This window comes from Mytilus edulis, chromosome 5 (genome assembly GCF_963676685.1).
Source record: "Mytilus edulis chromosome 5, xbMytEdul2.2, whole genome shotgun sequence".
In the NCBI taxonomy this organism is placed as follows: Eukaryota; Metazoa; Mollusca; class Bivalvia; order Mytilida; family Mytilidae; genus Mytilus; species Mytilus edulis.
The window spans coordinates 20,315,948-20,381,600 of record NC_092348.1 but is presented as its reverse complement, the minus strand read 5'-3'; the positions used below and the strand labels follow the sequence as shown (position 1 = coordinate 20,381,600).

Sequence of the window (65,653 nt, the reverse complement as noted above, 5' to 3'; positions counted from 1 at the left end):
GAACATCTCTTGACTTGTCAATAGGGGTATGGATGTGTATTGGCTAAATTTGTAAAAGTGATTGCTTCAATCTTCCTGAATTTTGAATATATATTTGGACTAGGACAATACATTACACACACAAAAAGATGGACAAAAGTGCATGGTGCAATTTTTTTAATGATGCAAAAGGTTATAAAGAACTGATAGAGGAATTAATTGTGGTCTGTGGCCTACAACAAGTGGACGGTACCGAAGTTAAAGGCAGAATTGGTTGTAAGGGGAGCTGTGATAACAGGAAGAAAAGCAGACCTGATTGATAGGTATTTTTTCAATGTGAAATAAGATCAACAGTATAAAACATCCGTCAATACTGAATAGAAAATGTTTCTGACCATGAAACTGAGACTGTGTCACTTGCAATTTTCCGTTCTAGAAATAGATTTCAAATGGCATCACAATTTTTAAAAAGTATATGGTACCGTGGTATCATTACTGAACCGATTTTAATAAACTTGGTACCATTAAATTCAGAATTTCAACAGTTTTGTTGGTGAAAGTCATTGTTTTAAAGCATTAAATTTTTCTGATGACTTAAACACAAGACTTTTTTGCTGACCATTTGTAAAAAAAATAAACTTTTATCATAACAATAACAGTTAGCAAAAATGTTATTAGGTTCTAATGTATATCTGTTAACACTAAAAACATTCTAAAATATCTTTTCCACAGATTAATTGCCTATGACAAAAATAGAAATTTCAAACAGCCAGCCATTGAAATCCCTGACCACACTGATATTTCATGGCCTAAGTGTGGCTATAAGCAACTCATTCCAGACCATAGACTTGTTTTTTCCAAACTCACCAGAGAACAGATCGATGGGTACTTTTTATACAGATTAGCTGGTATGTAGTCAATTTATATGTTCTTGTTCACATCTTTAGATCATTGTAGGAAAACAGAGTTGGTGTATGTGAGTTCGATTCCCACCCTAGGCATTAATTGATATTAGCTGGTGCAAAGCGGGCAGATTAGCTTAGTGGCCCAACATCCACTCTGTTGTCCTTACCTAAAAATCGGATCAATCATTGCCAAGTCTTGCTTTCTGTCATCATTTTTTCGAAGTTCAGACAAAACCTTATATTTTGGTGAAAATATATATTGTGATTTATACTACAGTGGCATTGAAAAAGGTCCATTGTTGTACAGCTATGGGTTAAGGTTATTCAGAAAGGTCTTCAGAAAATAAAGACAATAAAATTTTTTTTTCAAAAGTCTCATACAATAATAAGTTTAAATAACCCCTACATGTATATTCCTCAGCAGGTACTGTAGTCTGTGCCTCTTCAATACAACCGTGCACTTTGTAATTTCTCTATATTCTCTTTCTATATCTCTGCACAGTACTATAGGGAGATTGGCATATATAGAAATATGTGTCCTTACAGTTTCTATGTCAAAAGTGGACATTTTTAGAGAAATATAAAAAAAAAATTGAAACATGCAAAATATGTCATATTTTCAGTTGATCTTTAATCAACATTCAATATTTTGTATGCACACCTTTTAAATGTTCCATTTTAATTTTGATAAAATCAATAATGTTTTGAAGGTGATAAGCAGATAAACAGTCAGAGCTCAGACATAAATAAGTCTGAATCTGCTTTTGACTCATAGAGGTGTAACACCACTAATTCAGGCCCGGCCAGAAAGCACATACCAGAAAGTAGTACATATTTAACACAAAATAGTTCCTACGCATGAGTGTAACTTTCAAAATATGTAGAATATTTAGGTATTTTTGGTATCAAATGAAAGCTGAAGGACTGGTGATCATTGTAGAACACTTTTGGACTTTTAATTTTGAATAGTAAAAAAACTGCACCAAATTTTAAAAAGAGGGTACATTTTGTCTGTTTGTCAGATCTGAAGTACCTGTTTTGGTACATCTGAAGTTCCGGGAACCAGTTCTTTCTTATATGCAATGTAAGGTATGTTGATTTTTTCAGTACAAGACACCATAAAGTGTTGCTTTGAAATGCAATGATTGCCACTTTATTTGAACTTAAAATAAAAGAGGTGTGCCTGCTTGAAACGGAGGAATTTAACATAGAAAGCAATGGGACCATGAATTAGTGGTGTACTTCCTATTACAGAGAATCACCAGAAATCCAATTTTTAGAAGTTGTACCTATTCCAATGAAAATAAGTCAAATAGGATGTTAGTAATCATGTCTAATCATCTTTTTTGGGTCAACCGTCCTGCTTATGGGAAATTTAAGCTCTTAAATTGGCATACTCAAATATGTTAGCCTTTTATGGTCATACAACATGCATGCAGTTAAGACTTGACTCCAAGTTCTCATTTTTGCATTTTTTCTGATTCAAATCAATAAAACATGTATTTTATGACTTGTTTATGGAACAAAATAGCTCTTGGTCAAAATAATCTCATGATTTTTCAAGTTTTTTTGTTTTTCTTATGGTAGCCTTTTACAATCTAGGCAAATGGTATATACTCATATAAGAATTCTTAAATCTCACTGTACATGTAATTTTGGACCAGTTTAGCAAGTTATCTAGCTGAGGGATATATAAATTGCTCTTATTAATCTATGTTTTACCACAGAATTATATTTCATGCAAAAAAAAAGCCTTTTTTCAATTTCAAGAAAAAAGGGGGGATAATTTCTCATTTATGTCTTAAGTTTGGACTAATGTATTGTTATTTAATGAAGAACCTCTGATAAAAATATGACTATTAGTAAGCACATAGCTTTCCTAATAGAAATTAATGAATAAAACAATGATATTGAGAATAAAAAAAATATATTGGCCAATGGTAATATACATATGCAGTTTTCTTTGAATAACCCATATGTTACTACCAGTCCAATTTGAGCTTTAAATTAATAAAATAGTATTTGGACTAAGGCTTTATATGTTTTTTATTGCTTGAAATAGATCATAGAATGAAATAAAGTAATGCTCAAGTCAATATAGCAAGTTTGGTTCTGTTATAGGTGTAACACCACTAATTCAGGCCCGGCCAGAAAGCACATACCAGAAAGTAGTACATATTTAACACAAAATAGTTCCTACGCATGAGTGTAACTTTCAAAATATGTAGAATATTTAGGTATTTTTGGTATCAAATGAAAGCTGAAGGACTGGTGATCATTGTAGAACACTTTTGGACTTTTAATTTTGAATAGTAAAAAAACTGCACCAAATTTTAAAAAGAGGGTACATTTTGTCTGTTTGTCAGATCTGAAGTACCTGTTTTGGTACATCTGAAGTTCCGGGAACCAGTTCTTTCTTATATGCAATGTAAGGTATGTTGATTTTTTCAGTACAAGACACCATAAAGTGTTGCTTTGAAATGCAATGATTGCCACTTTATTTGAACTTAAAATAAAAGAGGTGTGCCTGCTTGAAACGGAGGAATTTAACATAGAAAGCAATGGGACCATGAATTAGTGGTGTACTTCCTATTACAGAGAATCACCAGAAATCCAATTTTTAGAAGTTGTACCTATTCCAATGAAAATAAGTCAAATAGGATGTTAGTAATCATGTCTAATCATCTTTTTTGGGTCAACCGTCCTGCTTATGGGAAATTTAAGCTCTTAAATTGGCATACTCAAATATGTTAGCCTTTTATGGTCATACAACATGCATGCAGTTAAGACTTGACTCCAAGTTCTCATTTTTGCATTTTTTCTGATTCAAATCAATAAAACATGTATTTTATGACTTGTTTATGGAACAAAATAGCTCTTGGTCAAAATAATCTCATGATTTTTCAAGTTTTTTTGTTTTTCTTATGGTAGCCTTTTACAATCTAGGCAAATGGTATATACTCATATAAGAATTCTTAAATCTCACTGTACATGTAATTTTGGACCAGTTTAGCAAGTTATCTAGCTGAGGGATATATAAATTGCTCTTATTAATCTATGTTTTACCACAGAATTATATTTCATGCAAAAAAAAAGCCTTTTTTCAATTTCAAGAAAAAAGGGGGGATAATTTCTCATTTATGTCTTAAGTTTGGACTAATGTATTGTTATTTAATGAAGAACCTCTGATAAAAATATGACTATTAGTAAGCACATAGCTTTCCTAATAGAAATTAATGAATAAAACAATGATATTGAGAATAAAAAAAATATATTGGCCAATGGTAATATACATATGCAGTTTTCTTTGAATAACCCATATGTTACTACCAGTCCAATTTGAGCTTTAAATTAATAAAATAGTATTTGGACTAAGGCTTTATATGTTTTTTATTGCTTGAAATAGATCATAGAATGAAATAAAGTAATGCTCAAGTCAATATAGCAAGTTTGGTTCTGTTATAGGTGTAACACCACTAATTCAGGCCCGGCCAGAAAGCACATACCAGAAAGTAGTACATATTTAACACAAAATAGTTCCTACGCATGAGTGTAACTTTCAAAATATGTAGAATATTTAGGTATTTTTGGTATCAAATGAAAGCTGAAGGACTGGTGATCATTGTAGAACACTTTTGGACTTTTAATTTTGAATAGTAAAAAAACTGCACCAAATTTTAAAAAGAGGGTACATTTTGTCTGTTTGTCAGATCTGAAGTACCTGTTTTGGTACATCTGAAGTTCCGGGAACCAGTTCTTTCTTATATGCAATGTAAGGTATGTTGATTTTTTCAGTACAAGACACCATAAAGTGTTGCTTTGAAATGCAATGATTGCCACTTTATTTGAACTTAAAATAAAAGAGGTGTGCCTGCTTGAAACGGAGGAATTTAACATAGAAAGCAATGGGACCATGAATTAGTGGTGTACTTCCTAGAGGTCTAAATTTGTAAGTTTTAGGATTTGTCTCCCTTTAATGCAAGACAAAATACGACTTTAATAAGTCAAATATTGTTAAGCAAGAAATGATTGACCAGAATCAATTGTTAATAAATATCGCTTATTCACCCAACTCTGAATTACAACTTTTAATGACTAATAGGCCAGGATGAAATGATCAAATATATCAGCGGATTTATGGATAAATTATGCATATATGTACAAAAGGAATACAAAGCAAGTAATACATATAGTAGAATAAGCTTAGTTGTAAAAAAAAATCATCAATTACCACTCATACTCAAAATAAATAGGTTGCATTATTGTTCTAAACATATACAAAGATAGTTCAAAACATCAGACATCTTACAACAATATCAGATTAAACAACAGACTCGTAAGCTTGCTTCTTTTTCAACTGGCTAAACTTTTTTTTCAGTTTATCAAACCTAAAATAAAAGAACAATTTAATATTTGTTTAATTAAAAAATACTTAATAAAAAGAGAGGTGGAAGATACGAAAGATTTAACCTTATACATTTAAGTCAAAGAAAAACTAAAAAAGACGACAAAAACCGACAAAAGACAACAGAGAAAACCTGATGGGTTCGGGTTGCTTAGTCTTTAGTTTTTTATGTTGTGTCTTGTGTACTATTTTGACTGTTTTTCGTTTTCTTTTTTAGCAATGACGTAAGTTTATTTTCAATCTATGAGTTTGACTGCCCCTCTGGTATCTTTCGTCCCTCATTTTTAATACTGAGCAACAAGATGACAACAAAACAAAACGAATCTAAAATTCTCTATAAGGGATAGCATATAATGTTCTACATGTGGAACCCATCGAAATGCTCATAAAAGTATGCAATTGGTAACATATCTGGTTGTTCCGTAATGGTAAACAAATCCGTGATGGCGTACATTCAACTTTACCCCTTGAAACTTTTGTTTTATACTTCCTTGTATAGAGCAACTATCTACTAAGTAACATTTTAGAACTTACGCGAAATTTTTTTTACATGTTTTAAACTATCTGACATAAAATAACATAACCTTGCTTAAGAGCTTGTCTTAAGCGACATAATTAAGTTAGCGGCATTAGCTAAATAAGAAAGTTTTTTGTAATAGCGTGCACTTTTTGATCGTTCCTACCAACGATAGGTCGACGTGCATGTCCTAGTAAGACAGTGATTTCAGGTAGCTAGGCAGGTTTGTCACCATCTTAGTTGAGACATATAGCCCTAGTTTAAAACTAGAGGCTCTAAAGAGCCTGTGTCGCTCACCTTGGTCTATGTGAATATTAAACAAAGGAAGCAGATGGATTCATGACAAAATTGTGTTTTGGTGATGGTGATGTGTTTTTACATCTCACTTTACTGAACATTTTTGCTGCTTACAATTATCTCTATCTATTATGAACTTGGCCCAGTAGTTTCAGTGGAAAATGTTAGTTAAAATTTACAAATTTTATGAAAATTTTTAAAAATTGACTATAAAGGACAATAACTCCTTAGGGGTCAATTGACTATTTCCCTCATGTTGACTTTTTTTTGTAGATCTTACTTTGCTGAACATTATTGATGTTTACAGTTTATCTCTATCTATAATAATATTCAAGATACTGTAATAACCAAAAACAGCAAAATTTCCTTAAAATTACCAATTCAGGGGCAGCAACCCAACAACGGGTTGTCAGATTCGTCTGAAAATTTCAGGGCAGATAGATCTTGACCGGATAAACAATTTTAACCCTTGTCAGATTTGCTCTAAAGGCTGCGGTTTCAGAGTTATAAGCCAAAATCTACATTTCACCCCTATGTTCTATGGCGGCCATCTTGGTTGGTTGGTCGGGTCACCGGACACAATTTTTAAACTAGATATCCGAATGATGATTGTGGCCATGTTTGGTTTAATTTGGCCCAGTAGTTTCAGAGGAGAAGATTTTTGTAAAAGATAACTAAGATTTACGAAAAATGGTTAAAAATTGACTATAAAGGGCAATAACTCCTAAAGGGATCAACAGACCATTTTGATCTTGTTGACTTATTTGTAGATCTTACTTTGCTGAACATTTTTGCTGTGTACAGTTTATCTCTATCTATAATAATATTCAAGATAATAACCAAAAACAGCAAAATTTCATTAAAATTACCAACTCAGGGGCAGCAACCTATCAACGGGTTGTCCAATTCATCTCAAAATTTCAGGGCATATAGATCTTGACCTGATAAACAATTTGACTTCCTGTCAGATCGCTCTAAATGCTTTGGTTTTTTAGTGCTAAGCCAAAAACTGCATTTTACCCCTATGTTCTATTTTTAGCCATGGCGGCCATCTTGGTTGGTTGACCGGGTCACCGGACACAATTTTAAAACTAGATACCCCAATGATGATTGTGGCCAAGTTTGGTTTAATTTGGCTCATTAGTTTCAGAGGAGAAGATTTTTGTAAAAGATGACTAAGATTTACGAAAAATGGTTAAAAATTGACTATAAAGGGCAATAACTCCTAAAGGGGTCAACATACCATTTTGGTCTTGTTGACTTATTTGTAGATCTTACTTTGCTGAACATTATTGATGTTTACAGTTTATCTCTATCTATAATAATATTCAAGATACTGTAATAACCAAAAACAGCAAAATTTCCTTAAAATTACCAATTCAGGGGCAGCAACCCAACAACGGGTTGTCAGATTCGTCTGAAAATTTCAGGGCAGATAGATCTTGACCGGATAAACAATTTTAACCCTTGTCAGATTTGCTCTAAAGGCTGCGGTTTCAGAGTTATAAGCCAAAATCTACATTTCACCCCTATGTTCTATGGCGGCCATCTTGGTTGGTTGGTCGGGTCACCGGACACAATTTTTAAACTAGATACCCGAATGATGATTGTGGCCATGTTTGGTTTAATTTGGCCCAGTAGTTTCAGAGGAGAAGATTTTTGTAAAAGATAACTAAGATTTACGAAAAATGGTTAAAAATTGACTATAAAGGGCAATAACTCCTAAAGGGATCAACAGACCATTTTGATCTTGTTGACTTATTTGTAGATCTTACTTTGCTGAACATTTTTGCTGTGTACAGTTTATCTCTATCTATAATAATATTCAAGATAACCAAAAACAGCAAAATTTCATTAAAATTACCAACTCAGGGGCAGCAACCTATCAACGGGTTGTCCAATTCATCTCAAAATTTCAGGGCATATAGATCTTGACCTGATAAACAATTTTACTTCCTGTCAGATTGCTCTAAATGCTTTGGTTTTTTAGTGCTAAGCCAAAATCTGCATTTTACCCCTATGTTCTATTTTTAGCCATGGCGGCCATCTTGGTTGGTTGACCGGGTCACCGGACACAATTTTAAAACTAGATATCCCAATGATGATTGTGGCCAAGTTTGGTTTAATTTGGCTCAGTAGTTTCAGAGGAGAAGATTTTTGTAAAAGATGAATAAGATTTACGAAAAATGGTTAAAAATTGACTATAAAGGGCAATAACTCCTAAAGGGGTCAACATACCATTTTGGTCTTGTTGACTTATTTGTAGATCTTACTTTGCTGAACATTATTGATGTTTACAGTTTATCTCTATCTATAATAATATTCAAGATACTGTAATAACCAAAAACAGCAAAATTTCCTTAAAATTACCAATTCAGGGGCAGCAACCCAACAACGGGTTGTCAGATTCGTCTGAAAATTTCAGGGCAGATAGATCTTGACCGGATAAACAATTTTAACCCTTGTCAGATTTGCTCTAAAGGCTGCGGTTTCAGAGTTATAAGCCAAAATCTACATTTCACCCCTATGTTCTATGGCGGCCATCTTGGTTGGTTGGTCGGGTCACCGGACACAATTTTTAAACTAGATACCCGAATGATGATTGTGGCCATGTTTGGTTTAATTTGGCCCAGTAGTTTCAGAGGAGAAGATTTTTGTAAAAGATAACTAAGATTTACGAAAAATGGTTAAAAATTGACTATAAAGGGCAATAACTCCTAAAGGGATCAACAGACCATTTTGATCTTGTTGACTTATTTGTAGATCTTACTTTGCTGAACATTTTTGCTGTGTACAGTTTATCTCTATCTATAATAATATTCAAGATAACCAAAAACAGCAAAATTTCATTAAAATTACCAACTCAGGGGCAGCAACCTATCAACGGGTTGTCCAATTCATCTCAAAATTTCAGGGCATATAGATCTTGACCTGATAAACAATTTTACTTCCTGTCAGATTGCTCTAAATGCTTTGGTTTTTTAGTGCTAAGCCAAAATCTGCATTTTACCCCTATGTTCTATTTTTAGCCATGGCGGCCATCTTGGTTGGTTGACCGGGTCACCGGACACAATTTTAAAACTAGATATCCCAATGATGATTGTGGCCAAGTTTGGTTTAATTTGGCTCAGTAGTTTCAGAGGAGAAGATTTTTGTAAAAGATGAATAAGATTTACGAAAAATGGTTAAAAATTGACTATAAAGGGCAATAACTCCTAAAGGGGTCAACATACCATTTTGGTCTTGTTGACTTATTTGTAGATCTTACTTTGCTGAACATTATTGATGTTTACAGTTTATCTCTATCTATAATAATATTCAAGATACTGTAATAACCAAAAACAGCAAAATTTCCTTAAAATTACCAATTCAGGGGCAGCAACCCAACAACGGGTTGTCAGATTCGTCTGAAAATTTCAGGGCAGATAGATCTTGACCGGATAAACAATTTTAACCCTTGTCAGATTTGCTCTAAAGGCTGCGGTTTCAGAGTTATAAGCCAAAATCTACATTTCACCCCTATGTTCTATGGCGGCCATCTTGGTTGGTTGGTCGGGTCACCGGACACAATTTTTAAACTAGATACCCGAATGATGATTGTGGCCATGTTTGGTTTAATTTGGCCCAGTAGTTTCAGAGGAGAAGATTTTTGTAAAAGATAACTAAGATTTACGAAAAATGGTTAAAAATTGACTATAAAGGGCAATAACTCCGAAAGGGATCAACAGACCATTTTGATCTTGTTGACTTATTTGTAGATCTTACTTTGCTGAACATTTTTGCTGTGTACAGTTTATCTCTATCTATAATAATATTCAAGATAACCAAAAACAGCAAAATTTCATTAAAATTACCAACTCAGGGGCAGCAACCTATCAACGGGTTGTCCAATTCATCTCAAAATTTCAGGGCATATAGATCTTGACCTGATAAACAATTTTACTTCCTGTCAGATTGCTCTAAATGCTTTGGTTTTTTAGTGCTAAGCCAAAATCTGCATTTTACCCCTATGTTCTATTTTTAGCCATGGCGGCCATCTTGGTTGGTTGACCGGGTCACCGGACACAATTTTAAAACTAGATATCCCAATGATGATTGTGGCCAAGTTTGGTTTAATTTGGCTCAGTAGTTTCAGAGGAGAAGATTTTTGTAAAAGATGAATAAGATTTACGAAAAATGGTTAAAAATTGACTATAAAGGGCAATAACTCCTAAAGGGGTCAACATACCATTTTGGTCTTGTTGACTTATTTGTAGATCTTACTTTACTGAACATTTTTGCTGTTTACAATTTATCTCTATCTATGATAATATTCAAGATAATAACCAAAAACAGCAAAATTTCCTTAAAATTTCCAATTCAGGGGCAGTAACCTATCAACGGGTTGTCCGATTCATCTGAAAATTTTAGGGCAGATAAATCTTGACCCGATTAACAATTTTACCCTGTCAGATTTGCTCTCAATGCTTTGGTTTTTGAGTTATAAGCCAAAAACTGCATTTTACCCCTATGTTCTATTTTTAGCAATGGCGGCCATCTTGGTTGGTTGGCCGGGTCACCGGACACAATTTTTAAACTAGATACCCTAATAATGATTTTGGCCATGTTTGGTTAAATTTGGCCCAGCAGTTTCAGGAGAAAATTTTGTAAAAGTTAACGATGACGCCCCGGGACGCAGGACGACGGACGCCGGACGCCAAGTGATGAGAAAAGCTCACTTGGCCCTTCGGGCCAGGTGAGCTAAAAACGGGTTTTGGGATCATGTAAATCTGATCACTTCTTTCGGAGCTCATGTTGTTCCAAGAAGTTTTGTTTGTTACTTTGATTTATATCTTCAAAATCAACAGCTTAAGGGATCTGAACATCGGTTTACTGCTTTTGTCTATATTTTACCCAATAATAACGTTTTGTACGTGTGACACATGTCACTTCATCTTTACTTATTGAAAGATGTTGAATCTGATTTTTAGCCAATACATAAATTTGATGATACAATAAACAATCAACAGTTACTAGTATGAAATGAGTCAAATAAATACTTATCAACCAGCTTATTTTTTTCCTAAAAATTTTGATATCCTCCCTTCGATTGCAATTGAATAGACTCACGTCCCTAAATTCCGAATTTACAAATGCAGCAGCACATTGGTTTAATCAGAACAAACATACAGACACTTTCGCAACAAGATTTACTTCCAGATAGCAGAAATATATCAAGCCATAACTCAATATCTAAAATATCATCTCAGTAAATAGACTTTAAGACACTAATCATTATTTACTAAATATAACTAAGTTAAGAAAGGAATAAAAATCCTTACGCTAACAAATATTTATAGAGTTTACAAAAGTTTTTTTTATAGATATACATACTTAAAGGATTTAAGTTGAAAACAAAGCACATTTCATTGACTCTTATTACTAAATTATTAACAGTATACTTATACCTTTTCTGGGCTAGCCAGGCTAGACAAACTGGTTTTACATATTTGATAAAGATTCTCATTTTTACCAGCAAAATGCACTGTTATACTACTTGTTTTCTTTCTTGTTTTGGCAAAGTTGTGAAGTTCCACCATCATTATGTTAGTACATGACCTAACAAACCAATCCTCAGTGAAGTCATAAAAATCTGTAACGAGAAAAGGTAGTATTGATTCTCATTTAAAACAAATGTTTATGAACATGTTACTTTACATAGTATTTACGATTTAAATATTAGTACCTACATTTTATTAAATTAATAATATGAATAATAGTGAACATAATTGTGCACATGTTCTTAACATAGGGGATTTAAGGAGGAGGTTCGATCAACGACGACTTGTTTTATCCCTGAAATTAAAAAAATGGTTTATTGTTATAGATAAACGAATTGGATTACATAATTAGGATGCATTAGTGCACAAAAGGTCAACTGCGATGTCATTATAATTTGTCATAAGCATGTTGAAATAAAAATAGGCACTGGCTACGGTTACATGGAAATGTAACAATAATAAAAATATTATTGTTACATTGGAAACTAAATGCCGGAATGTATGGTTGGGTAGAGACCTGATTATTTACGAATGTAACAATAATTATTGAGGCTACGGTTACATTGCGTTATTGTTACATGAAAAACAGCAATGTACGATGGGACTAGTAATTATTACTAAATAATAAAAGTTGAGGACATTTATTTTATATTTACAATACATACAATAATTACATACAATTTCTTTAATTTTTTATTTACAATGACAGTTTTTACATATCCAGTAAGTAGTTGTTAAAGCATGTTTAAGTCCGACACATTTTTGATGAACGAAATTACGTCCTCCATGGATACATGTATACAGAAGTTCCCAGTATTTTAGTTCACAGTTTGCTTTTGATGTATCAAATTATTTAGAACTGCGTTTGTATAGTTGAATGAAATTTGTGTCTTGATATTGTCACAAGTTCAGTTTCGTTTCAAACGCATCCCAAGTTTCAAATTTTTCACCCGAAACAAAACTGATAATAGGAATCTCTTCATTCGTTGTTCAAAGTATAATCGAACAGTAAATTATAAGAGTAGGTGTGCAGTTAAATACTTAAAAGTGAAACGATCGAACTACTAGTATATTTGTCGCCTTTGGCACTCCTAATCTGGTGTAGTATCTTTAAGAACATCAAAACCAAAATTAATACGTAAAACTATGTAAACACCATTTGTTGAATAATAAGTTATAGTTATTGACCAGGCAAGTCGGTATATTGGATTTAATCTGCACAGCTTGTGTGACCCTGATTAACCCGAACGACGAAGGAGTTCGTGTTAAAGGGTCACACGAGCGTGCAGATTAAATCCAATATACCGATTTGATTGGCCAATAACTGTTTTAACACATGACGCCATCAATTTACATGAAGTTTTAGCAATATGCACACGATGTTCCGCAATCTATGGCTCCTGAATAAAGTTTCTTGTAGAGTAAAGAAAGGGGGAAATGAGCCTTTATATAGTAAGTGGTTGGTAAGTTTTAAATTATTCTTTTTATTTTTTATATTTAGGCTTCTTCCTCAATTTTTACATTATTTGCGATTTAATTGTAAATTTTTCTATCGTGTTCGTATTTTTTATTCTTTCTTGCAAACAGTGACGATTAATACTTTGACATATTGTACTTTCAAATCGGTGTTATGGAGTAAAGATCGATTGCTTTTCTTTCCTTAATGATATGCTCAAAGAAAGATGAAACGAGGAAGATTTTAGTACATAAATTTAAAATGTTAAAAAACAGAAACAACGATTGGCTATCCAATCTTTAACCCCCTCCCCCGACCCCAAATTTAAATTCGATACCCAAATAGTCACTTTAAAGGAATAAATATGCAAAATATCGTAATGAAAATCATTGAGTCTAAAACTTAAATTATTCAAATCAGATTTCATTTATTTGAATATTCTGAAGTACATGATTTCTTTTTTGGCAGAAAATTACAAAAAATCGTTATTATCTGTTCTGACTTTGAAACACTGATTTAAGATTTACACTGTGTACACAAAATATAATAAAATATTACATGTCCCAGTTTAGATAATAAATAAGGAAGGGGAAACCTTTCTTTTTTCATCAGGCGCTTCGTTTACCAAGAAGTCTAAGTAGTTTTTCTATACAGTAATCACTAGACAGTCCGCCCGTGCTGGGGTTTTCGACTCCAATATTAATTGATTAGGACTGTCAGTTTCCCTATCAAATGTGTGTGATTTTCTCCGGGTACTCCGACTCTCTCTACCAATAAAAACTGAGCTCCACGAAATAGCCGAAATGTGGCGCTTAAAAGGGAAGTTAAAACATCAACAATCAATCCATTATTTTTTTTCTTATTTTGAAACTACGATGTTTGTACAAAGTGTTTAATTTATCAACTTTTTTGTAACTTCAAGTTAGATGGCGTATTCGTTTTTTATGGGGGGGGGGGGGGGGGGTCGAATAGTCTGTCCATACTTGAATTGGAGAACGAAACATTTTTAGTATCGCTACAATCGTTGATATTTTTTAATTTTATGAAATACATGTAACACCCCTTTCAGAATCCAGGAAACGCCCCTCAAGGTAAAAATAGATTTGAACTGTGCAGTATATCTGAGGAAGTTAATGCACACCTTAGCTGTGCATTATTCAGATTATAGCTCAGTAAGAACAAAGAGATTTTACCCATGTCATGTGTTAATATTTATTATTTATCATTATTACAAGTATTATTTAGTACATATAAAAGAAGTAAGCAATAAAACTATAGAAGATTTAAGTTTAATAAATCTAGCGTACATTGCTGTTTTTTATGTAACAATAACGCAATGTAACCGTAGCCTCAATAATTATTGTTACATTCGTAATTAATCGGTTCCTTACCCAACTTTGCATTCCGGCAATTAGTGTCCAATGTAACAATAATATTTTTATTATTGTTACATTTCCATGTAACCGTAGCCAGTGCCATAAAAATATTTATGAGAGCCGTGGTGTAGTGGTAAGTGCATCGGACTACTAACACAAGGGTTCCTGGTTCGATTTCCATTCCGGGATGACAATTTCAGGGACTGAATATTCGGCTCTTCCTTGACACCTATTGCGAGAATAGTCATGGTGAAACGATGATAGCTCGTCTGAAGGGGACGATAAATGGCTGACCCGTGTAAGGAGAGAGCCATATATATTGCACGTAAAAGACACCTTTATAGATTTCGAAAAGAGCAGGCTAATGCCACTACAAGGCAGCACTCGTACCCGCAAAGTGGAAAGGGATTAATATAAGTTGCAACCAGATGCTCCACAGGGCACAGCTTTATACGACAGCAGAAGTCGAACCCTGAACAGTTGGAGCTAGTATGGACACAACATTTAAGTTTGATACAGCTCTGAATTTGAATTGTGATTAAATAGTTGACACAACATAGGTTTCTGACACAGAATAAATGTGGTCTTAGAACTTAAACTTAATTTTTTTTTTTTTTAAATTGGACATTTACCTATTATGGTCAAATATTCTAAATCTAAATACATGGTTAGATTCAGCATATCATAGAACCCCAAGAATTAAATTTTTGATGAAATCAAATAATGTTCAATTTTAGACCCTTTAGACCTCAATGTGGACCAATTTGAAAACGGGACAATACTGTGCAATATAATATTTCTTGCTCAAAACTGTGCAATTGAAGATTTCTTGCTATTGCGCAATACTGTGCAATTGAGAATATCTTGCTATTGCGCAATATTGTGCAATAAGATATTTCTTGCTATTGCACAATTCAGTGCAATTGAAGATTTCCTGCTATTGCGCAATACTGTGCAATTGAGAATATCTTGCTATTGCACAATACTGTGCAATTGAAGATTTCTTGCTATTGCCCAATACTGTGCCATTGAAAATTTCTTGCTATTGCACAATACTTAATATAATAATTTTGGACCCCGATTTGGACCAACTTGAAAACTGCGCCCATAATCAAAAATCTAAGTACATATTTAGATTCAGCATATCAAAGAACCCCAAGAATTCAATTTTTGTTAAAATCAAGCCAAGTTTAATTTTGGACCCTTTGGACCTTAATGTAGACCAATTTGAAAACAGGACCAAAAATTAAGAATCTGGATACACGGTTAGATTTGGCATATCAAAGGAACCCAAGAATTCAATTTTTGTTAAAATCAAGCCAAGTTTAATTTTGGACCCTTTGGACCTTAATGTAGACCAATTTGAAAACAGGACCAAAAATTAAGAATCTGAATACACGGTTAGATTTGGCATATCTCGAACCCCAGTAATTCATTTTTTGATGAAATCAAACAAAGTATAATTTTGGACTCCCAAAATCAATCCAAACCTTCCTTTTGTGGTCATAAACCTTGTGTTAAAATTTCATATATTTCTATTAACTAATACTAAAGTTATTGTGCAAAAACCAAGAAAAATGCTAATTTGGGACCTGTTTTTGGCCCCTAATTCCTTAACTGTTGAGACTTAAACTCCCAAAATCAATCCCAACCTTCATTATGTGGTCATACTGACCTTATGTTAAAATTTCATAGATTTCTGTTTACTTATACTAAAGTTATTGTGCGAAAACCAAGAAAATACTTATTTGGGCCCTTTTTGGCCCTAATTCCTAAACTGTTGGGACCAAAACACCCAAAATCAATCCCAACCTTCCTTTTATGGTCATAAACCTTGTGTTAAAATTTCATAGATTTCTATTTACTTTTACTAAATTTAGAGTGCGAAAACCAAATGTCTGCGGACGACGACGACGCCAACGTAATACCAATATACGACCAAAAATTTTTGCGGTCGTATACAAACTTGTTTCCCAATCCTAAATGAATAAATATGTTAAGGTAGATGGGGTGTCTAAATTATAATCCATAGATTTTTTTAATAATTTGCCAAAACGTAGTTTATATCAAGCTTTTTAAAAAATAATAATAAAAAGAATGGGTCACCGGGCTTATTTTCATGCTACACGGTGTTCAAAATTGACCGGATTTGTATAGATTATGCATGGCAAACCAAATTTTCTGCAACAAAGCGTAAACTACACCATAGAATTTTGAGATAACATACGAGAGAAAGTTTTAATAAAATTGAGAATGGAAATGGGGAATGTGTCAAAGAGACAACAACCCGACCAAATAAAAAACAACAGCAGAGGGTCACCAACAGGTCTTCAATGTAGCGAGAAATTCCAGCACCCGGAGGCGTCCTTCAGCTGGCCCCTAAACAAATATATACTAGTCCAATGATAATGAACGCCATACTAATTTCCAAATTGTACACAAGAAACTTAAATTAAAATAATACAAGACTAATAAAGGCCAGAGGCTCCTGACTTGGGACAGGCGCAAAAATGCGGCGGGGTTAAACATGTTTGTGAGATCTCAACCCTCCCCCTATACCTCTAACCAATGTAGAAAAGTAAACGCATAACAATACGCACATAGTATACTTTCGGTTTTAAGAAAAAGAGAGAGGGCATGAAATAAATAAACTGTAATTCTCATTTATAGAAAACTATCTTTTTCTGTTAGCTTTTGCTTAAATCTGAATATTGAGTGTCAAAAAGTTTGAAAACTTCAAATCCACCCGATTGGCTGTCATTGTTTGTTGTCTGTTATATAAATATATATTTTTCGTTTACTGTGTTTCCATTTATCTTTCCATTAATGTTTTTTGTTGAATCTTAACATATTGTCATGTTAGGACCTTTTTAGCTGACTATACACTATGTGTTTTGTTCATCGATAAAGACTGTCCTGTCCGGTGGCCTATATTTGTAAATTTGGATATTGTTAGATAGTTGTCTTAAGCTTAGTGGCAATCATGAGACGTCTTCGTAGTCTACACTGTGAAATTACCATCTGAAGATTGTTATTTTATAGATTTACTAGAACACATCCGCTAAATTGCGGGCATTTAGAGCGTGGTTGAAAGTATGTTAACTGATGTAGGGTGAATTTTTGTAAAAGATTTCATGTCTGGAGAATTTCAGAAAAGGTATCAAAAGTCATAGGTACTTGAAGACTGGACCATTTTTTTAAAACTCTCTCCTTTTTTTCAAAAGTCCGTTATTTTTTTGGGGTTAAATTCCATTATTTTCGCGTTTCTGTATTCTAATACTATAATGAACATACGTATATAATAAATAAAGTGTATTTGCTATTAACTATCAATTCCAAGTTGCTTTTCCATTGCGATCACTGCTATATTATATAGAGAATCATAGTACACATGCATATAACCTTGTCCTATCCCCGAGGACCTTATGTGTAAGTTTAAAAACGGAAGTCTTGACTGAGCACTTTCATTTTGACGTGAAATATCATCGAAAGGTTTATTTATATGCAAATGAATTGTTTGGTTAATCTAAATGCCCCATACGCTACGGCAGAGGTATACAAGTATTGAGTTATTCTTATACTTCAGTACCTAAGGGAAGGCTTCCTTAGAAAGGAATTTGACAAATTTCAACAGTAAGTAAAGTAAAGTAAGCAAGTACATGTGTAATAAGTTCATTAAAGTACAAATATACTAGTATTACATACACAATAAAATACACCCGAACCATTGGGTTTTTAAGTCACTTTCATTTAAAGTTTTTATGCTCTTCAAATTTGAATTTGATTTGCCTTGTAACTCTTTTGACTCGAGTGCCACTAATGAGTAGTAAGAAGACAAAGCGCACGTCTGACCTATCAATTTGTTTAACCTGGTATATTTGACGTGTTTGTACAACCACTTGATCATTGAAATTGTTGACGAATGAATCGTCACCAAAAGAATGTGCTAGGCCATTATTAATCACTGATGTGATGACATGAAATATCATTAATTCTCATTGTCTACTTTTTTGAGTCTGTTTTGCTCACACATTGCTATCAATATAGTTGAATTATATACAACTGTCATACAAGTGAGGGGTTTAGGTAGATATGAATCAAGGTTTAATCCGCAATTTTCTACATAAGTCATGTTACCATTCGTTTGATGTGTTTGAGCTTTTAATTTTGCCATTTGTTAAAGGACTTTTCTGTGTCGAATTTTCTTTGAAGTTCTGTATTTGTGCTTTTTTACATTTGTGTGGTACAAATTTATTGCAACTAAAATATTTGGTTCGTAAGAACAAGGTTTTCTACCCCAAGGAATAGATTGCTTAAGTCGAAATATATATTTAATAATAGCGTACGATGACCATTAGTTGCTTTCATCCACGTCATTTTCTCTATAATGAATTCATTGTAGTTTTCTTATTTTTAATCTTACCACGTTTCCTAAATTCACAATGATAGTTACGAGAATAAACTGTTGACACAGAGATATGTCTCGCCTATATTTAAATGTTAATTTTGGTAAAAATGTGCAGATGTTGCAATTATTACAGCAATATTTTAGCATGCAATTTATACAAAATATTTCAAAAGTCAAAAGACCATGACGGAGAGGAATTGACCAAATAACATTCATTAAAGAAGTGCTAACGTTTATAAACAGCATAAAAAATATCATTGACTTATTACATAGTTAAATCACAAAAATACTGAATTCCAAGAAAAATCCAAAAAGGAGTCCTTAACCAAATGGCAAAATGAAAGCTCAAACACATCAAACGAATGGACAACAACTGTCATACACCCGACCAGGTACAGGCATTTTCCTATATACAAGTGGTTTCCCTTGCACTGACATAATACTAAGATTCCATGTAAGCTTGAAAAATATTGTAAGTCAATATACCATTAGTGAGGTGGAAAGGCGTAATAATCTCCATTATAATGAAATATGGCAATGTTTATACAACTGCTTACCAATTATCATGATTTTTAAAATATTACTAATTTCCTTTAAAACTAACCTAAGCACAAACTTTAACCAGATGCTCTGCAGGGCGCAGCTTTATACGACCGCATAGGTTGAACCCTGAACGGTTGGGGCAAGTATGGACACAACATTCAAGCTGGATTCAGCTCTAAATTTGGATTGTGATTAAATAGTTGACACAGCATAGGTTTTGGACACAGAATGAATGTGGTCTAATGAACTTAAAATATTTTTTTTGTCTTTGAGCAATCACTATGCTGTTGAATATTAATCCTCTCAAAAAAATGTTTGAAGAAATTTTCTTTTTATTTATGAAATCTGAAATGAGAATTTTTTTTTTTCACATCCCCCCTTTCCCTTTTTTCAAAACTGATCTCAATTCAAATTTCTAATGGAGTTTGCAACAATAACTACTCATTTAAATACACCATAAAATATTAAAATGTAACAAAAAGTGCTTGTTATCACTGAATGGTAAAGAGTGTTTTAATTTATCAGTTGGTAGTAAAAGTGAATATACATTGTGCATTGTATAAAACAATGATTTAAGTTGATTCATCTACTATTCTGGACAAAGAAAGATAACTCCAATCAATTGAAAATTTCTTGCTATTGCACAATATTGTGCAATTAGATATTTCTTGCTATTGTGCAATACTGTGCAATTGAAAATATTTGCTATTGCACAATACTGTGCAATTGAAGATTTCTTGCTATTGCACAATACTGTGCAATTGAACATTTTTTGCTATTGCACAATACTGTGCAATTGAAGATTTCTTGCTATTGCTGAATACTGTGCAATTGAAAATTTCTTGCTATTGCACAATACTTAATATAATAATTTTGGATCCTGATTTGAACCAACTTGAAAACTGGGCCCATAATCAAAAATCTAAGTACATGATTAAATTCATCATATCAAAAAAGCCAAAGAATTCAATTTTTATTAAAATCAAACTTAGTTTAATTTTGGACCCTTTGGTATTTAATGTAGACCAATTTGAAAACGGGACTAAAAATTAAGAATCTACATACACAGTTAGATTTGGCATATCAAAGAACCCCAATTATTCAATTTTAATGAAATAAAAGATTTTGAAGCATAAAGTATTGAAATAATTACCAGGAGATGTTGAGACTATGTTTTTGAAATATTTGTCATGTGTACGTCGTTCGTGCGAATCAGGATAGTCTTTTCGACTTTTTTTTTTTTTTTTTTTTTTAAGTTTGACCAATGTCAATAAGATAGCAACCCAACAACACACAATAAATCTATATAGGCCTAAACAATATTGACATCAGCCTCGATTCTATAAATAGGTTGTGAAGTAATAAACTTTTGGTGAAATCCTTTGCATCATTTCTTTCTATTTTCTTTTTTAATTGTCTTGAATCAAGATGAGTGTTGTGGTGTATCTTGTTGCGTTGTTCTGCATTGGTGATTTTCGTTGTATCTTTTCTTGTATAATGGAAAGAAAACGTAAAAGAAACCTAATAGGACAATGGTGTATATGGACAAAATCCGATATGGAAATCAGGGAACTAGAATAAAAACTTGTATATACTTTATTTTTATGAAAACAAATTGAGAAAATCTCTCACTAAACAAAGCCTTTCTCACCCTTTTACAATACTCAAGGATTTGTATAGTAAATCCTTGCAATACTGAAGTCAACTGATGATGTTTGGTATTTACATAGGAAAAGCATTATATCTCCTAGAATTTAAATTAAAATAATACGAATTGATGTTCAAAAAGTGGCAAACAATTAGTAGCCTACATGCATACGATTTGCACAGTGCCATCACCAAGTTAGTCGTAGTCATGTCCTAAAGTTTTCAAAATCAAATTGTCTACGCTGCTTCAAATATCATGCCGCTTAATTCTTCTCTGAAAATTCAATTCCTCTCAATTGTGTATAGTCAGCTATAAAAGGCCCCGAAATGACAATTTTAAACAATTCAAACGAGAAAACTAACGACCTTATTTATGTACAAAAAAAATGAAAGAAAAACAAATATGTAACACATAAACAAACGAGAAGCACTGAATTACAGGCTCCTGACTTGGGACAGGCACACACATACAGAATGTGGCGGGGTTAAATATGTTAGCAGGATCCCAACCCACGCCCCTCCCCCCTAACCTGGGACAGTGGTATAACATTACAACATAAGAACGAACTAACTATAAAAATCCGTTGAAAAGGCGTAACTCCTCAGATGGACACAAATACAATTGTACGTGGCCGGGTACTTCTACATCCCAATAACGAAAAGACACTAGATACAATTCTGCGAGTACTCGCAGTTAACTTACAGCTATTTCAAAGCCATTAACAACTAATAAAAAAATCATGCATCTAAGACGTAAACCATTGATGAATGATATTATGATAATCTAGACGGTAACACATTATGTTGGACTATACTATATGCTGCAGCATCTTTGCAGAGAATGCATGTTTGAGATACTTAATTTGCGGAAATGCACAAATGTCTCCTGTTGTTCATTCATCAGGTATCAAGCTGGTATTGATGATTGTTGAAAAAATTGTGAATAATAATATGATAGCTGCCAATTCATTTTATAATTTTTAGGTCTATTATTTTACATTCTAGGGCCTATTTCTTCTAGCCCTCATACTTTTTATGTATTGAATCCATATTCTAATTTTGTTCTCGCCCATACTTAAGGTATTATGTCTTTCCATTTTGGATGTAACGGTTTTTTTAGTGATACATATTTAGTTGATGTCTTCTTAGTTGATACAATTATAGTGAAATGTTCATTCAATGTTTTTGCTCTGTCATGATCGTTTTCTGCTGGTACTAAGACCTGCTTTAGTCTTTAGTGGTACACTTTGCGAGAGATATTTTTTTATCTGCCCTGGTCCTGATAAGTAAGCTTTTCTCGTCACTTAGCGTTCGTCGTCCGATTTCGTCTTTGTTAACTTTTACAAAATTCCTCATTATATGTAGTCTCTGAAACTAATGGGCAAAATGTTATTGAACATAAAATTATGTCTTTTAGGGAATCGCCTGATAGTTTTGGTTAAACAGTCACCATTGGTGTATCTAATTTAAAAACGGTGTTGGATAACCCTGCCTGTCAGCCAAGTTAGCCGACATGGCTTAAATTAAAGCATAGGGATAAAATGCAAGTGCTTTCTATTAAGAAACGTTATGAATAACGAAAACCTGATGTGAAAAACATGTCTAATCTGACATCGGACTCGGACTTCTTTTAAAATGAGTTTTACTGTGTGTATGCTTCATATGTGTTTTTTTTTATTCTACATGTACATTGGCTAGAGGTATAGGTGGAGAGTTGGGATCTGACAAATAAACATGTTTAACCCCACTGCATTTTTGCGCCATTCCCAAGTCAGGAACCTCTGGCCTTTGTTAGTATTGTATATTTTTTAAAATTAATCTCATTTTTATGTTTTGGAGTTTAGTGTGACGCTCATTTTCACTGAACTAGCACACAATTTTATTTAGGGGTCAGCTGATACCACCTCCGAGTGCGAAATTTTCTCGCTGCGTTGGAGACCAATTGGTGGCCTTCGGATGTTGTCTGCTCCTTGGTCGGGTTGTTGCCTCTTTGACATATTCCCCGTTTTCATTCTCAATTTTATTGGAATGTTGAGCTCTACCTAATGTCCATTCACGTAAAAACATGTCAAATGACTTCTTATAGGAGTTATCAACCTTATATGACGAATTGCATTTTCGCCTGTTATATTGAAATATATGGTAAATAGATAAAACGTTAAATAGCAAATATTAGCAAGACAAGATCTATTGATTTTCATAGTTCTTTATTTCTCCCCTTCAATTCCGTCTATATTAAAGGGATAAATCCTACTTTGTAAAGAATCACTCTGATTCAAACAACAAATTCTCTGAAACTGATATTATCAAGATGCTTGATTTCTTGATTGACAACATATTTGTTACGTTCGGAGGACGTGTTTTTCAACAGACTGTCGGCATTCCAATGGGAACAAACTGTGCCCCTCTACTCGCCGACTTGTTTCTTTATTATTATGAGGCTGACTTCATGCAGGAACTTCTTAGGAAGAAAGATAAGAAGTTAGCAATATCCTTTAACTCTACTTTCCGCTATATAGATGATGTTCTTTCACTAAGCAATTCAAAATTTGGTGACTATGTGGAACGCATCTATCCAATCGAACTAGAGATAAAGGATACTACAGATACAGTTAAGTCGGCTTCATATCTTGACTTACATCTAGAAATTGACAATGAGGGTCGGTTGAAAACAAAACTTTACGACAAAAGAGATGATTTCAGCTTTCCAATTGTGAACTTTCCATTTCTAAGTAGCAACATTCCAGTAGCACCTGCATACGGGGTATATATCTCCCAATTGATACGCTATTCCCGTGCTTGCATTTCCTATTATGATTTTCTTGATAGAGGTTTGCTGCTCACAAGGAAGCTATTAAACCAAGAGATCCAAATGGTGAAGTTGAAATCATCCCTTCGTAAATTTTACGGACGCCATCACGAGTTGGTTGACCGTTATGGAATAACCGTTTCACAAATGATATCGGATATGTTCCTTACGTCGTAACTACAATCCCCTTCCCTTTCATGAATATGACCTACCGAATTAGACTATTTACCGGATTTGTAATCACATAAGCAACACGACGGGTGCCACATGTGGAGCAGGATCTGCTTACCCTTCCAGAGCACCTGAGATCACCCCTAGTTTTTGGTGGGGTTCGTGTTGTTTATTCTTTAGTTTTCTATGTTGTGTCGTGTGTACTATTGTTTTTCTGTTTGTCTTTTTCATTTTTAGCCATGGCGTTGTCAGTTTGTTTTAGATTTATGAGTTTGACTGTCCCTCTTTTAAAGTTTCTTTCCGTTTCCGTTTCCGCCGTTTAGAAACACCCCTGTATCCTATAGGTAACATGCATAGTCGCATTTGTCATCCTTGCTCATGATTATTCTGTTAGGGTTATTTTGGGAGGAAAATTTGGAAAATTTGAATAAAGCTTAATGCGTCCGGACATTGTTTCCGTCATCAGATGGACTTTTAAGTCATAGACAAGACTTCTGTGAAGGCCTATTAAAAGTTACAAAGAATTGGGAAATAAACAAAAACCCATCTACATATCTTGATAACATACAATTTTGTGGGTACCTTAGCTACAGGAACCGGTATCTAACATTCCTTCGGTCCCTGGAAGCGATAAAATCCCATTTCTTGGTACCCCTTGAACCGTATATAATCATATTTTATTTAAGAAATAATTCATGTAGCCGTTTTTCACATGGCCTGGGCCTTTATATTGGTTTTTATAGCGAGCGTAACCAAGGGATATATTAACGAACTTAACCCCCCAGGTTGTGGAAAAGAAATCGAATCTTTGATCATCGTGGTTCTCATTTGGGTTTTCCAACCAAAAAGTCTGACGCATTCAGTAAAAATACGACGCTTATGTGCACAAATAGCATTGTGACGTCGTCGATTTATAGTAGTTGTGGTTTATTGATTATATTTTGCTCTCGAGGGGTGCTCCGAACAACGGAGGAATCTACCAGTACATACATCACGTAAAAAGCACCCCATATTAGAATTAATTTGCTTTTTTAAAAGTCTTATTTGTAAAAATCATATAATAATCTGATTTCATTCGTGGAATCTGTTTCGATTGACTGAAATTGAAAAGGTTATCATCTCGAATATTCTGTGTTCTGCATAACGAAAAATATCTGTTCATGTTTAAGGTTTTATGTACCCTTCTGTAGCCATTATTGTACGAATTTTTCAAACCTCAATTGTATCAAAACTAAATAATAGAGATAGGCCATTTAGTACATGTTCCAAGGGGAAACTTGATGCAAAGCATTATTTTTTACTGTTTCATTACATTTGATAGAAAAAGAGGATTTTGTGGCAAATAAATCAAGATTTTTATAGAAAATCCACAGCATTTAATACAAAGATTTTTGTTATAAAATTTGAAACATAAATTACTCACTTGATTTTCTATGATGTGCTAGTGTTTATTTTTTACAAAAAGTTCTAAGTAACCTGTAAATTGCAAAACACCTCGTGCTGAGTCACTAAAGTCGAGCGCACCCTAAAAGGTGTACTTGATTTTGGCCATATTTATACTTGTCTTAACCAATAACTACATTTATAAACTTGTTTTAAGGAAATCAATGCTAGCACTGCATGCAATACTCCTATATCTATCAGTCATCAAATTGCCAAATATGAGAGTACAAGGATAAAGGCTGTGGATTTTGTATAAAAATCTTGATTTATTTGCCACAAAGTCCTCTTTTTCTATTAAATGCAATGGAACAGTAAAAAATAATGCTTTGCATCAAGTTTCCACTTGGAATATGTACAAAATTGTCTATCTATTATTCAGTATATCTGTAGTTTTGATACAATTGAAGTTTGAAAAGTTCGTACAAAAATGGCTACAGAAGGGTATAAACCTTAAGATACTTTTACTACTTTTCCTGAATTCTCCAATCACTAAATTTTTACAAAAGATCATACTATAACAGTTTACATACTTTCATGCGATTTCGCGAGTGTGTTCTGGTTCAAATTTAAAACAGGAGGCTAGTCGAGCTTTGTGTAGATAATTAAAATATAACTGTCGATAGTGGATATATATCGTACAGCACTATATTGGTGGTGGAATCTTTAATGATTTATAGACTATATATAAACACATGTCATGTTTTAAATAAAGTGCAATTAAATGAAACGCCATCACATGGAGACCTTTTTCATTACGTCACAATAGGATTTTCAGTGGAAGCGATAATATATGACGTCATAAAGAATTTTAAGACCAATACAAAAATGATAAAAAACAAACCACATATTGATTAGATTATATAACATAATCAATTTCTCAGAATTTTTTATAATCGGGTAAAGATAAGTGAACTTACCATCGACAATAACAGGCACAGCTAGGTGCTTTATATTACAGTTGTCTGCTTTGATGAGCATTTTAGCACAACACTGATGAAAAAGAGATTGAAATTGTCGTTGTGCTGCCGACGTTTTGTCAAGAGCTTTTGTGGTCAGTGTTGGCATTACTAAAAATATGACGGATCCGAATTTCAGTTGTTTATCGCCGAAGGTTTCATATGATTCTCCAATTGACTTTTTCAGTTTTTTGATTTTATTATAATTCCAATGGAAGTCATTTCCACATCTCTGGAGACATAACGAGGCACTTCGACTTTTCCCAGTCTGGTGTTCATCAATGGTTATAACAACCCCGGCATCATCCTCTTCAACTGACATATTCTCTCCATGCTTATGGCGTGGTGCACTGAATAATTGACCATCACAGAGGACAACATTAACATTATTCGACATGGCAAGGATTTGATATTTAGTATGTCCAAATTCACTTCCAGTGTAGGAGAAGAAAGTATTTCTTATCATTAGGGGAATGTTCTTAAATTTTGAATCTTTGGCACGGCGTGATTCATCTAAGGCAAGAATAAATGCTGTTTGCATTAATGTAACAACTTCATGATCTTGATCTACAAAATGAATTGCCTGTATTGAGGATGTTTTACCATATTTACTACTGTACTGGGTGATCGCTCTTGGAAAGGAAGAAAAACAGATCTGTTTTGGACCACCTCTGCCATCTGAAAATAAATAAGTAATATGATGGTTATATCCTGGTCTTCAGTTAATATCTTTAATACAATTAAAGTCCGGAAGTTCACCTTTAGAGGGTTTCAAAACAATCACAACCGTAATACAACTTATATATTTTTTTGTTTTTTTTTGTCAATTATTTGTTTAACATCGAGAATGAAGACTAAGCATTGTTGTTTAAGTATCTTGTAAAAAAATCATGGAGATTTGTTCAATATGCTAGTATTTATATTGATCAAAGTATATGTACAAAAAATAGACCATAAACATAAATTCAATACTATTTGGAGCTTCTGTAATAATAAACATAATAAAATAATCAATCAGATTGAATCGAAGTCATACAAACTAACCGTCGAAATTCTCATACACGAACGTGCACGTGGTTTTAATCTACTAAAGTTTATATAAATAATCATATATTTATTTCCGGGCAAATCTAAAACAACATCAATGCTTATCGGTCCATGCTTAGATGGCAAGTTGCAATAGGAAATGTCTGTATTTACGTAATAAATATCCGACAGCAGAAGACCAAAGTTCCCGCCCTAACATGATCAAATAACCTACTTTTTAGTGTGTTCTTGTCTAGAATGTACATGCAATATTTGCAAGTGGACGACTACCAAACAATATAATAAACAAGTTGATTTCCTTAAAAAAAGAAATACGATCGTGCACCATAATGCTTGTTTGGTATAAAAGTAGTTATCAAAGGTACCAGGATTATAATTTAGTACGCCAAACGCGCGTTTGTCTACATAAGACTCATCAGTGACGCTCATATCAAAATATTTATTAAGCCAAACAAATGAAAAAAAAGTTGAAGATATCAGATAATTATTAAAAAAAATGCATGATTTTACCTCAATTTTGTTTAATATTATAACATGTAGAAGAACTAACACGGAGTTTTATGAAACTGCTGTTCTATATTGGGCATAACTTTTCTTGTTAAAGAAATCATTTCTCTCTCTCCTGATATATATAGGTAACATTAAAACTTGATAAATAGGATGCAACTACTGTATGATCCATTTTGATGTGCTGTTTTAATGCTGAAATAAGAGATAGCTTCCTGGCTAAAGTCGACATTTATATATGAAAAAAGTCTTTGTTTTGAAGAAATCCCAAGAATTGAATCATGATTATTTCTTTTCGTTGCCAGTTTAAAAATAATTCAAAACCCTAAGTTGTATTTTATTAGCTAATCCCATACTGAAATCGTTCCGGAAAACAAATGGCACTCGACTGGTTTATATGGTTTGTTCATTGGCTATCATATGCAAAATATGAACGATCTTATTAAAATCTATTATAAATACCCAAAGGCAACATACTCCAATAAGTAACAATTTGAAACCTCAAATTTATACTTAAGTGAAATCAATTTGTTTACACAAAAATTGGGGGTCACATACCACAAAGAATATTATAATGTGTGTCTGTAAATCGTTTTATATCAAAACAATTATTTTAAGGACTCGAACGAATATACATATATGAAATATTTGGATATGACATATAATTCTGCATTCAACACACATGAAGGTTTTTTGAGAATTCGTCATTATTTCAAGAATTAATTTGCGTTGTTATAAAAAATTAAGGTAAAAGAATGCATCATGTTAATACCCCTCCTACTCTGTCCGATTGACAAATTCCTATATGTTAATTTTTTCCGTCTCTCTTTCCCTGTTATAATTTTTTTTAAACGATGTGAATGTATTAGCTATCGAGTCTCCGTTTAGGTACGTCTAAGTCTGGCATAAATACCCATCTATATGATTCTTAAATTACATTCAATTGTAAGTATAACTAGAGGCTCTAAAGAGCCTGTGTCGCTCACCTTGGTCTATGTGAATATTAAACAAAGGACACAGATGGATTCATGACAAAATTGTGTTTTGGTGATGGTGATGTGTTTGTACATCTTATATATACTTTACTGAACATTCTTGCTGCTAACAATTAGTTCTATCTATATTGAACTTGGTCCAGTAGTGTCAGTGGAAAATGTTAGTAAAAATTTACAAATTTTATGAAAATTGTTAAAAATTGACTATAAAGGGCAATAACTCCTAAAGAGGTCAACTGACCATTTCGGTCATGTTGACTTATTTGTAAATCTTACTATGCTGAACATTATTGCAGTTTACAGTTTATCTCTATCTATCGTAATATTCAAGGTAATAACCAAAAACAGCAAATTTTTCCTAAAGTTACCAATTCAGGGGCAGCAACCCAACAACAGAATGTCCAATTCATCTGACAATTTCAGGGCAGATAGATCTTGACCTGATAAACAATTTTACCCCCATGTCAGATTTGCTCTAAATGCTTGGGTTTTGAGTTATAAGCCAAAAACTGCATTTTACCCCTATGTTCTATTTTTAGCCATGGTGGCCACCATGGTTGGTTGGCCGGGTCAAGCCACACATTTTTCCAAACTAGATACCCCAAAGATGATTGTGGCCAAGTTTGGATTAATTTGGCCCAGTAGTTTCAGAGGAGAAGATTTTTGTAAAAGATAACTAAGATTTACGAAAAATGGTTAAAAATTGACTATAAAGGGCAATAACTCTTAAAGGGGTCAAATGACCATTTCGGTCATGTTGACTTATTTGTAAATCTTACTATGCTAAACATTATTGCAGTTTACAGTTTATCTCTATCTATAATAATATTCAAGGTAATAACCAAAAACAGCAAAATTTCCTTAAAATTACCAATTCAGGGTCAGCAACCCAACAACGGGTTGTCCGATTCATCTGAAAATTTCAGGGCAGATAGATATTGACCTGATAAACAATTTCACCCCATGTCAGATATGCTCTTAATGATTTGATTTTGGAGTTATAAGCCAAAAACTGCATTTTACTCCTATGTTCTATTTTTAGCCATGGCGGCCATCTTGGTTGGTTGGCCGGGTCAAGCCACACATTTTTAAAACCAGATACCCTTCGGGTCAGGTGAGCTTAAAAACAGGTATTTATGAAACTTATTGTAAGTATAAAAAACCAGATATTTATGTCACTTAAATCAGAAATAAAAATATGGGATCAACTGCAAAAGAAGTAATGAAAAATACTTAAAAAAAAAGATTTACGAACATCAATTTCTAATTTTTATTTTCTCACTAGCCGCTATTTGAATACAAAGAAATGCAGCAATTAATATACAAGAGACTACAACAGGGAAGATGGATTGTCCGTTCTATTCCCGACAAAAAAGTTATAAACATGATTAAAAAATATACAAATAGCAAAACAAGAGTAATAACTGCGTCGGCCCAAATAAAATATTACATACGTTTTTAATCATTACCGATGAAGATGATTTAAAACACTATGTTCAATTTGACTTGTGGACAATGTTATGATATGGGATGCAATGACCGTTGCAATGTTTTAAACTATCGGCAAACACAAAGTGGTTGCACCGCAGATGTATAAACTGCTTAAACGCTATAATTCAACATTATTCAGCTTCAAACCAAATAACATTATTTTGCTTCCCCTGAAACTGAGAAAAGTTTCACGAGAATTTTCCGTGTACAACGAGCGTTTTAAAACTCAAACTATCGGGAAACTATTACTGTATGACATGTAACAAGTCATTATCATGTTGATGACCAAATATAAAATAATTCTTTTACATATTTTCTATGCACCGTCTTTTGGACGTGCTAAAAAATATCCGAAGGACTCAAGCGGTTGCTTTATCTGCTTTCACTTTTAACAACGCAGTTTAAAATAATCAGTAAGTAAAACATAACCCCAATTTCTGGAAAAAAATCGTAAACTGCCGGGAATGTGATTCATTCCAAAAAATTATGGAATAACAAAACTTTTCATGCCAATACAAAGACTAAAATAAAAGGAAATCGTAAGGGCCAATATGCTAAAAAAAAGGCATTGTTTTTTTTTAAATCGTTATTTAAGGACAATACCTCAGCTATGTGACATTTATGAATCCATTTCTTGCTTACAATTTATGTCTTTCTATAAAAGATTTAAATATAAAAGGAAATCAAGATTAATTTGGTTAAAAAATCTCATTTAGGAATATAAGCACTCAATAATGATTTTGGACATTTGAATTATTTGTAGATCTTGTTTTGCTCGTTTTTGTTGTTGGTTAAAGTTACTATTTTCGAGTTTTCAAGGTAACATAGTCTTGACAGCAAAGTTGTTTGAAGATAGTTTATAAGATCACAGTGAAACAACCAAAAATCTAGTACATTTCACTCAATTACGGAAAACAAATTTGTTCCTGCAAATACATAGACTGAAAAAGATGAATGTCAAATAGAAGTAGGCAAATAAACAAGATAAAAGGCCTTTTTTTTTTTTTTTTTTTTTCATAAAACTCGTTCCTATTAGAAGTCGTCTGTCATTTTTTGAAATGATTAGCTTAAGTTATAAAATCAAGTTTTAACTCTTCTATATTGTAGGATACTGATGTGAGTGCTTAATTTGAATTTTGAAACAATTCGCAATGATGAAAAAGAAATAATATACTATACCGCCTCGATTTTGAATGTATTTAATGAAAACGGGAAATAAATTGGTAACAAATGAAATATTACCTGAACCTATGGCAGGAATTGCAATTGATCTTAACTTGATGTCATTAGCTGAAATTATTGCATTGCGTATTACAGTCATAAGTCCTTCAATATACGAATCAGTATCCTTTCTGTTAGCCCAAACAGGTGCACACGCATGTAGTATACAAGTATAGTGTTTTAAATTTCCGGGAGTAGTAACACACACTTTCCCTTGGAAAAGTTTGGTATTGTTCTCAAGATAGCCTTGACATTCATTTATCATTTTCTCACCGGCTTCCTTTTCTATTACAGAGAGTAGGCCAGAGGAATGATTCATGTATTCATTAGAAGAACTGACGATACCTCGAACATTAAGATAACATAAGTTGCCTTGGTACACATATACTTTGATCCCCTCTGTAGTTGTCATCATGAGAGAATCATCATCTACGGCTGGAAAATATTTCAAGTCTTTGAAAGAATCAAGCGGTGATGAGATAGGTTCTTTCGACTGCATGTTTTGTTCGTCAATCATATTTCCACTTTCAGTAAATATATTTGGATACATCATGTGTCCAGGATATTGACAACCTCCGCTTGCACCCGACACATTATTGCTTTTTCCACCTTTTTCAAGCGATCTTTTTTGACTGGATGAATTTAGATCACGGATGTGTTGCCTCTCAGCCGCCAACTTTACATCTGGTGTTTCATTTGTCCATTGCAAAAGTTTGTCTAGCGACAAACTGATTGAACGTAAATTCCCCACAAGTGTGATTGTTCCATCATCTTCCGTATACACATCTAATCCAGACTGCCTTTTTAAATTTCTTATTCTTTGTTTACTTTCTACCAAGAACACATTTCCAGATATATTTAACTTCGCCTGAATATTAACCGCAGCCTAAAACATATATACACAATAAAAATCAATGAGTGATTAGTGGAGAGATATGATGATATTAAAAAAGTACTAAACTATTTTGAAAAGTTACTTGTGTCCTTACGGTATAATAATAACATTAGATGTATGTTTCATTATAATACTTTATTCTGATTGGCTAACAGCACAACACGTGTTGTTCCTTAAACAATTGCATTACTCAATAAAACTTTTCATTCATGATAACACGTGGTCCCACAAAAAAGTGCACAGGTGAATTAAATAAAAAAAATATAGAATACGTGTTTTCATGATCATAGCTAAAAAATGTAATTATAAGTATTGAATGCTTCTTTTTGTAGCTTCATAGGGTTGTAAAAGCGTTGACCGTGCGCACATTTTTAGAATGAAGCGCTTCCGCGCTTCATACAAAATGTACTTCGGTCAACGTTTTTACAGCCCAATGAAGTTACAAAAAGAAGCATTCAATTCTTAAATAAAACGGGAACTGAAATAATGAATCGAACACAGAGAAGAAAATCATAATGTCAAAGAACTACAGTTTTTTTTTATATTTATATTAAAGAACCAAAGTTTTTTTTTTTTTTTTTTTTTTTTTTTTTTTTTTTTTTATCTTTATTCTTTTATTTATCTATATTAAAGAACCACAGTTTTAATGAAAGTGCTTTGCTGTCAAAATACAGTGGTAGAGATGTCTTTCATTATCTTGGATTGTAAAAACAGAACCAGATTTTCAATCAAGTTAGCAAAATTTGATGAGCAATGCAGATAACTAATGTGAATTTTCATTTTGAATACAAATTTATAATATTATAACTTATAAATATTAAAATTGTTACAAGCATAGATTATTTTTGCTTTGATTTCAAAAGTTTTTAAAAAGACATTTTAAGGGGAGGTAACTCTAGAATAATGCATTTTCTGAAGAAATCTACAAAAACTTTTGCTATTTTGTATTTTAGACTGAAAAAAAACGTACGGTGATCATATCTTTTTTTTAATATTCTCAAAGATTTTTCTGAATGGTATCGTCTCGTATTCTATATTACAATTCTATGATTAATTTAAATTTCTAATCACATAATGATGTTTTTTCCTGTAAAATCCATACACAATGTGCCTTTTTTGTCACAACCTTGCTTGACAAAATGCGCGTTGAGCTATAATTTTTATATTTTTGAACATATACAAGATGTAACAATGTATACTTAATTTAAGATAAGTATGGAAACATTCTATCGTTTTAATTTATACACCCATAACACTTTAGGGCATAGCGATCTGACGTCAAAAGAAACAGAGGCGAAATATACTAAAGGAATAAAAGACAAACAACAGTCTATAATACATTACATTAACACTTTCAACTAAAATTAAAACGAACCTCACCAAAAACATTGTTGCCCATTCTTATTGGAAGGGGAATAGCTTTAATTGAAGAAATGTACCCATGGTCGTATATGAACTATATATTTCATAACTGTCATACACATGGTGGTGCCCGTAATTAAAAAAAAAACAACAAACAAATAGATAAACCATTTTTGAAAACACCAATAAACGTCGTTTGAATTATCCTTTATGATAAAATAAAAACAAAAAAAGACATTGACGTTATCATTGTGAAATAAATTGCATCGCTGAGCGCAGCTGGATACGATCGAAGATGTCCAACCCTGAAAAGTTGGGGCCAACATGAACACAATATTCACGCTTGATGCAGGTTTGAATTTGGATTGTAATTAAATATTTGACACATAAGAGGTTTCTGCCACAGAATAACTGTAGTCAAAGAACTTAAAAATTGGTTATAAGATTTGAATTTATATTCAAGTTTTTGCTTTTGTGCAATAAACTATGCTGTTGCGAATTGAGCCCCTTCCCCTAAATTTTTTTTTGCCTTTGTGCAATACACCATCCTGTTGAATATTAATTCCAAAAAACTACTTGAAGATTTTTTTTTAATTTCTAAAATCCGAAATGAGAAAAAATAGTCCCCCTACCACAAGTTTTTATTTACCTACCCCCTATTTTTGTCCATCTACCGCTTTCCCTAGATATTCATTCCCTCAAGTTGAAATAATAATCTCAATTCAAATTTTGATAAAGTTTGCAACCATAATACGCTTTTAAATAATGATACAAGTCTTAAAATATAATATGACATGATAGTCATGGCTAAAATTATTATTAATTAATATTTATTTAAAAAAAAATTATATTGACAGCTAATCACCTCATGACAATCATCATTTATTAATACATAATTTACAAGCAGTGTAAGGGAGGTTATCAAACATTGTTGTTTTACATTTTGTTAATTGGTATTTGATTATCTTCCTTAGACTGCCTTAAAATTGTCTTAATGTGTTCTTTAACCAGAAAAAAAAACTATTCCCCCTTTTTTGCCCCTAATTTCTAAATTGTGTGAGCCATAACCCCCCCCTTAGTCAATTTTAACCATCTTTCTGTTGTATGGAAACTTGTGGTATAATTTCAGAGATATTCATACACTTTAACACAAGTAATTGTCTGAAAACTACAAAAATGCTTATTTGAGCCCCTTTTTTGGCCCCTAATTCCTAAACAGTTGGGACCATAACCCCAAAAATCAATCCCAACATACCTTTAGTGGTTCTAAATATTGTGTTAAAATTTTATTGATTTCTATTGACTTATATCGGTATTATCCGGAAACCATCGGTTCATTCTCATTTATCCAACTTTTTTAAAATATAGGTAGTACAGGTAAAAAAAAAGTTGGATATATGAGATCAAAGGTAATCAAGAACAAAGGGTTTTCCAATTAGAGTTTGGTTGAATGACAGGTGAAAAATAAGACTGAAAATTATACCGGGATTAAATTTTCTGTAGTATTATTTGGCATAGCATGTTAAAATGTGCAACTGAAATTTAGTTAATGTAATGTAAATCATTTGAAAGTATTTTTAAGTTATTTAACCGTTAACTAAAATGTGAATTGGATAGAAAAATATCAGTTGCACTTTTATTCATGAAGGGATTTGTCAATGAGATGGAGCTTTTTTTTTGTGTATTAGATCCTCTTCGTTAATTTTTTTCTGTTCTTCTGTCCAAATGATCCAAATAGGACATAATATAAGTTGATTACGTTTTACTACACAAAGACTGAACAGAACAAAATTCACAAAACATATATGCATACATATATATAAAGAAAGCAAAAGCAATACTAGAACAAAGATTATAAAATACTGGCACAGTAATATCAACCGCACACCGTGACTAAATGAATGTTCAGTAGATTCACACAACATATAATGGCATTAAAGAAATGTCCACTATAGAAACACACATAATACATTTTTTTTTATTAAAAGGTTAACAAACGTAGCACAGAAATATTCATAGCACACTAAAGGAATGTTCATTTGATCTTCATCCTAGTTTAAGTAGGTGGGATACTGCATCAGTGTAGTGATTTACGTTGATCTGTCCTTGCTGTAGTCTCTCCTTAAGTTGGGTCAGTCTGTAGTCTATGTTGCGGTACTTTAACTTGCGAGTCTTGCGTTTTACCCCTGCGGCGTACTGGATGAGTCGAATTTCTGTGGCAGCCTGTGTATACCTAAGCTTCTGTATGATGAGGAACAGGTTAGGATGAGCCTTGTTTAACTGGTTATTGAGTTTGTGGTGCCAGCCTTCCAAATGATTTGTTGTCCTTGGTTCTACGGTAGAGAAGTGGTTCCATCGTTCTGGTTCTCTTTCAACCACTGTTCTGTGACGTAGTCATTAAAGCTGGTTACGTGTGCATCTTCGGTCTGATAGTTATTCAGTGCGTAGAACCATTCGTCTTCAACTTGGCGAGGAGGAACCAAAGGAAGTGCTGATGCTCGTCGTACGTGTTGATGAAGTAATCGATCATTCTTATATTCTTCTGTCATACAAAGAATCTGTACCTTTTTCCAGATGCGCTGGCAGAAGTGGAATAAACAGCCTTTGATACTGGGAGTGGGAAAGGCTGTCTCTGCTGCATTACGTGCTGCCAATTCAAAGTCCATGAAGATTCTGTTTGGGTTGATTGGTGTGTTGTTGTCTGCTCCACTTGCTTTAAGAATTGCAAACAAACGTTGGTAGGTAGTCTAACATTTATCAGGCAGGAACAAATATTAATGGGTACATCTCTTCTGCAATGTGTGCATGTATTGTGTAAAGCTGCTTAAAAAGTACTGGACTAGCGTAAAAAGTTCCATCGGCAAACATAGTATTGGCCTGGCTGAGGTGTCGAAGGTTGTCTGAAGTACCAAAAACTAGTATTTTGTTGATGTCACCATCCTCTGAAAGTACAAAGTCTTGTCCTGAAAATATAAAAAAGAAAATAATTATTACAAATATTTAAGGCAACAAAATCATGAATGTCAATATCTATAAATAATCATTATCAATATTTATCTATTTATTTTCATATTTCATGTTGTACTTTTGTTGCATATTTTATCATAAAAAAATCAAATTCTATGTTATTCATAGGAAAAACATAAAACGAACGAAAAGTCTTGGTTTTTAAAGCTTTTCAGAGCTTATGTTTGAAATTATGTTGCTTATACCGACTTTAAATAAAGCTATGTCTTATATGTTATGTCTGGATGTAGAGTTACAAAAACAATGTATCTCATTGGCAATCATACAACACCTTATTTGTAATATTAATATTTGATCATTACCTGTTGAAGTTTCTCTCCATTCTCCTTGTAAGTCAATGTCTTGTCTGGTGGCGGGCTGCCTAGGTAGTTCAGTATTGCGTTGACGATATAGTGAGGATTTACAGGCTGTAAAGGTTGGTATCTTTTCTACAATCTGCCTGGTGTCTTCGTCCCATTCCCTGCACCGGAACTGTATTATTTCACTGTCATAGAGTGTTGGTAAAGGGTCTAGGCAGGAGCGTGCTTTCTCTGATAAGTGTGACAGGAATAGCTTGGCTTTGATATCAGCATGTGATGGTGGGTGGTTGTGGTCTCTTGGAAATCTGGTAACTAGATTATCTGTGGTGTTGACGGTGCCAGGGCAGTCCATTTCTGTACATTTCCAGTATACAAGTTCTCCATCTCTTCCCTGTTTTCTGGTCTTAACACAATATCTGTAGCCTGCAACTGCTAGGTAGTGACCTCTGGCATGAGGAATTAGTTGTACTCTTACTTGTGCGTTTGCCATTTGTGCAATAATGAAATTTCGGATTCAATGGCTATATATATACTAACCATGAGCTTAAATATTCTTTATAAGAATAGAGTTTATTCATTCATTCATTCATTCACATGTTTTGGAAAGATTGCTGAGTACTGTTACATAGTTTTAATTTTTAACACTTGGAGATATGGGATTGGTTGTGAAAAATGTTTAGATTTTTGCATTGATGGGCAAATATGCTGAACACGAACAATGATTAATTTGGTAATCACTTTGAATCAGCACCACACATAAAAGTTAACAGGTCTAAAAAAGTAATAAACACAATATATTTACTCAATAAAATGTTAATATAAAATTATTATTGATTTGTGGGTTTCTTCTGTATAAAAGATGTAACATTTATTTATTATTCAAAGTATACTGAATTTTATTTGAAATATACTAAATGTTATTCAAAATATACTAAGTTTTATTCAAAATATACTAAATTTTATTCAAAATGTACTAAATTTTATTCAAAATATACTAAATTTTAATCAAAAATAAAATGTAACAAGTTTACTATAGCCTATTTTCATGATTTTATATATATATTTAAATAATATAAAAACATACAGGAACAAATTTACTGTTAAATTTTAGAAAGACACCTTATTATTACTAAACAAACAACCCAATTATTAACAAAAATAAAAAGTTGGCTAAATGAGAATACCTTATTTTAAAAAATTGGATAAATGAGAAGACACCGATCAAATGTATTTTATTTCAGTTGATATTTTATAGTATGTCTTTCCATGTTGTGATGTTACACAATTATCTTCAAATTACTCATTTGAACAATTTATAACCAGGTGTTTGATTGTACCAATTGTACTTCTAAGTAGAATAGACAGTGTAGAAGTGTAACAATGACTAAAAGACGAAATAAATCTAAACTTGTAAGGTGTTTTCTGCAGCTTAGGAAGCCAGTACATAGTTAGAACTTTCATTGTATTCGTTTCTGATTGTAAGGAGGTAGCTTAAAATTGATGTTTTTACAGATATCATCTTTCAAATATTTAGACATCAGAACACTTATTATCTTCTGAACACAATACAGAAAAGTAGTCACACTTACATCTGTATTGGGTATCTTCAATTTATACTTTTCTTCTTGTTTCGTTTTGTCATCATGTACAATCTTGAGGTTATCTGCCAATTTTTCATTTGTAGTTTTTAGACTTTCAATTTCGTTTTGTTGGGATATACTTTTACTGTTTTGAACATCACACAAATCTCTGAATTCATTCAGTTGTTTAGTCGTTTTGGAATTCATATCTCTATTTGTTTCCTCTAATACATGTTTCTCTAAAGCAAATCTGAAAAAGAAAACAAAAATTTGTCAAACTATAAAACAAGAACTAAGGTTAAAGAAACAAAACAACAACGTTTAAGTGCCCACTCCTATCTTTGGGATAATATCTTAATTTGACAAGTATTTTTAAAATTTCACAGCATATGACACTAGTATACTTTACTTTAGATTTATGGAACAACGACTTCACGGAAAACATTCGTTCCTATCAAAACGTTTAAAAACCGCTACCTTTGTTTGCATTTCCTTAGTCAGGAATCTGCTGTTCAGTGATGTGCTTCATAAGTGTTCCTCGCCTTTCGTGTTCTTATATATATTGGACGGTTGTATTTTCCCGTTTGTATGGTTTTACACAAGAAATTTGTGGAGCCCTTTATAGCTTACTGTTCGGTGTGAACTAAGGCTCCGTTTTGAAGACCGCACTTTGACCTATTATGTTTTTTTCTTTTTTCAAATATGATTTGGATTGAGAGTTGGCACTCATGCCACATCTTCGTATATCTATAAACCTAAAAATAGATGGATGTCATACTTTTACAAAGGCACATGTTTAACAATGCTCACATCAAAGTAAATAATTTTAAATTAATGTGATCACGACTTCATAACAACTACCTTCAACCAAAGCACAATCTTTATACTGGTCAGATGAACGGACAGACATATCGTAAACATTTTGATCTTATGCTTCAATTTCGTTTAAAAAAATCATAGTAAACAACATAGAACGTGATTTAAAGTGTTTGACAACTGATGCTTCCACAAGAGCAACGACCAAAATGCAGGATAGTGTTACCACATACCCATTACGAGACTTATGTTTCCGGATGTAGACATTTAGATAGTGACATTTCGGCTAAAAGTGAACTTGTAATACTGATGATGCATGTTTAGAGTTGATGAGACTCCATCAGGGTTATTTATTGACTATACACTACATCAAACTTAAACTTTTTTTTATTATTAAAAACATCAAATGATATCGGTTATAAAAGTTTCTGCACTTTTTGTTATTCAAAGACAGAGATCTACTAAATAGGTACAGCTTTATCGTAGATAAACAACTATAGGCATAAGTGGCGGAGCATGTAGGGGCAAGGGTGGATCATCCCCAAATAGAGACTTAGATAACAAAGAAACATTCGAACTCAAGTAAAAAGAAAAGGCAAGCAACAGTACACAAAAAACAACACAAAAAACTAGAGCCTGTGCAATACTAACAACCACGGTTGATCTGAGGTGCTCCGGAACGAATATCCGATCTAGCCTGGTATGTGCACCCATCATGTTGCTGTCAATGGCAACTGTTCAGTAAAACAATGATACCAAAAACAAGTTCTTGTATGTAAATTAGCTATTTCACCCTTTTTTTGTAAACATTTTAAATATAAATCGTGAACATTTACCTTTTAGATTTCTCTTCTTCGCTACGGAGTTCCTTTTCTAATGTGTAACATCGATCCTCTGATGCCCTGCACCTCACCTGCAAACCTTCTGATTTCTTTTTTATTTCTTTATTCTCCTGACTGATGTTTTGTATTTCAATACTAACTTCGTCAACTAAGGATGAATCAAGAGTCACCAATTACTAATGTATCTTGTAAGTTATGATTTTCAAGTCTACATTCATTCACATTGTACTCGCTGGTTGTGCATTAAGAACATGGGCGTCCTTTTGATATGCAAATTTATTATATCATTTTGCCTTAATTTACTATATATAATATCAATATGTAGAACAGCACAAATGAGATAAAACAGATAGAATGTTTCGTGACCCGTTAAGACCAAAAAATGATGAGAATTTGGTTAAAACTTTGCCCGTCTAATTGTCATTTGATTACTTCCGTCACTTGATATAGTATTCCTGGAAAGATGTTTCGTGTTACAATAAATGGTACGGTTCTAGTATTGAAATTCAACATCCAATATAAGCATTATAAGATACAAAAATACTTTGTTCTTTTTTACATATACCTTTTGTTATTTGAAAAAATATTATCTTAGTTTTTTAAAGAAAAGAACCACAGAAAGACAGACAACAGCTTTGTCAAAAGAAAAATATAAAAGACATAATTAATTCTACCTTGAAAGAGAAGGTTGAATTCGATCCCAGCTAGATCAAATCAAAGACTGAACTGATATTAGTTGAACAAAAGCCATGCAATTATTTAAATAGTATTACACTAACGGCAGTGCATAAGTCTGGAAAAAAAAGACTTCATAATTGATTGATTGTTGGTTGCTTAACATCCAGTGGCAAATATTTCATGCATATTCAGGACGAGAACAAGTTTACAATAAATACAATAGGTAGGTCTTGTCACAATACACCTTATCGCTATTTGTCCGCCATTGCTTGATATCACACAGATTCCCGTGAAATGTTGACGTCATAAAACAAAATATCTGACGCCACAATGGAAAAGTGATTGTTGTTGACGTCTAAAATTCAAGCGGCCGGGTCAGCCGGGATAAGTGATAAGGTGTATAGAGGCAATCTGGGATGATGGTCGGGGAAATTTGAACTGGCACTGGAAAATGAGGGTATATTGGATAGGGACAGAAATTTTGCCTTGCAACAGGTCACCCTACGGACCCCTCAAAGATTTGTTCCAAGGGTTATAAACGTGCAAAGAGCGCGGCACTCTCTTTTCACGAGGCATCGGATTTAACGTCCCCACTGCGGCAAGCGTTTTACTGCCGGTCGGGAGAAGACCAAATGACCATATTTCTATTCCCCTGTCACCCTTGGGGGCAAGACTTCATCAAGAATTTCTCTGTATGTAAAGAGCTGTTCAGATCAATGTGACTGTTTCAGTTCAAAATTTGTTTACTGTCGAGATAAATGTCATACTAGGCAAAGTATTTGTGTTCCAACATGTAAAACATGTCCTTATCAGTCACGTTTACAATTTTATTTTGAAGAACGAATTAAATCAGAATTTGAATTAATAAAAAACCAACTGTCGTGTTAGTAAATTAAGAAAAAAATGTTAATAAATACATGCCTTGTACTCCTCTAGTATTTCTTGAGTCTGTATAGAACATCTTTTCCCGATGAAGGAGCTCAAGAATAATTTGTTTTGTGGCTGCAATGTTGATTCCAGATCTAGTTTTTTCAAAAACCAACAGTTTGTCTTCGTTCATTTTTGTTATTTCTAGAAAGGCGTTACTAAGACAAAATGAGCTGCTCTGTTGAGATGAGTTCGAAAATCCGGCGGTCAAAAAGTGTTCATGAAGGATAGATTTTAACACATCGACATTTATAATAAATTTACTGAGAAAGCAAAGTTGAGTTTTGTCAATTGTCCATACCACTTGAATCCGGTCTTTTTCAAGAATACAGGTAAGAATTTCAGAAGCCTGTTTGCAAGTTAATAGCTGAAGAACAAGGGGATCAAGCTGAATATTCTGATTGAATAAATCTGACAATAATTTTTTCATCTCATTTTCTGCTTTTTCAATCGTGACATCCTTTCCTTGTAAGAAAATACTGCTTTGACCTGGTTGGATGCGGGCCAATATATCGGGAAATGTTCCAGTTAATTTGTCAATAAAAGCAAATGCTTTGATAGCTTCTATTTTCCATTTTTCATCAATTTTCACTATCTTTGTGACAGTAACACGGTTGATCTCATGGATGCCTTTATTTATGTAATCTTTTTGTTCTGAGTGTCCAACAATATAGATCTTTGAATCATCGCGCAGCATGTCTATACTTCTTTCCTTTAAGCCCTTTTTGAAGTATTCCTCAGCCAGTTTTGATGTATACGGAAATCTCTGAATCGGTTTCAGTAGAATTTCATCAACCTCGTTTACTAAGTAATTCTCTACTTCATTAAAGATTTCATCGGCTGCTGACGAATTTACTTTAATTTCGAGGTGTTCTTTGCAGGAATTAATGCTGTCAACTTGACAACACTTAGTGCTATGAATGATCTGTTGGATTTTAGACAAACTGTGTTTCATTAAAAACTGCATTTTGATTGGCACCAGCAAAAACGATGTATGTTTCGAAGTGTGGCCATTTGGAAGACCTATAGTGATATTGAGATTCTTCCACGGTGGTTCCCATTTAAAGTTGTAATGTCCCTGTACTTTCCCTATCAAAGAAGAGAAGAAAAATTAATGTTTAGAAATACCTTTACTGATATGCAAGTCATTTGAATTCAATTTGTTTTTGGTTTGATAGCTTTTATGGTGACTAGCCAAGTCATACTCTAAATCAACGAAAAAAAAATATTAAGGTGCAAAAAAGTTTAGATCTATAATTTAAACTAGCATAATTCAACAATTTAACAGAAATATAACATGTCCATCTTTTGAAAGCATTAATTTGAACGTCTCCCCCCCCCGCCATCAACATTTTGCTTGGGAAAAACAATCACCAAAATTTGTAATAATTTTAGACGAAAAGAGAAAGTCGGGCGCACATTTTAATGTTCACGCGCGTTTGTGTTGACTGTTTTGTCTTGAAAACGTATAAAGCAAAACTATTTGATACATACTAGTGCTTCAGATTCTCTTATTTTTATAGATTTATGCTACTTGTACAAAAGGTCAAACTAATACCTTTAAAATATGGTAGGTTTCCCTGCTACTACAACTACCTAAAAGTTCAGATGTATTTCAATTTATATATTTTTTAAAGTTTCGTTGACAGTTTTTTCAATTTTAAATTTAGGCAATTTATTTTATACTATTCATAAATTGTACTAAAAATAAAGAAAAAGACGGACATACTGTTCACAAATATTCCCCTTCATTATTTGATAATTCGTTATTTGTGAAATCTAAGGAAATGAGTCTTTGACCTCTGAAATAGTTCAATCTGTCGCTCCGCGTCGTCGGGTGACTTGAATAGCAGACAATATGTTATAAGAGTTTCGCATTGATGAAGGCAGTATGATGGAACATGATTGCTTACATCCACTTCCCTTGAACTGTGGTGGATAGTTGTCTCATATCTCTCCTTATTTATCTAGATATACTGCAGAATATCTACAAGATTTTCTAGATTTCTTTAATAACTTTCAACAATCTATATCTAAGTTCACATCTGATTGATTGATTGATTGTTGGTTGCTTTACGCCGCATAACTTCACATCTGAAGTTTCGAATGAAAACAAATGCGATTTTCGACACCACCATAAGACAACCAACCTTCACACCAAAAAAAAACAAACTGACTAACACCAATTTCTCTTTCCAAAGAGTTGTCAAGCCAAAAACTCTGTTCCAGACGAATTCCGTACACCCAAGCAATAAAAATAAGACCGTTTGGGACAACTCAGACAGCAACCTTATCAAGAGGTTGTTAAACGACTCAAACAAATATAATTCCGATTGTTGTGAACTTTCCTCCTGACCTGACAAATCTTTCATATTTTGTCCACAAACACTGATGTCTTATTGCAAACGATTCTTCCTTAAAAGTGATTTTACCATCAACTCCCGTCATAACCTTTCGCCAATACAAAAAACTCAAAGATATTCTAGTTACATATAAAAGTAGGAGATATCGACAAAAGGAGGTTTTAAACCATTAGAAAGGGGCAATTTGTAAGTGCTGCATAGTTGTTAACATTTAAACCCCATTTTTGAGCACAGTCGCAAAGAAAATTATACAACATAATTATTTATAACATCCAAATGCAAAACGCAAATTTGTATTTATGCTCTTACGTGTAGAACTTGCAAGTTGCAATTTGTTGGTGAAACAGAAACACCATTAAACATCCGACCAAATAACCATCGGTCATTTTATACAAAAGACAGAAACTGCCTAATAACAAGACATCATTTAAGAGAAGGGCATGATTTTGAAAACATCTTTCAAATCATTGAGAAAAACCAAAACCAAAATAAGAAAACCAAAAGAAAGAGAGATTTTGAATAGAACAGTTACGAACTCCTGAAAATGATGGAGACAACGAGAGAGATATGGCCGGGTGAAATGTCGTTCCGGCTAAATGTAAATCAAGAAGGAAGATTCGCTCCTTAAACTTTTATTTCAGCAGTCCGGCAAGACCGAACAACAAACTCCAAACTAAATGTCATGTAACATAAAACAACAACAATATATATATAAGCACAATCAATTAAAGGATTAAGAAGATTAACAGATGACAATTTAGAAATAACAATAGATTAAAAGAGTAATTAGTGTCCGACGCGTATTTGTAAATGAAACTGTCACAGAGAATAACTAATGAGATAAATAGAGTAAATGCATTTAAGACCTTTGTCCAAGATTATGACACATAATCCGTGTAAAACACTTATGCCTGAATTTACGACAAAGTAAAGAATAATAAAATAAATGCAAAACCTAAATATACATTAAAACAATTGAAATACTAAAATGTGGTTTACAAACTAATTTCATTGCACTGTCCAAATAGTCCGGTCATAGAGACGTGAAAATATTCAAAAGCAAATCAAAACAATAATCTTGGAAATCATATATTTTACAGAAGTTCATACAATTTATAGAACTTTTTAAAGTATCAATTAGCGTGTTTAAATTATACCATTTGACATTTGTATAATCTTAATTCAGTTACTGTATCAGGTTATTTTCACAAACTGATCCACGACTAAATAGATTTGATGTTGATTGTTGCTATTTTAAGACATTATATATAATATTATGTTGTGTACAAGATGTAAGTTTGTACAAATTATAATTTGTACAGGGTTTTTGTTCAAGTTATAAGTTTTTTGACACACACCTTCTTGCACCAGGTGATACAGGTTTATCTTCTGAAATGTACTAGTTCAATGTTTTAAACTCAAATAAATATACTTCAACCTAACATTTAGTGCTACTCTCCTTGTCCTCAAAATGTAAGTGAGGATACCTGAATGGTTTAAATTCTAATTTTATTTTTCTCCTGATGCCATATTCATATCCATAAAAAGTCTATTTGTGGTCTTATAATGTTTTTTTGTATCAATGCTCAATATTAGATTGTATCAGTAGTTGTGAAAATATGACAGAAATATACGAAACAAAAGACTGTGTGCGTGCATCATCCATTTGTGTTAAGCAGTTCATAAAACACTGATAACTTGCACACAACATATATAAATCTGACGTAAAGCTGTCATTGGTTCAGACGTACTTTTATATATACTATTTCGGATACAGGTCGGAGTCATACACTTATTGTAAATCTCTTAGACTAGTACCTTGTTGCGGCGTCCATGATTCGTCAAATTCGCTGGCACATACTTCACTCTCTGTTATTGATCCAGACATTCTCTGTGAAGTACTGAAAGTAATCGCAAGAAGATGTATATGTTGAAATTAGGAACTTCATATTTATTAAACAATATTAATCGTGATAAAGTTTGCGAAATTAACACTTTCTTGAATCGTTTTTCTTGATTTACCTCCATCAGGATACTTCAAAAAATACATTTGAAGATCTTTTAAAGACAAAGATGTAAAATAACTTAAATATGTGATGACCTTAATGATCAAAGTCCTAAAAGCATATTAAGGTTAATCGTATTTCAATACTGCACTAGTGAGTTAGAATCCTAGTTTCTAAACATTGTCCAATTGTTTCGATACTTAATTTAAAAAAGAGTTTTTAAAAAATCAGTCCAGTACCGAGTACTAATTACCGAGCTAAACATGTCTCTAGCACTCCCCGAGGGCTTGCCCTCCATAAGCAAAGCTTTCAAGATTGATGACACACGGCCTTTTTATATATATCTTTATTCTGACAAACCTTTGTCAATACAATGGTATACAGAAGTAACATGTAATAAATAGCACAATTATAAATTACAGAAAACATAATATGTACACTATTTACAAATACAAGTTGAATTTAGCAAGGAGAACACACACATGAATTAATATGCCTTATAAATGTACATAGCTTTTTTAAATATGATTGTTTTGCCATATTCATTACTTCCTTAAATTTAATTATATTTGTATAATCAATATACTTTTTAGCGATATACTTTTGTCTTTCTATAGCCATAAATTTACACTTCATTTCATAGTGGAATTCATCTCCAAGATCTTTTAAGTCACATAGCTCGCAAATTCTTTTATCTCTCTGATTTTTTTCCATCTTCCACTTTCTATAGGTAATCTGTGGTTAATGAGTCTAAATTGACATAAAGTATAAATATCACGGGGTTCCAAAATGTCTAAATACGTTTCGAAAGCGATATTTTTATGTTTTCGAGTTCGTTTGAATATCTGAGTACCATGTTTGTTTAAATTGATCTTGGAGAGATGTTCTTACAATAGTCTTTAACCAAATTTCATTTATACAAGTTATGAACCATGATATAAACTAAACATTAGTTTGTATGCAATTGCTGATAATTCACTGGGTTTGCTAAAAATCAGTTTCGCCCAGTATGAAATCATGAGAACCTTGATATCTAAACTAATGGTATAACGTCCTAATTCTCCATATATAACACAATTCGGGGAAGAAGATTTAAGATGCAGTAGAAGTTTACAAAATTTCAAATGAACCCTTTCTAATATATCATTATTTCTAAATCCCCAAATTTCACAGCCGTAAAGTAAAACAGGTTTAACCAATTTATCAAATAAATCTAATTGACAGCTTATGGATAACCCATGCTTTCTCCACTTTTTGATAACTTCATACATGGCTCTCGTCGCTTTTTCTGCGAGATGCTTCTTGTTTGCTTTAAATGAGCCATTTTTAGAAAAATAAATCCCAAGATAATTAAACTCATTTACAATTTCTAAATCAGAATTACCAAAATTAAATTTAAGATTAGCAGGTTGTCTACCACTGCAAAAACTCATGGTTTTAGTCTTATCTACATTGACTTTCATTTTCAAACCATTACAATATAATTCGAACTTTTCTAATAACAAATTAAGTTCTGTGGCTGATTCAGCCAATACAGTATCGTCTGCGTAAAGAATTGCAAACGGTTCAACAAATATATCTAGTTCGTCTTCTAGGGCATCTGATATAGTTTTCAAGCCTTTCAAATTCCCTTTACAAAAGAAATCTTCCAAATCGTTCAAAAAAAGCGAAAAAAAGAAAAGGGGATAAATTCTCCCCTTGGCGTAGACCAATTTTACTTGGAAAATAATCAGATTTTTCACCATTGTATGACAAGCATGATTTTATATCAGCATACATGTTATGAATAATTTTATACATATAACCATTAATGTTAATTACTAGCATCTTATACCATAAAGCATCTCTAGTTACTGTGTCAAATGCTTTCTCAAAATCGACAAAAGCACAGAACAATTTATTCTTTTTTAATTTCAAAATTGAAAAAAATTTTTTTTAAAAATTACATCAATATTTTGGACGTTACAAGTGTCTGCTCAAAAAATCAAATAATTCGATACTTGACTGAAAGAAGACAATACAACCTCAATAATTATAAGCCATTTGATAGTTTCCTGAAGAAATATTCTCTTACATAATTTGAAGTTGAAAAGGATTGATAGGAATACGGGTTCTATTTTACATACTCCATCATTTTACAAGAAGTCTTTATGTTTATTTTTGATTGTTGCATAGGAGTATATGTCTAAATTGCGAACCTGATATTGATAATGATATTTATGATATTTATGATATTAAATTCTTCATTAACCAAGACAATTAAAACTATTCTAAATTCAGCATTTTGACCTTGATCAAAATTGAAAAGGTGCACATAAGCACTGAATGAAACTAACCTTTAAAATTTGCCTTGAACATTGTTGAAGACCATTAGTTTTTTTTACAGTTTTTTTTTATAAGTTTAATGCGTCCAATTTCTTTAAAGCGCTTTTTGGGATTTAACTTCATCCGAAACTCTCAACCAAAACATTTGAAAGCCAGTGATGTTTAAATAAGAAGAATCATGATGATTTCTTTAAACCAAAAAGGGACCTCAAAGTATAGCAAATGCATCTTAGTCCAACATTGTTTGATGGAGTTCAAGTATTTCTTAATTTGTGAACGTTGAAATTTTTCGATATTATAAATTATAGCAGTACCGAATCACTAGTCAACCGACCATAAATAAATACAAAAATACATAATCTTTATTGCAAGAGGATGATTTCAAACTAATCCGTCTGATAGTCTTCAAAATAATAATAACATATGAATAAGTACATACAGTATTATAAAGATATATTATTCACACTATACAATTGTATCTAGATAATAATGGAAAAAAGTATATCGATTTGCACAAAAAATGAAAATTTTGTAACATTTTGTTTGTAAAGATAATAATGTAATTACTAATTTTATTTCATTTGGTAAACTGTTCCATATTTTAGAACCATAATATGTAAATGTTTTCTTTAAAAAAACGTTTTTGGTTTTGGAAGACTTAATAGTTTTTCATCAGTTGAACGTAAATTATAATTTTGATGACTTGTAAAATGAAAATTTTCTTGTAAATAGTTATAGAAACCATATTATTTATTGATTTAGACAAAAGAATTGCCTTTTGGTATTGAATGCCTTTTCCACACTTAACTAGTTTAAACTATTAAACAATAAATTGAATGATATCATTTTGTCAGCTTCTACTATAACCTTAGCAGATTTCTTTAATAACTTATTCAGTTTATTTATTCCACTTTCATAACATCTTCCCCATGCATATATTGCAACAATAATCAAATATTGACAGAATATAAATATTAAAATAGATAATACGTATATGCATAGGTAAATATTTTCTTACCTTTTGTAATAAATAGATTCTATTTGATATCGTACATAACATTTTATCTATCTGCTCATTCCTAATTTAGGTATTTGTCGATATATAAACCAAGAAGATTTCACAATCTGCATTCTCTATTTGTTCATCTGAAATATTGATATCTAAACTGTTCCCAGTTGATACACATTAAACTAACAGTTGAACAGCAAAAACGACATAAAAAACTTTAAATACAAAAACTACCCTATAACATATTTCCCTCCGCTCAAATATGTTTGTCCCCAAACATAAAAAACAAAAGATTATCACAAAGAATGCAGTTGATTTAAAAAGAAAATACAATATAAAATCTGAAAATTAACTAAGTTGATAATAAGTCATTGTGATTACATAAAACAGAATTGCACATAGAGCATTACATATTTAAAAAGAAGATAAAACACAGACACTCATCCTCCCACACAAACATACTGGGTGCAACTTGCACAAGATGACCAAGTCTTATACAAGTGCATGGTGTAAAACTGAGTGGTCAATCCAGCTATACACCATTTGATTTACCAGTACATTCACAAGCTAAAGAATCACAAAAAGAAATCATACAAACATTGATAAAAAAAACATTGCTATTTATATTAGGAAATATACATTCAAGACATTCACAATATTTACTATATTAGTTGGACACAATGGTAAGCAGTTTTCTTTTAATGAATAATGAAAAAAGAATATACCTTGTAATAAAATCTACATCTCATTTCAATTACACACTCCTTTTTTTTCTTTTTCTAAAGCATCAACAAACAAAAAATCTTCTGATTACTACATTAATACTCATTAAAAATATCCAAAAAACACAATATCTCGAAATCTTTAAAACAGATAATTATCATTATGAAATTAAGTCCAAATTACATTCACTCTTTCGTTATAATATTTCACCCCTGTATCTTTTTATTCTAACTATTGTCATGACTGTTGGTTGCTGTGCCTAACAAAAGTCATGGTCTTGATTTGAAGGTACATTTTCTCGGCTAACACACTCTACAAGTTTGAATCTACTGGTTTATTTACTATCAAGTAAACTAATAATCCAGAGGAACTTTAATAGAATGGCAGCAAACATCCGATCAAGAACATGACATTCTTCAAGTGGTCATGTATGCAGGACTTCAGTTTCATGTCACGATGGTTCCTTGGAAAGCGGCAATTAGATGACTAGTTAATTATCGTGGCATTTTTCTGACAACTGTATGGAGTAGACATCAATATTTGAACCTGGTGTTGAAAGCTTTCTGCCATAACTGTCCTTGCTATTTCTAAAGATGTGATGCTGATTCAGAGTCCAGTGTGTTCTTCTTTGACAATAAACTATTTGCTGTTAAGGTGGAAAGGCTTGCACATTTTGATCTTCTCTGGCACCATGCAGTTGTCTTTCTTTACAATGAGTTGGCCAACTTTGGTACAGCAACTTTTAAAGTTGAAAACTGAAACTAAACAAGATTATAATTAGACTTCTGTAAATGGTAGACTATGAAAACAAAATTCGTTTGAATACTACCAATGACTTTTACAGATTTAAAACTAATTATATTTTATATCTATTAAGATTCAATCTTGCACAATATTTGCTGAAATTAAAAGAATTTGAAGATAACTGTAAAGATAAAATAATAAATAATATTCCAATAAGTTACTTATCTTCAATAGTAGATTCTCACTTTCCGCTGTTCCTTCAGTTGAATTATAGTTACGAAATTTCTTCGCAAATTTTGTAAGTAGACAATTTAAAAGTAATTTTGAAAGCTGTTGCTAATAATAATGCCATGCCACAGCTAAATGGATAGAAAAGCTGCTAACGGGCCCGCCACCAAGAGCCAATGCACGTCGAGTTTAAGGGGGACTATCGAACATGCACAGCCCAAGACACAGGGGGTCAGTCTTTCGCAAGATTTAAGCAATGGCAGGCAAAACTATAAAGCAAGCAGCAAGTTGTAACAATTTTATATAGTAACTGGTCCAAATAATAATAATGATGCCGAAACAATTTACAAATAAATAAAGTTCAAATGTTCCAAATAATAAAGTCACTAATTTCACTAATCCAATTCACAGTTTAAAGTTAAAGTCCAAAAATGTTCCAAATATTCAAAGTTGATGTTGTCTGGTTGAACGATTACAGTTGTGTTGAGCTGTCTTTTGAGTTAGCGTTCCTCCTGAGTAGCTGAGCCTGGTTGGCTTTGGAAGCACTCCTATCTGGATCACACCGACGAGACTACACTGGTAACTACATCATGACTACATTGTGACTACATCGTGACTTCAATGATTTCAAAAAGTTGGCTGTACAATTTATAGCACATCTAGTAAGAGCTCAAATTATGACGAGTATTACTAACTATAAATTTATGTAATTTGAGTAATCACAATTTTACTACAAAACTGTCAAAGGTAAAATATAAGAATAGTGTCAATTTAGTTAAGCCAATTAAAAGATAAGTTAATTATATTACTTTTGACTTGAGTAATTAGTGACATGCTGACAGAACAAAATTTACCTGACATAATAATTTTACAATTTTCCTTTTAATAAAATCAAAATAAAATGTTTTCCAAAAACGACATAAATAACTTTAAATACAAAAACTACCCTATAACATATTAAAGCAAAAGATCATACATATACAGTTTACAAGATTCATTAACAAATTGAGTACAATAGACAAAGAAGATAGCTCTAATAAAAAGTCGTTCGGAAAGTTTCGTGAAACGTTACTGCACATTTAATATCACAATATTTTTTCAGATAAAACAAGAAGCGTGTATTTTAAGAGCCAGTCTATGATAAAACCATGCGAAATGGTCCAAATCCAAAATATTCCAATCAGACTAATACTTTGTATTTTAGATACCTTATATGTAATAACAGTTACTATTTGTGCAAAATAATTTGAAAAAATATTCAGCCATTATTTGTGTATGCCGAACCTTTGATAATTGTCCATTTCTATACTGACAAAAGGCAATTTTAAGCCTATTTAAGGGTATTTTGACCTGATTTTTTTTTGTATTATAGAAATATTACAGCTAAATGATAACAAATATCTTAACAAACAACTTAAAATGAAAGGAAATTAGGATAATTCAACGTTGTGACATTTCTCAATACCCCTCCTCTGACAGGTTGAAATTGCATGGTTTTCAAAGAGGGCTGATTCTGCAAACTTTGTAGTTTTTTAAAGGCTTGAATCTTGTAAGATCATGTTTTATATTCAATAAAATGTAATATTTCATGAAGCTTATATATTTATCTACAAAATGCAAGAACACGGTGCTCGGCAAATGATACCTTCTTACGATAAAATAATAATTAAAGATAGGCATGATGGCAATTTTGCCGAATTTTGGATTTTTTTATCTGTTTCAATAGAAACTTTTAAAAGTATGTGATAGTCAAAATATAAGAAAAATAATGACTGAACTAATGTTTACTGATTATATTAATTTAATAAACCAAGTTTAACTTAGTTAAAATTAGAAAATATACTAAAGGAGTAAACCCGGTTAGACCCCCTTTTTTGCCCCTAAACTGAGCATTTTTACAATATGTTTAAAATATAAACTTATTCAAAAGTTCATTTTATAATATTCTCGTTTTTAGACGCTTTTTGTCTAAATTCAAAGTGGCCACAATTGAGTTCAGTCTCAAATTTTTAAAACATGTTGTATTTGATAATGATTCATAAAACTGTTTAACATATAAAAGATAGAGACTCAACATGAATGCAGCCCCTTACAATTTGGACAAAAGACTATCGTAAAAGTACTAAAAATTCTAATCACTTCTCCTTCAGATGAAATTGGGGAATTTCTTTTCTAAAATAGTATGAAAATGTAGACAAAACTGCACAAACTGCGCAGCCTTGTACATTCATGTTATCTATTACCAGAAAAGTGGAAGATTTAATAGTTTTGTGAATATCATAGAATTGTGCCTCTTACCTAGAAAAGTGCTATATTTTGTACATTGTGATAAAGCTTTATGCTCAAAGCCATTAATTTCAGCAAAAATTAGCGAAGCAGAACTAAACTTAAACTTGACCTGTAACTCATCATGGTTAACTCACATACCAAAAATTAGCCCAATATCAGAAGGCATTTAGAAAAAAGTCTGTATAACTATGATTTTCAACAATTTCTCAAAGTCCAAAGCCCGTAATTTCGGCAAAAAATAGTGGAGCGGAGAGAAACTTAAACTTGATCTGTAATTCATCATGGTTATCTCACATACCAAAAATCAGTCCAATTTCTGAAGGCGTTTAGAAAAAAAACTCTGTATAATAGTTTGTTGCCGAATGATGGAATGACGGAATTACGGAATTTCGGAATTACGGATTTTGGAATTTCGGACAAGGGTAAAACTATATGGCACCGACAACTTTATTGCGGGGCCATAAAAATTAAAAAAATAAAGTCACCAATATCTATTTTAACTAAATATCAAACAATTTTGCAGCATCAGAGTCCCCAACCCGATACAAATTCATTGTAATGGAACAAAATTTTAACTTGATCTCTAATTTGTCATGGTGTAAACAACATAAAAATATCGAAACAAAATCTTCAAGCATAATGAAGAATCTTGTTGAATTCTGACTATTTAAGTGAATTTCATCTGTTCAAAGACCACCACCCTGCACACAAATATCAGACTGGAACAAAATTGAACCACTAAATACCAAAAACATCCAAAATGTCATTTAGTCTTTAAACTAGAGGCTTTAAAGAGCCTGTGTCGCTCACCTTGGTCTATGTGAATATTAAACAAAGGACACAGATGGATTCATGACAAGACTGAAGTTGTGTTTTGGTGATGGTGTTGAGTTTGTAGATCTTTCTTAACTAAGTTCAGTGATTGCCTCTATAGTTGGTTTCATTCCTATCAAAAGTTTCAAAGAGGAAGCTATTTTGAAGTAAAAGTATGTTCACAACTCTGTTTCATATAATAAGCTAATTAAAAGACTGTCATCAATTGAAAGTATGTGAAAACCAGGTGCTCTGCAGGGAGCAGCTTTATACAACCGCAGTGGTTGGACCCTTAACGGTTGGAGCAAATTAAATTTGGTCACAATGTTCAAGCTTGATGCTGTCTGAATTTAGATTGTGATTGAATTTTTGACAAAATAAAGGTTTTTGTTACAAAATAAATGTGGTCAAAGATCAAACAAATCTATTGCACAATACTGTGCGATTGAAGATTTCTTCTTGAAACTTTTCAAAATTTTGAAAAAAAAAGAAATCCCTTAAAAAAATTGTAAACAAATCCCCTCCACCCAACTTATTGAAACCTCCTTTAAGCAATAACCCTTAAACTCATTCCCATCATTTCCTTTGTAGTATGGAACCTTGTAGTACAATTACAGAGAGATCTATACACTTAAACCCAAGTTGTTCTTTGGAAACTAGAAACATGCTTCTTTTTGGCCCCTAATTTCTACATATTTTGGGCAGTTCATCCAAAACTTAATCCAAGCCTCCCCTTTGTTATATGGAACATTGTGGTACAATTTAGAGAGATCCATGCAATTACACACAAGTTATTGTCTTGAAACTAGAAAATGCTTGTCTTTGGCCCCTTTTTTGCCCTTAAGTCCTAACTTTGAACCCATAACACATCAAATGAATCCAAACCTTCTACTTGTGGTTTAAAACATTGTGGTACAATATCAGAGCAATTGAAATACTTATACACAAGTTATTATCCTTAAAATATAAATTACTTGTTTTGGGCCCCTTTTAGGCCCTTAATTCCTAAACGGTTGGGACCACCATTCCCAAAATCGATCCCAACCTTCCTTTTGTGGTATTGAACTTTTTGAAAAAAATCATAAAGATCTATACACTTAAACTAAAGTTATTGTCCGGAATATAAGTCTACTTTAATCAGTTTTAGTTAAAATATTAAGGGGCAAAAACAATTACAATTAGTGCATTTTATAGATATTTTGGAAGCTTTTTTTACTAACTTCCCATTATTTGCCGAGCTAAATTTTTTCAATTGTCTTAGAACTGATATGCACCTTTAAAAAAATCCTAAAAGTAAAAAAAACAAGAATGTGTCCATAGTACACGGATGCACTCGCACTATCATTTTCTATGTTCAGTGGACCCTGAAATTGGGGTCAAAATTATAATTTGGAATTATAATTACAAAGATCATATCATAGGGAACATGTGTACTAAGTTTCAAGTTGATGTAACTTTAACTTTATCAAAAACTACCTTGACAAAAAACTTTAACCTGAACTTTGCACTATCAATTTCTATGTTCAGTGGACCATGAAATTGGGGTCAAAACTATAATTTGGCATTAAAATTAGAAAGATCATATCATGGGGAACATGTGTACTAAGTTTCAAGTTGATTGGACTTCAACTTCTTCAAAAACTACCTTGACCAAACACTTTAACCTGAAGCGAACGGAGCCACAGACCAGAAAACATAATGCCCCTCTACTATCGTAGGTGGGGCATAAAAATATGATCTTGAGAGAAAACACTTACTGAGTACATGTACTACATGCAAGTTATCTAATACATATGTTGCACGAACCTCTCTGGCAACCTGCCAAAAGGTAAAAAAATCTCAATATGCATTTTGTTTTGTTTTTTTAATGATGTTCTTTGCAAAATATAACAAGATAATGTTATATTTAAGAGATATATCAATTATCCAGACCTTTAAAAAGTACCTAAATATGGTGATTTTTTTTTTTTTTTAAATAATTCACAAATATGCAAATAAGGCTGTTAAATGGAAAATAGTGTAAATATAACAATTTTTTTTTATCTTAACTCCTAAATACCCAAAGATTTTGGAAATATATATAATGTTGTAAATATGAGATTTTGCATGGTTTTATGGTAGACTGGCTCTTAAGAAAACAGTTATTGTGAAGATAAATTTATCAAGGATAGCTCATGGTTTCGATCGATAGGGCATAAATCAAAATCTTTAGGAGTATTATACCTGTATGATATCATTTACCAAAAGACTTATCGACATCATAAATAGAAATAATCAAAGCACTGTAAGCGCTGTAGGCAGTTAACCAAAAACCAAGGCAAACATAATTATAAAAACTGTGGCAATGTTGCTTCAATTTTTTTTTAAAGATTTTTAAAAAGAACAAACATTAGACAGTCATATATTGTATATTTATGTTCATTTAATGAATTAATCATTAAGGCAAATAATTCATATTTTGTCAAAGTTTTTAAAAGCTTCGCATATATCAAGTATATTTTTTTCATGGTATTGAGTCAGCAGTGGTACAAGTTTGCAATGATTGCAGTTCTTCTAGTTGATAGTTAACGTTGGTATTGGTTGACTGTTAGCAGTTCAAGTTGACTTTAGTAAGAGCTTGTAAAAGTATGAATGGACTTGCTTCCCTGGAAAGAAAACTGAGTTTGTGTTCAACAGTACAAAAGTTATGAGACACAAATCTGACAAATGTTTACTACTACAAGGATCAAAGGTGAGGTCTGACTAACCTGTCCATAGTAAATGTTCATGTCCCCCACCTTCACCCCAAGTCTATGATGTCTGAGTTTGGAATAAAATGACAGGTAGTTATAAAAACAGTTGGTCAAACATTCTTTGGCTTGAAAGATGTGTTTTCTTTATAATGAGACATATGAAAATGAAAATTTTTATAGAACCAGAAATAATTCAAATTATAATTAAGGTAAATTCTTTAAACCTACTAATTTTTTTCCATCAATAAAGTTTTATAATTATGAAAAACATTTTTGTTACATAATGCTGTTACGAAGTCTTCCAAACAAAGCTCCAATAATTATTCATTCCCATGGTCGCCTGAAATTGGGCAAGATCTAGTACACATTGGTTAGGTCTAGCAAAGTGACATAGATATAGGAAGATGTGGTGTGAGTGCCAATGAGACAACGATCCATCCAAATAACAATTTTTAAAAAAGTAAACCATTATAGGTCAATGTACGGCCTTCAACACGGAGCCTTGGCTCACACCGAACAACAAGCTATAAAGGGCCCCAACATTACTTGTGTTAAAACATTCAAACGGGAAAACCAACAGTTTAATCTTTATAAAAAAAAAAACCGAGAAACGAGAAACACGTATATATTACATAACCAAACGACAACTACTGTACATCAGATTCCTGACTTAGAACAGGTGCAAACATTTGCAGCGGGATTAAACGTTTTAATGGATCCAACCCTTCTCCCTTTTTCTGAAACAATAGCATGTTACATCACAACATAGAAAGACATGCATATGTGACGCCTATGAGATTGACATTGTATGTCATTCAATCTTTTTGAAATGACAAACAGGAATGAATATGGTTTAGTTTAGGAGTTGGTTTTTCAATCTTTTGTCAAGTTCTCAAAACACACACAAGAGGGGATGGGGTGACCCTAGGGACTACCCTTATATTTCATTTAATGTTTTATCTTGTTCCATACATGCATATATATGTTTTGGGGTGGGGATCTCAATCGTTATCAAGTTTTCAAAAAGGAGGGGAGGGGTGATCCTAGTGAATTCCCCTATATTTCATTTGATTTGTTATATTGTCCAATACATGAATATATATGTTTGAGGAGTGGGGATTTCATCTGTTTCTAAGTTATCAAACAGGAGTGGGTAGGGTGACCCTAAGGACTCTACCTATATTTCATTTGATTAGTTCTCATACATGAATATATATGGTTTAATTTAAAGGTGGGGATCTCGACTGTTTCCAATTTCTCAATCAGGAGGGGTGGGGTGACTGCAGGGACTTCCCCTATATTTCATTTGATTTGTTATATAGTCCCATACATAAGAATATATGGTTAAGGGGTGATGATCTCGAATTTTTTCCAAGTTCTCAAACAGGAGGGTGTACAGTGACCAATGGGACCCCTTATAATTCATTTGATTTGTAATATTGTCCCATACATAAATATATGTTGTTTAAGATTATGGATCTCAACCGTTATAAATTCTCAAACAGAAAGGGGTAGAGTGGCCCCACGAACTCCACCTATATTTCATATGATTTGTTATATTGTCCCATACATGAATATATATTGTTTATGGGTGGGTATCTTGACCGTTACCAAATTCTCAAACAGGAGGGGTGGGGTGACCCGCAGGGAATCCCCCTATATTTTATTTGATTAGTTATATTGTCCCATACATGAATAAATATGGTTTAGGGTTGAGGATTTCGAATGTTTCCAAGTTCTCAAACAGAAGGGTTTGCATTGACCCTAGGGACCCTCTTAGTATTCCTTTGATTTGTAATATTGTCCCATACATGAATATAAATGGTTTAATATTGGGGATCTCAACCGTTTTCAAATTCTCAAACCGGAAGGGGAAGAATGGCCCCACGAACTCCACCTATATTTTATATGATTTGTTATATTGTCCCATGTATTTGGACTGTACGCATACGGTCCGGACCGTATACGTATACTCGTACGGTCCGACCATACGCGTACAGTCGGACCGTATGAGTATACGCGTATGGTCCAGTACGAGCTGACCATACATGTTATTAGATCATATGGGTTAAATTTTAAAAAAAATAACATTAATCACAATCTTTATTTTCAGATTTACTAATTTATTATTATTCACTGGGGTAAAGCTGATGACCGTAACTGCATTCACGGTCATCCCAAGATGTCGGATGAAAAATTAGGTCAGTTTCTGTATTGTCTGTTAAAGTGTTTCTATATCATTTTCTTTACAAAACATACACTGAAACGATGTAAATTTATAAAAGAATCACTCGAAAATCACTAATTACTTCCGAGAAATGTGCATGAAACGGGAAAATCGATTTAAAAAAATCGTTAAGATGACCGTAAATCATAATCAAAATATTTTCAAGATGACCGTAACATAAAACAAGGATGACCGTGATTGGTAAAAAGATGACCGTAACTTGTAAAGGATGACCGTAAATTGCATTTTTCTCGTAAACAATGAAATATTTATTGATATCGACGTTAAAATTTTAACACAAATTGACAGCGATACGACGAAAATTTGAAGAAACATGAATGTGTCCCTAGTACACGGATGCCTCATCTACACTAACATTTCCTATGTTTAGTGGACTATGAAAATGGGATAAAACTGTAATTTGGCATTAGAATTAAAAAGATCATACCATAGGGGAAAATGTGTACTAAGTTTCAATTTTATTTAACTTGAAGCTGGACAAACGGACAAACAAACAGACGAACGGACGAACGTACGCACAGACCAGAAAAACATATTGCCAATAAATGGAGCATTAAAAACATTAATAATACATACGAATATTTGGTAATCGAGCCCATGTGTATGGTTCCAGAGGAAGCAGATTAAAATCTTAATTTGTCTTGATATATGCAGGCAGAAACACTTTTGAAATAGAACAAAAGAATCGAAGCTCTGTGTTTATCGAGAAAGCGATAAATGTTAACTGTAATGTTTGATATAGTAACAAAATTTTAAAAAGTTAATAGAAACAAATAAAACGACAATTTTCTTATTTTAAAAACACCATTTGCATAAGTTTTCAATGTATCTATTACATAGTAATGCAATACAATAAGATATCAAGTCGACGACATGGTTCTTATCGGGGCCTTTTATAGCTGACTATGCAGTATGGACTTTGCTCATTGTTGAAGGCCTTACGGTTACCTATAGTTGTTAATGTTTGTGTCATTTTGGTCTTTTCTGGATAGTTGTCTCATTGGCAATAATAACACATCTTCTTTTTTATATATAGTATCTATAAGTTGGATGTAGAAAATGCATAACCTCCGATTTTTTTTTATCACGGACGGAGAACATATCAATCTTTTAGTTCAGAAATTTTCGTGTCTGTCCTTCCATTAAATGAATAAAGAAAAAATTCCCCAAAACAGGTAACGATTGTATCGAAACGAGAAAAATCGAGTGCACCTTTTTATGTTAGGGCATGTTTGGGGTGTATATTTTGTCTTTAAAACGTACAAAGCAAGAGTATTGACAACGTTCCGCCTTGTGATACGCTTTTCGTACAATACTATTTTAAGGATCTACTTTGCTGGAGCTCACCTTCACTAGTTTATTCGAATGATATTTTCAAAATGTTTCTGTTATTTTATTTGCATGACAAAATGAAAGACGATATAATATCAATGGTTGTACATGCCAATTTTTGGCATTTAAAAAAATGTGTATTTATTATATGTCTTTTAAAGGAATCCCAGAAACAAAACAAAAAATCTTTTGTCGAGCAGTTGAAGGCTGTGCACCGCATTTTTTTCATTATGCTTGTAAGGTGTCATTTTATCGCGCTTTTGTAGCATTTTTTCCCTTCCTGTTCATTTGAATGTCTTTTGTCAAATTCATTTTAAAAATTAAACCCTCTACTGTAAAAAAGATACATATGGTAATCTTTGCATTTGAAGCACGTCTTATTTTCTTCTACCTATAGGATAAAACTCTCATATTTATATGTGTATACCAACACGATTAATCATTTGATATAAAAAGATAGTTGTATAAATACGGATATTTCTTAGAATTGAGGGTCATCCTTTAAAAGTTACGGTCATCATTTACAAATTACGGTCATCTTAAAAACAGTTACGGTCAGCCTTGTTATGAATCTCTGATTCTGTTACGGTCATCTCGATTGTGATTTACGGTCATCTTGGCGATTTTTTCAAATCGAATTTCCCGTTTCATGCACATTTCTCGGAAGTAATTAGTGATTTCCGAGTGATTCTTTTATAAATTTACATCGTTTCAATGTATGATTTGTAAAGAAAATGATATAGAAACACTTTAACAGACAATACAGAAAATGACCTAATTTTTCATCCGACATCTTGGGATGACCGTGAATGCAGTTACGGTCATCAGCTTTACCCCAGTGATTATTACAATTACACGGATAAAATAAACAAATGAACAATTGAAATTAAATATTTGTTTAATTGTATATCTTGATCCTAATTTCGTACTCTCAACAAATGTTACACTTGCTACCACAAGTAACGCACTAATATTTTTTACATTTACATTTTTGCAGTTCGTGTATGTTCCTTAGCAAAAATATTTTTTGGTAAAGTTGCTAAATATTCTAAATCAATTGTCCTCCCACATTATATTTACTTCCGATATTTTCAATTTTAGTGATCATAATTCAATTATTTTACTCAGTGATCGACATGTTAAATACAAGAGATTAACAGATTCAATTAGCGTGAATTTTTTAAATCATTAAAATATATAGTAATTACAATTAAACTTTTTTATATCTATTTGAGAGTTAAGTTATATCTGTTATATGGATCTAATTAACTTTGACAACTTCTTAATATTAGTCAGACGTACGGTCCAAATACTCATACGGTCTGGAACATATACATGAATATATATGGTTTAGGGGTGGGGATCTCGACCGTTTCCAAGTTCTCAAATAGGAGGGGTGCGGTGATCCCCAGGGACTCAACCTATATTTCATTTGATTATATATATATTGTCCATACATGAATAAATATGGTTTAGGGGTGGGGATCTCAACTGTTTCCAAGTTTTAAAACATGAGGGGTGGGATCTCATCCGTTTCAAAGTTATCAAACAGGAGGAGGTAGAGTGGCCCAATGGTCTCCACCTATATATCATATGATTTGCTTACATTCAGGTATCATATAATATAGTTGCACTATTTGTGCCTGTCCCAAGTCAGGAGCCTGTAATTCAGTGGTTGTCGTTTGTTTATGTGTTACATATTTGTTTTTTTGTTACTTTTTTAAAATAAATAGGGCCGTTAGTTTTCTCGTTTGAATTGTTTTACGTTGTCTTGTCGGGGACTTTTATAGTTGACTATGCGGTATGGGCTTTGCTCATTGTTGAAGGCCGTACGATGACCTATAGTTGTTAATGTCTGTGTCATTTTGGTCTCTTGTGGATAGTTGTCTCATTGGCAATCATACCACATCTTTTTTTTTTTGTAAGAAACTTCCAGCTATTTTAACTGACCTATCAAAATTGAGAAGAAAAAAATACCCTTTGAAATTGCAGTAATATGTTTAACTTTAAAAGCATCTAACATGCATTACCAACATTTATCACTGATAAAGAAAATGTATACTGTTACCAGGAACATATATTATATTGTTTAGATAAACTGTTCCCAGCTGTATCATTGTATTGGATTTTGACATTAAAATTGGTGTACAAAATATTTTCTGCTTTTTCTTTCTTTTACATATATATCTTTTGGTTTTCAATTCTAGTGTTTATATTTATTTACCATGCATAGATGTATTTTGTCACCTGTCTGGATTCTTTCAGTTGATAGCCAAAACTCGGGATTACCCTTATCCGCTTCCAGAATCGGATCCGATATTGTAATTGTCTTCTCGCGGCAGCCATTTTGTTTTCAATGTTGTTTTTGACAGATATGTAGTGAGATACGATTTTACTCAGATTTACACATTATTTGTCGGCGATTTTCTGTATAAAGCTAGCGGTTGAACAAATTGAACATCGCTGTCATGAATAGTAATAATGAAAATAAGTTTGAGATCGTTTATTAGGAAACTTTGGTAAAAATGTTTGCAAAGTTATTATTTTTTTTCTTTCAAGGTCCGTCGGGGCTATCGGGCGTAGCTAGTAACCAAGTAGAAAGTCCGACTGCAAAAGTGAAAGGTCGCAGACCTCGGACCACCGCTTATTTGAACCCCTGCGTCTAAATTGAAAAGATATGAAAATTTCGTCTTCTAATTCAAAATTGCCGCCAACAGCGTGATCAGTTAAACTTATATTAATAGACTACTGACGTAGTTGACTACGTATTGACGACAAACAATATTCCTACGACTTTTGCAATTTGGGAAATCTTAACTACTTGTCTTTAGAGATTTTCGGCGATTAAATATTTCATACATTTGTTCTTTGACATCTTAGCCAAAAGCTCAGGGGATAATAAACTACATAAGGATTCCTAATGTGCTCTACTTCCTATGTGCAACTTCAAAACTTTTGGGAAAATCGACGATCATTTAAGGTTTTTCTGGTCATATTTTTTGTAGTCCAGAATGAAAAGTATGAAAAAACTTTCCAATAAGTTATAAATAACATAGTTACCAGCTAGTCCAAATAATTATGACGTCTTGAAATTCTATAATAGCCTTTCAAGACTTCGAAGTAAGGCGTCAAAGAAAAAAATTATAATAGCCTTTCAAGACGTCATAATTATTTGGACTAAGTTACCAGCTAGATAATAACAATGGCAAATATTTTAGCATTTATTGGGTAGAACACAAATCCAGAGTGTTCGCATAAGGCAGCTTAACTGCCTAAAAATTAAGGAAATATAATCCAACAGTAGTGGTAGCATATCTGTTTACAATTGTAATAATCGAAACCGAAAGTAGATAAAACATTGTTAGTCTAGATTATCGCGTCTATTAGATTTAAGTTAACTAGTTATCAAAAGAATATCAACTCACTTTACTTTTTTGGTTCCTATTAACCGTCACAAACGATGAATATACTTAAATAATATTCCGACTGAACGTTTTGGAAATTATCACATATATATATGTCATATGACCAGGCTCAAGCTAGCAGCCACTCGCTAGCAGCCAACACGCTAGCAGCCAGTTTTAGGATATGTCTATGAACCAAAAAATTGCATAAGTATTCAAACGTACTCATTTTTTTAAATTAATATATAACCAATGTTTGATCAGTGTTTAATATATAATGAATTAAGCAGTCGGCGAACTATTCGATGATTTAAAAATATCTAGTCCTGTTCATTAATTTGAGACAAAAGTAATCGATGTCATTAAACAGTGTGCTCCCCGCTTTTAATTTTAATAGTCAACAGTTTTAAGTGTACATGGAATCGTAAATATGTAATAAAATTTATTGAAATGCTTAAAAAAATGTTTGTAACAGGGAATTGACATTGAAATCATTAATTAATTTTGTGATATTGTGTCAAACAGCTTTCCATATTCTCGGCATTCTGTCAAATAGTTCCTGAAAAGTTATAATTGTTTCAGATGCATGACAAGAAAAGAATAATTAATATTTTTTGATTAGACAAATCTGTTTTAACGAAAAATTCTAATTCTGAAGCAGTGGATATCGCTTACCTTTGAATAGACAAAAGGTTTATTTTTTGTACATAAAGTATGGTGAGCAGGAAAATTATTTATAATCTTTTAAAAAAAAAGAAAAAAAGAAATAAGTATTGCCGTCAAACATTTTTTATTAACATTTCCGTAAGGGTGGGGTAGGGTGTCCGACCCCAACTTTGGACCTAATTTAAAAAAAAATCTAAGCCTAAGCACAACCTGGATTTTTTCTCAAGTAAACCTTACCTATTCAGCTTCACATTGCACCTAGTGGCGAAAAAAGTATTGCCGTCAAACATTTTTTATTAACATTTCCGTAAGGGTGGGGTAGGGTGTCCGACCCCAACTTTGGATCTAATTTTAAAAGGGTAAGCACATCCTCCTTTTCACGGAATTGTTGTTTACCGAACCCGGAAATTGAGAAACGATCCTGGTAAATTTATCGATCCTTTAATTTTACTTATTCTAAAAGGTTACCAATTTAACACTTGAACTAGATAATTAAATACTGTTTTTATTGGTATCAATATCAATTTTGTTACTAGTATCAGTAAATAAAAAGCAAATTAAATTTTATTATTGTATACAAATACACATTTATGGATTTACAATCTGTCAAAAACCTGTATCTTGCCACCGAA

The 65,653-nt window shown here is 32.5% G+C and overlaps 1 protein-coding gene across 1 annotated transcript; it reads right to left on the bottom strand.

Moving 5' to 3' along the window:
- Nucleotides 1-11,430: 11,430 nt before the first annotated feature.
- LOC139525409 (uncharacterized) lies at nucleotides 11,431-64,395 on the bottom strand. The gene is made up of 8 exons (XM_071320730.1): nucleotides 64,377-64,395; nucleotides 46,321-46,403; nucleotides 42,134-43,228; nucleotides 40,529-40,682; nucleotides 38,886-39,126; nucleotides 31,735-32,599; nucleotides 26,414-27,130; nucleotides 11,431-11,735 (listed from the first exon to the last, which is right to left on the bottom strand). Exons 2-8 carry the CDS (start codon nucleotides 46,388-46,390, stop codon nucleotides 11,545-11,547), a joined length of 3,333 nt encoding a protein of 1,110 aa, XP_071176831.1. The 5' UTR covers nucleotides 46,391-46,403; nucleotides 64,377-64,395; the 3' UTR covers nucleotides 11,431-11,544.
- Between the last annotated feature and the right edge of the window lie 1,258 nt (nucleotides 64,396-65,653).

What these genes read in the sequence shown, in the direction of transcription:
- LOC139525409 (XM_071320730.1), bottom strand. Translation starts at nt 46,390, where the DNA reads ATGTCTGGATCAATAACAGAGAGTGAAGTATGTGCCAGCGAATTTGAC. An exon ending in GAAGAAGAGAAATCTAAAAG is followed by an intron (nt 39,127 to 40,528) that starts GTAAATGTTCAC and finishes TTTCTTTTTCAG; the next exon opens with ATTTGCTTTAGAGAAACATG. An exon ending in AATTCCTGCCATAGGTTCAG is followed by an intron (nt 27,131 to 31,734) that starts GTAATATTTCAT and finishes ATTTATTTTCAG; the next exon opens with ATGGCAGAGGTGGTCCAAAA.